Raw genomic sequence first — 72,089 nt, forward strand, 5'->3', positions numbered from 1 at the left:
AATGGCATTCGGGGTAATGGCTTTCGGGGTAATGGCTTTCGGGGTAATGGCTTTCGGGGTAATAACCCATTCGGGGTAGTGGCTTTCGGGGTAGTGGCCTATTCGGGGTAATGGCTTTCGGGGTAGTGGCGTTCGGGGTAATGGCGTTCGGGGTAGTGGGGTGGAGCCGTGGGGACACCGATCAACCAACCTACTAGAGCAAGCTCCATGTGTTTGGAAAAGGGAAGGGAGGGGGTCTAACTTTCGCGTGGCTCCCTGCAAGGAGGCAAGTCTCAGTAGCAATAAACCGTTTCATGTTTTAATCAATTAGAACAGAGAATGGGCTTGGACTCGAGATGGCAAGATTATCATGCGATATGTTGTGCGGATTTCGATGACAACCTGTTGTCGGTTGGTCGGTCGATTGGGGTGTCGAGTATAATCACAGAGGACGATGACGAGGTGCGTACGGTGACGTAGTTAGGTGATATCTCATATGAGCATTTCAAGCTCAACGCACGAATCGCGTAGACCTTTTTCAATTCAAATTAAAATTTGCTCATGTATAAGCTTCTATCTGAAAATGTTTTTCACTTTTGAAATGCGCGTTTAAAAAAAACTAATAATCTTATTCAGCATGAAACGAGCTCACCAAATTACAAATACATGCAGAAGGCATAAATAGTAAAAATTTGACAATTTTGTTTACCAACACCAATCGTCTACCTGGCTCCCTGCTGAATATAGTTTTCGGTATTTTTTTCTTCCGACATTGGCAATACGTCTCTTGCCCACTGATGTCTGCCGTATTTTATTCGTTTTACAATATTCGCTTCTTCGTACACGTTGATACAATTCGTGATTCATGTGCCTACGTCACAGCCTATTTTCTAGTTTCTCACCGAGAATTGTTCGCAGCACTTTGTATACAAAAACTTCGAAAGCTTTTCAGACTAACTATTTCAACGTCCACGCTACGTGACAGTAAAGGGCTATCAGAGGCATCAGCGTCTCATATAAAACGAATTTTGTTTGCGTTTGTTTCGAAACCCTGTTTGAAGCTGAAATACGCCTTCCATTTCACGAGAAACACTATTATCACATGCTAAAAGTATTCCAAAACAAAAATATTCTGAAACAAATGCAAACACATCCTCATCAATCACTACCTTTGCTCTAACATCACTAGGCCTGTCTTTGTCTCCTCACGGAATCATGTACTTCATATTGGTACCGTGTTAACTTCTCGAATTCTATTATGGGAACGAATGATATACTTATAAGAATTTAGTTATGTAACTGTAGGTATAGTGTGAATATTGCACTAGAGTGCATTAAACTCGAAGCCTTTTATCGAAGACGGCTAATAACAAGACAGACATCTACCCTCTTGCTCCATATACCTTGGGAGCTACAAGCACATTAGCGCCACGAACGACTTCAGGGAACAACATCGTGAATGAGTGTGCATGCGATGCTACCATTTCCGTGTACGTATTTGCATGGTTCTACCCCATTACCCCGAATGCCACTACCCCGAAAGCCATTACCCCGAATAGGCCATTACCCCGAACGCCACTACCCCGAACGGGCCATTACCCCGAAAGCATATTTTTAGATGGGTTATTCTGATGATGGGTATTTTATATTTTTTATTAATTTAATAACATTACTGACAGTTTTAATACCAGAAGATATCATTGTAAAGAATAACCTTAAAACAAAATATTGGAATAATACGTATTAGAGATGATCTTGTATGAGATAGAGCTGTCAGCAAGGTCCTTCAAATACTTGCTATCGATATTGGCTCATTAGGCCGAAAAGACATTTGGAAAAAGTATCACTAATAAGTCTAATGATCATTAGGCGAGATCAAATAATACAAATTGCAAAATAGGCCCGGAAAGAACATTTTATAATTAGACAAAGAAAAAATCTTTTAATGAGGAATAGACGATTTGGCAATAAAACTCTATAACAGTGTAACTTAAAAAAAAAAAACATTCCTTAAATGTGAAAAAATGTGATTGATAAGTTGGCCGCCAATAAGGTCTGCAAGGATATAACTAGAAAGAACAGCATATAAATTAAAGAAGGACAAATCTCCTATGGGACCATTCATAAACTACGTAGACCTAATTTTGGTCATCTCGGTCCTCCCCCCCTCCTCATCGTAGAATTTTAAAAGACAATTACACCGTCTTCGGCCAGAGGCCGCACAGACTGTACTTTATTAACATTAGACAATGGACAACACGTATAACACCCAGTGGCCCAGTGGAGTATTTTCTGTTTTGACGAAAAGTTTTCCTCGACCGGAGCGGGAATCGAACCCACACTCCGAGGCATGCGAGATACCTAAACGACTAACGCCGCTAACCGCTCGGCTACGAAGTCCACGATTTGTCCATACAAAAATTTGTAAATTTGTATACAGCTTAGAATTTGGATAGACCCTCTCCTACTTACATAGTTTATGCACAGCCCCTACACATAAATCTGCAAAGGGCAACATGGCTACCGAAAGAACAGCCCAACTTTAAAAGAAGGAAAAACACCAGATGGAATTAATAAAGATATGACGCCAATCAACCCGGTAACGACGTAACTAGAAAGAACAGCCTATAAATTGAAGAAGGGCAAATCTCATATACAGTAAGCAGCTTTCACTCCCAGTAAACTATATAAGTGCAGCTATAAGAACAGCCTTTCATGAAAAGAAAGGCTACAGTTTAGTCGCCAGAAAAAAAAAGTTAATTTGGTCCAACGATGCTGGATCTACCTTGCTAAGTGAACTGAACTGAATATCTGAAATCCAGTCCAGTACTACAATCTTGAAAAAGTATTCAGAAAACAATTTTAGGGCTTGATGTTCTGGAAACTGATCATCAAAATCAAAAGAAATCTAGTTTCCAGTTTGGCCGCAAGTCAATTCTGAAAAAAATTACTTGAAAGAACAGCCTTTTATTCAAAGAAGAACAAATCCGCTATGGAGTTAGTTATTCGTCTGGAAATAAACTACGTAACACTCAAACTCGAAAGAACAGCTTCTGATGAAAAGAAGGAAACACTTCTATAAAGAAATTAACAGTTTGGCTACCAAACAACTCTACAATAGTACACGGTTGGAAACTGCAAACTCAAAAGAACATCCTATTTTTAAAAGAAGGCAAATATTTGAAGAAGTGTAGTTTGATAACCAGCACGTTTGCCACCAGTTAACAATTGTGCTTGAGGCCAACCAACTTTTAAAAGAAGGGAAAATGTCAGTTTGAAATACTTGTAGTTTTTATAGCCATAGCTATAAGTTTAAAAGAGCAGCTAGTTTCAAATATGGAAAATTTGTCATTACTTGTCTCCTTAACCCTCAGAGCCCCAGGACAAACTTTTTATTTTTAATCGGCTGATACTCAGGATCTGTAAAACATAAAAATAAGTGGTCTTCACTATTATCGATGGGAAGAGTTGTACTTGCATGAAGGGTAGTTGTCAAACCGGAAGTCCATGCTTGAACCTAATTTTGCACCGGAAATAAGTGTTCCCTGGTGCTATGTTTGGCGATATGTTGCACAGCTGCCTTTTGGCCGTTTTTTCAATAATAAGCTCTTGATTCTTGGTAGATCAATCAAAGTGGAATCGAAATCTGGTCTTTAATTTCTTAACAAAGCGTGCTTTTACAAATTGGAATCAATTTTGTAAATTGGTTCAGAAACCGATAAACGCCTAAAAGTATGCAATGATCTAGTAATATCTCGTTGGCTAAAAGTATGACCCGTGTTTGAATTTTAGGTGGATTAATCACATGAGTGAAACTTTTAAAAGAAGGGCTCAAATGTACGAAACAAATTCTTCATAGACACCAAACTTCTAAAATCATCTTTTCAGGTGCAAAATGATTATGATCACGAAATTGGGTCTTAGGGAGTCCTACCGGAAGTACACTCCTGGGACCAAGTTTCAGACCCAACTCATGCCAGAAAGCAGCCTCAGCATTGTGTTCTTGCGTTGGCCTACCATTTCAAGTTGTTAAAGATGTCAGAATTATTATAAAATACCAGATTCATAGACGACTCGCCAAAACATTGCACCAGGGAACACTTATTTCCGGTGCAAAAATAGGTTCAAACATGGACTTCCGGTTTGACAACTACTCTTACATGAAGTACAACTCTTCCCATCGATCATAGTGAAAACCGCTTATTTTTATATTTTACAGATCCTAAGTATCAGACGATTAAAAATAAGAAGTTTGTCCTGGGGCTTTGAGGGTTAAGGTTGAAGGATTCATCATTGACATAACCGTCATCATCGAAAATTCTAAAGCAGATTTCTCGCTCAAAACTTGAATGTTTGTATTGAAAATGTTTTCACTGTAATCCTTTCTGCGTCCGTAATACAGTGAATACATTTTCATTGTGGAAATTTCAGCCTTGAACGAGAAAACTGCTTTCGTATTTTCAATGATGACGATTATGTCAGTGACGAATCCTTCAACCTTAATTTCATTGCGTTTGCTGCTTTCGTTTTCACGAACCTTACTTTTGCATGAAGCACAACGTACGCAAACCTAGGGGAAACGGATCCTATCTTAAACAATGTGCTCCCATTGTCATGCCATCTAAAACGAAGTAAATAAGAGCTATTTGATTTGTGTTTTATTTTTATATTTTTTTTTACTCGTTACAAAAAGAAAACGGGAAAAATCGGTACCTAAATCGTCTGTTTAAGAATAGAATTAGCATAGGGGCATAGGATGGAGAAGAGTATTCGTACCTACACTAGTTACTGATTACCCTTTTCTAACTTATAACCACCTTCATCAACTTCTAATCGGTCACCACTTTTTTGGTGATCTCCTGAACGATTCGGGGTAATGGCCCTTTCGGGGTAGTGGCTTTCGGGGTAATGGCTTTCGGGGAAATGGCTTTCGGGGTAATGACCCATTCGGGGTAATGGCTTTCGGGGTAGTGGCCTATTCGGGGTAATGGCGTTCGGGGTAATGGGGTAGAGCCATTTGCATGTACACGCATACAATCATATTTTAATGTTCCTGTGAATCGTTGAGGGCGTTTCAACCATGTCGCCTGCAACAGGGTGGGAGCTGTCTGTCTTGTTATCAGCCGTCTTCGCTTTTATACATAATAATAAAATTTGAATACCGTTATCTGGGGGAAGGGGTGTCTTTCAACGGCAGAGGACGCTTACTGGCGTTCTACGCATAGTTGTCCCATGTTATATGGGAATCCCATATAACATGGGACAATTGTTTTTAGAACGGCAGCTTACCTTACCTTACCGATCAGGCTAAGGCCGGGGTGGCCTCTGTTGTACATTGTAGCCGTCTCCATTCCACTCGGTCCATGTCTGTTTGTCTTCAGTTCCGCACTCTGCGTAGGGTCCGCCGATCGTCCTCCACCGGTCGGATGACTCTCGAGAACCATTTTAGTCGGGTTGCTATCCGACATCCTGATGACGTGACCCGCCCACCGTAGCCTCCCGATTTTCGCGGTATGGACGATGGTTGGTTCTCCCAGCAGCTGATGCAGCTCGTGGTTCATTCGCCTTCTCCAAGTCTCGTCTTCCATCTGCACTCCACACTTGCGTTCGAAAACTCCAAGGGCGCATTGGTCTTCTGTACGTAGGGTCCATGTTTCGTGCCCATAGAGGACTACCGGTCTAATCAGCGTTTTGTAGATAGGTAACTTCTTCTGACAGCGAACTTTATTCGATCATAGAGTTCTGCGGAGTCCAAAGTAAGCACGATTTCCTGCCACAACGCGCCTCTGAATTTCTCTGCTGGTGTCGTTGTCGGCGGTCACCAGTGAGCCCAAGTACACGAATTCTTCAACCGCCTCGATTTCATCACCGTCGATATGAATTCGGGGTGGCGGGCGCGGTGATTCCTCCCTGGAGCCCTTTGCCATCATGTACTTTGTCTTCGACACATTAATGACTAATCCGATTCGCCTGGCTTCACTCTTTAGTCGGATGTACATTTCCGCCATCGTCTCAAATTTACGAGCTATAATATCAATATCATCGGCGAAACCAAGCAGCTGAACGGACTTCGTGAAAATCGTCCCACTCGTGTATATCCCCGCTCTCCTAATTACACCCTCTAAAGCAATGTTGAACAGCAAGCACCTTGCCGTAACCCTCTGCGAGATTCGAAGGGACTCGAGAGTGTCCCTGATACTCGAACTACGCACATCACTCGATCCATCGTCGCCTTGATCAATCGTATCAGTTTATCCGGGAATCCTTATTCGTGCATAATCTGACATAGCTGTTCTCGATCGATTGTATCATACGCCGATTTGAAATCGATGAACAAGTGATATGTGGGCACGTTGTATTCGCGGCATTTCTGCAACACCTGGCGGATGGCGAACATCTGGTCCGTTGTAGCGCGTTCACCCATAAATCCAGCCTGAAATTGCCCCACGAACTCTCTTGCAATCGGTGACAGACGGCGGAATAAAATTTGAGAGAGTATCTTGTAGGCAGCGCTCAGTAGTGTGATCGCGCGATAGTTCCCGCAATCCAACTTGACGCCTTTTTTGTAGATGGGACACACGATACCTTCCATCCATTCCTCCGGTAATACTTCCTCTTCCCAAATCTTGGTAATGACCCAGTGTAGTGCTCTCACCAGTGCTTCTCCACCATATTTTAGAAGCTCGCTTGGTAGTTGATCTGCTCCAGCGGCTTTGATGTTTTTCAACCGGCCAACCTCCTCCTCAATCTCTTGGAAGGCGACTTGCAACGTCGCCATTGAGGTGCTCAATCTCATCGCTGGCCGTTATCATTCGATGATTATCTCGGCACATGTCGACTTGTGGCACAAAGCCTCTGCGCGAGCGGTTCAGCTTCTCGTAGAACTTTCGTGTGTCCTTAGCGCGGTACAGCTCTTCCATCGCTTCGCGATCTCGTTCATCCTGCTTGTCTACGACCAAGAAATACCACCCACCCCAGACTACATCCCTGGCTGATGGTGGACTAGCAGAAGTCCGAAGTGATATCACCACAAACATTCTGTGCCTGCGAGATTGCTGTTGAAGTCTATTCCTTAATCGAAGTGACTGTACCTTATAATAATATATAAACGTACGCTTCGTTTCGATTTCAAAGACAATTTATTCAGTTCCACCTTACCCATCTAGATATTTACAGTACAAGGTTCTATAGCGATAGCTTAAATTATATCTACATGTTATCGCCTATTTCGTCTTCTACTCCACAGTCAATAATACCACTCATACGGCACACATTGCGGGCATATGAACAAACGGCAATGAATACACTATTGTCTAAGCGAACAGCGAACGATCCATTGTTTGCTCATTCCTCTTTGCATTAGGCTGGTCCAAGTTTAGGCGGGTCCAGAAAATTGATATTTCAACACTTCCCCTCAATTTTGTAATTGTAGATATGATGTCATCTTTTCGAATTTCGTCCTTGGTAGTGGCTTCGTAAGAATATCCGCAAGTTGATCTTCACTCTTGACGAATTGGATCCTCATCTTCTTGGCTTGGATTACATCCCGGATAAACATATATTTGATGTCAATATGCTTTGTCCTCTGATGTTCCCTTGGTTCTTCAGCAATCCGAATACAAGGAATATTATCTTCATAAATTGTAAAAGGACATGTTTCAATGCCTATCTCACGCATTAAATTAGATATCCAAATTCCTTCTTTTGTCCCATTACAGAGGGAAATCAGTTCAGCTTCTGTTGATGATAAGCTTACTGTAGGTTGTCTTTTTGTAGACCAGGAAACAACATTTCCATAAACAAGAAAAAGGTTTCCAGAGTTTGATCTTCTATCTTCATAATTATTCCCAAAGTCAGCATCCGCATATCCTTCTAATGCTCTTGCTTTTTCATGAGAACTATACAATAGATATAGATCCTTTGTGCCTTGCAAATATCTTAGAATTCGCTTCAGTCCATTCCAATGTGCTTCACTTGCACAACTTTGGAATCTACTTAGGATACTTACAGCAGCGCTGATATCTGGTCGAGACATTAGGGCCAAGTATTGCAAACACCGCAATAAAGCTTTATACGGTTCCTCCGTTCTAACGCTTTCACAGACTTCCCATTTCACATTGGCATTCATGGGTGTTGCAACAGGCTTACAATCTTGCATACCAAAACGATTTAGAATCTTCTCAATATAATTTCTCTGAGAGATTTTCATCTCTTTGTTTTCAAGATTTCTTTCGATTTCCAGTCCAATATAGGTCTTGACATTTCCAATATCTTTCATTTGAAATCTATGCGCCAATTTTTCTTTTATCCAATTGACTCTCGAAATGTCTTCAGAAATCATTAGGATGTCATCCACATAAAGCACAATATATAGCTCAAAATCTTTATAAACATATACACAGGAATCACTGGTTAGCTTTGAGAATCCTAGTTTAGTCATGAATTCGTCAAAGTATTGATTCCAGCTTCTTCCAGCTTGCTTTAGTCCATAAAGGCTTCTGTTCAAACGACAAATTGGACTTTGTCCATCTTCATCACATGGCAACTTCATATAAACTTCTTTTTCTAGTTTTCCGTTGAGAAAAGCTGTCTTTACATCCATCTGATGCACAACCATATTTCTCATAACGGCTATAGACAGAATAGTTCTTATCGTTACTATTTTAGCTACAGGCGCAAAGGTTTCGTTGTAATCGAAACCATATCTTTGAGAACATCCTTTAGCAACAAGCCTTGCTTTATATCGTTTAGTGCTCTCTCCATCTTTGATACCAAAAATCCACATGGAATTGATTGGCTTGAATCCTCTTGGTACGCTCTCCACCAAAGTCCATGTGTGGTTCTCTTCAAGTGCTTCTAGTTCCTCTTCAATTGCAGCTCTCCATTTTGGCCAGTCATCTCTTCTTCTTAACAGCGGGATTGTCTGAGGGATGTCTTCAATGAAGTTCACAGCTGAGAATGCCCCTTGAACATCCTCAATGTTCTGCTCTTTCTGCTCCCTTTTCTCTAGGATCCGTTTGCTACGACGAATAATAACTTCAGTGCTTCCAGCATCTCCTTCGATATGGCCGTTGTTAGTGTCATGCTTGGCTTCTTCATCGTCGTTATCCTTTTCACCGGTTGATCCAGTGTCCGAATCACCAGTGGATTCTACCATTTCTGGTGATATTACAACATTCTGGTATTGGTTTACTACCTTTCTACTAGAATCTTGTGTTATGTGAAATATCGACTGATTTTCAGCAAAAATCACATCACGTGAAATGATTACCTTTCTGGTTTCATCATCCCAAAGCCGATATCCATTTGGAGCATATCCAACAAAAGTTAACTTTCTACTTTTGTCATCCAATTTCTTACGTCTTTCTTTTGCTATCTGCCCATAAGCTGTGCAACCAAAGACTCGCAATCCATCGATTTTCGGCTTACTGCTAAACCACATTTCGAACGGAGTTCTGGAGGCTTTTAGTTTTCGAGTTGGAGAACGATTGGTTAGGTATGCAGCAACATATACTGCCTCACCCCAAAGCTTTTTGGGGACATTGTTTTCATTTAGCATCGCTCTAGTTTTATCTAAAAGAGTACGATTCATTCTTTCACTTACTCCATTTTGTTGTGGTGTATACGGGCAAGTGGAAATCATTTGAATTCCTTTGCTGATACAAAATTTTCGGAATTTATTCCCATAAAACTCTCTACCATTATCTGTAATGAACCTTGAGATTTGGAAATTGAAGTGAGCTGAAGCCATTGCACAATGGTCCGAATCCACGTTTTAGCAGGAAAAAAATCCGTATCTCTGTTTTCGTTAATTTTAGGCGTTTGGTGTCTTCAGAGAAGTTGTTCGCATTTGTTTGCTGCATCTTTTCCAAAAATTTTTGATTAGGGTGGTCCTCGTCCTAACTCAAATCTTGAAAAGATTTTTTTAATTTCAAGTCATACGCAATCGAGTTCTTGAGAAAAGTTGTAGGCAATGCTATTTCGAGCAACTTTGCTGAATACGCCGTTTATCTAGCTCTTAATTTGAACATGGTAGGTCAATTTTAAGTTTTGACTTAGGGTGAGCCCCCCCAAAACGGTTTTTTCGCAATAACTTTTTTATTTGATTTTTTTCGAAGATGTGAGCTTCGGAGCATTTGAAGAGCAAGTAATGACGCATATTTGTTCTGAACATTGCACGTTGCAAGGTCTTGTCATTCAAATGTTATGGACAATTTTGACTTAAAATCAACGATGTCTTCAAATGCTTATATCTCTAGGAGCTGGTAAAATAAAAAAAGTTCTTTAAGCGGCATTTGGAAGGTCACATATAAAGCCAAATTTGGAGCAAATATTACGAGAACGTTATTTTTTAAATTGGAATAAATCGACTCCAAAAATCCCCTTAAAAATTGAAAAAACTACTTATAACTCATACAATTTCAAAGATAGAGTCAAACTGTCTTCGGAAAAAATGTAGGTTTTTACCATGCCTACAAGTTTTCCATACACGATTTTTTTTTGGAAAACGTGAAACAAAAGCTTGAAATTGATAATTTGATTCTTAGGGGTACATGCTATGTTTTTCTAGGAAATCAGAACGATTATATTCTTTAAAAAAAAATTATCAATTTCAAGCTTTTGTTTCACGTTTTACAAAAAAGTCGTGTATGGAAAACTTTTAGGTATGGTGAAAACCCACATTTTTTCCGAAGACAGTTTGACTCTATCTTTAAAATTGTATGAGTTATAAGTAGTTTTTCAATTTTTTAAGGGGATTTTTGGAGTCGATTTATTCCAATTTAAAAAATAACGTTCTTGTAATATTTGCTCCATATTTGGCTTTATATGTGACCTTCCAAATGCCGCTTAAAGAACTTTTTTTATTTTACCAGCTCCATGAGATATAAGCATTTGAAGACATTGTTGTTTTTAAGTCAAAATTGCCCCTAACATTTGAATGACAAGACCTAGGAACATGCAATGTTCAGAACAAATATGCGTCATTACTTGCTCTTCAAATGCTCCGAAGCTCACATCTTCGAAAAAAATCAAATAAAAAAGTTATTGCGAAAAAACCGTTTTGGGGGGGCTCACCCTAAGTCAAAACTTAAAATTGACCTACTATGTTCAAATTAAGAGCTAGATAAACGGCGTATTCAGCAAAGTTGCTCGAAATAGCATTGCCTATAACTTTTCTGAAGAACTTGATCGCGTATGACTTAAAATTAAAAAAATCTTTTCAAGATTTGAGTTAGGACGAGGACCACCCTAATCAAAAATTTTTGGAAAAGATGCAGCAAACAAATGCAAACAACTTCTCTGAAGACACCAAACGCCTAAAATTAACGAAAACAGAGATACGGATTTTTTTCCTGCTAAAACGTGGATTCGGACCATTGTGCATTGCTTCATACTCTTTAAATTTATCCAGCACCTCATGTTTATGACGTAACAGATAAATAACAACAAAATGTGTAAAATCATCAATGAAAACAATAAAATATCTATAACCATCGTAAGTTCTTTCACTCATTGGGCCACACACATCCGAATGTATGACTTCCAGGGGCCTAGTTGATCGGATACAGTTGCTTTTAAAAGGTTTCCTAGTATGCTTACCTATGATACAAGGATGGCATATGTTACGCTTCCCCTGAATATGTGATAGTCCTTCAAATTCTAGACCATCAACCATTCGCTGAGAAATCAACTGTTTTAAGCTTGCATAGGACAAATGACCTAACCTTTTATGCCAAAGATCGAGTGGACTTTCAACCTCTCCAACACAAGCAACATTGCAATCATCTTCATCAACTACCATATCAAGAACAAAAAGACCACCAACTCTTTTACCAGATGCAATAACTTCCCCGGACCTTTCAGATACCACAACACCGTGATCATCAAAAGTCACACACATGCCAGCAGACACAAGTTTGGAAACGGATAGGAGATTATATTGTAAATTAGGAATAAAAAGCACATCATACAATTCATACTTATTTATTTTTCCAGCTTTTACAACAACACTTTTTAATTTCACAACTCCTTTCTTCCTTCCAACAATATACTGTCCATCTTTGGCCGTGGAGATAGTGATTGGTTCCACCTTGCGGCAGTTTTCCATAACCGTGTCATCACACACCATGTGGTCACTTGCTCCAGAATCCACAATGAGCCGCATCTTCTTATCTTTGCTTCTCTTCTGCTTGTCTTTTGATGGGAAATGGTCCCGCTCAGACCCAGCAACCAGTCCTCGTTCGGATTCAAACTTCTCCCGTCTGTATTCTGCTGGAACAATTTCCTTCTCAGAATCAGCGTCTTCAGTCCGTTGGCGCTTGCGTTCTGCTGGAACAGATTCCTGCTCAGAAACACCAACTAATGCCACATTTGCTCGTCCTGATGGAAAAGGTTCCCGCTCAGAATATTGCCGCTTGTTATTCAACAAGCGATAGCAGTTCCTCTTGGTGTGGCCTACTTTACCACATTCGAAACAAGAGCGTGTTTCCTTCTTCTTCTTCTTTTGCTTCCTCCGGTTGTCAGCAGCCATGGCCATGTAGGATGGCTCGAAATCCTGTTGCTCCTCTTTCTTTTCTTCGGCGTCCAGGAAAAGACTACGGATGTCTGACAGTGACATAGTAGCCAAATCTCCCTGCCTCATCACAGCAATAGCGTCCAAGATGCTTTGATGACGATCAGGAATAGCGACGAGAAGAGTATTCATTCGCTCGCTAGCTGATATTGTTTCACCTGCTCTCTCCAATTCTTGGATGAGCCTCTCGTGAGCCAAAAAAAGCTCTAAAAGCGTCTTGTAACCTGCCGTCCGAAGATTGTACAGTTTGTGTCGAATCGAGAAGAGTGCCAACCGTCCATGCCGTAGGTACACCGAGTCAAGACGGTCCAGGATTTGCTTCGCGTAGACGCACTCCAGCACATGAGCCATCGCATCGTTGTCCAGAAAATGTTGACCACTTCGTCGTCTTCCTTGATCCGTTTCAAATATTGAGCATCCCGTAGCGCCTTTTCCTCCTCGGTGGCGCCTTCTGGTGTATCAGCGTACTCTTCCATAGGGGGGATACGATCCAGACAATGTAAAAGGCCGTGTTGCTTTAAGTAGTGAGTAACTCTCACCTTCCAAAAGGGATAATCATTGCCGATTGCTCCCTGGAAAGTTGGTATCAACACTACTCGCTGCCGCTGACCAACGTCCTCCATCTTGGATGAGCTGTTGACTTTCATCATCTAAAAAAAAATGAAACAGTTCCAGATCACTCTGCGAGCAAGCTGTGCTTTCCGGTAGAGTCCTTTCCAGGTGTCTACCAAACCGAAAAATAATCTAGCGATTCAAATAATCTTCCTAGATTTAAATGCACCAGTAATTAAATTAATTTCCTGGGCCCATAACCTGTTGAAGTCTATTCCTTAATCGAAGTGACTGTACCTTATAATAATATATAAACGTACGCTTCGTTTCGATTTCAAAGACAATTTATTCAGTTCCACCTTACCCATCTAGATATTTACAGTACAAGGTTCTATAGCGATAGCTTAAATTATATCTACATGTTATCGCCTATTTCGTCTTCTACTCCACAGTCAATAATACCACTCATACGGCACACATTGCGGGCATATGAACAAACGGCAATGAATACACTATTGTCTAAGCGAACAGCGAACGATCCATTGTTTGCTCATTCCTCTTTGCATTAGGCTGGTCCCAGTTTAGGCGGGTCCAGAAAATTGATATTTCAACAATTGCTTCATCCACATCTCTGTTGGTCGGCTCGCTGTTAGAACACAATAGTCTTTCCCACGCCAGATCTGTTGCCATCATCGACCAAATTGACCATCATCAAGGGACCGATCAATAGCCGAACTGATAACGGCGATAGGAGAGTGAGATCCTCGCTCTCGTATAATCATCCTTCTGGCTACCTACCGTCGCAGTTGATCAAGAACGAATGACCAGTCGAATTTGGATCGCCGGTGAAACTACTGGGCACCGAGCCCGCGCACGAATTTTAATTTGTTTAGTTTTAAGTAGAAATATAGCTCTAAGTGTAATGTGTGTGTTTTTAATAAATGTGTTTTAAGTGCACCTAGTTGTATCAGCCTAGCCCGCGAGTGTTCAATTAAAAGACCGGAAAATCAGTGCATGCCATACCCTAATTGGACCCTGGGAATACGAGCTTCAAGACTGAACGTAGACCATTGGATTTGTTCTCCTTTTGGATCCCGTTTCAATCCCACCAACGGTCGATGTCGGACCTGTCTAACCATTGCTGTGTCACCCACTATCGAAGCCCAGGAATAAGGACTGCCAGGTTCGTTCACTGCTGGCGCTTCTTCATCCGGAAGAATGAGTTCTGCCTGTTCCGCGCCTGTCTGTAACGTGCCTAATCCTCGTGCGGTGTTGCAGCACTCTCGCCCATGCTGCATTCTTCCGTTTTTCAACTGTTCACATTCGCCGTCGTACCAGTCGTTTTTGTGATTCGGAGTCGCGAAGCCTAGTGCTGTAGCCGGGGTACTACCTATGGCGGATCGGATGTCACTCCAGCCATCTTCAAGTGTAGCTGCGTCAAGCTGCTCTTCCGTTGGTAGGGCCACTGCTAACTGCTGCGCGTAGTCTTGAGCAACTTCTACGTTACGCAGCTTCAAGCTTTCGACTTCGACGCGTGGTAATAACTGTCGAAAGTTTTGAGCGCATGCATACAGCTACTAAGTAGTGATCCGAATCTATATTCGCACTGCGGTATGTGCGGACATTGGTTATACCCGAGAAGAATTTACCGTCGATTGGAACGTGGTTGATTTGGTTTTCTGTTTGATGGTCGGGTTCGGTGATCTCATCCAGGTTTTGACACTGAAGGGTCGCCTCCACCGTCATAGTCCTATTCGCACTTGCGGACTGGCTTCACTTTTCTCAATGGCTTTTTGCCTTTCTCGTACACCAAGGTGTACCGAAAGGCTAAATGTTCACTCCAAAAACCAAAATTTGATAGAGCCTCCGGAGGGTCAAGTGTTATATACCAATCGACTCAGCTCGACGAGTGTGTATGTATGTGTGGGTGTGTATGTATGTGTGGGTGTGTATGTGTACAAAAAGGTCACCTCATTTTTAGATAGTAAATATGAACCGATTTCATCGATCGATGGTTCATTCGATGGGGTTTATTGTCCCATTGTTTCCTATTGAAAATGGTTCATATCGGTCCAGCCGTTCCGGAGTTATGGCCATTTATGTGTTTCGGACCGGTATCCCAGGAAGGTACCAGATATGAAAATGCAACAAACCCATGCATGCGACCCATGAAACCACGGCGTTTTCGATTATCTGATGAACGGTAAGTAGGAAAAGAGTCTCAGACTATATCTGAACCGGTAGTGTTCCGGAACCGGTTCCGGGTGTCCCGCCGGAAGTGGCCAAATATAAAAGTAAACATAACCCATGCATGCGACACATCAAAGAGCGGCTTTTTCGATAACCAGATGAACGGTAAGCAGGAAAATAGTTTCAGACCATATCTGAACCGGTAGTGTTCCGGAACCGGTTCCAGATGTCCCGCCGGAAGTGGCCAATTAAAAAAGTGACAGACCCAGGCATGCGACACATCATATAGCGGCTTTTTCGATAACCAGATTAACGGTAACCAGGAAAATAGTTCACCGTATCTGAACCGGTTGTATTCCTGAACCAGTTCTAGGTGTCCCGTCAGAAGTGACCAATTAAAAAATGGACCAAACCTATGCAAGCAACACACCAAATAGCGGTTGTATCGATTACAAGATGAACGGTAAGCAGGAAAACAGTTTCAGACCATATCTGAACCGGTTGTTTTCCACAACCGATTCCAGATCCCGCCGGAAGTGACCAATTAAAAAAGTTAACCAAACCCAGGCATGCGACACATCATATAGCGGCTTTTTCGATAACCAGATTAACCGTAAGCAGGAAATTAGTTTTATACCATATCAGAACCGGTTGTGTTCCGGATCCGGTTCCAGGTGTCCCGTCGAAAGTGACCAATTAAAAACTGAACCAAACCTATGCATGTGACACACCTAATAGCGGCTTTATCGATGAACAAATGAACGGTAAGCAGGAAAACAGTTTCAGACCATACCTGAACCGGTTGTGTTCCGGAACCGGTTCCAGGTCCCGCCGGAAGTGATCAATTAAAAAAAGTTTATCAAACCCAGACATGCGACACATCATATAGCGACTTTTTCGATAACCAAATGAACGGTAAGCAGGAAAATAATTTCAGACCATATCTGAACCGCTTATATATTAAACTGACGAAGTTGAAGGGGTGAATCTAGGTGAATGCGTCTGATGATGACCGAAGAATAGTAGGTCGAAACGCGTAACGCTTAACAAGCTGTTTCCGATATTTTTCACCGATAATTACCAATCAATCCACAAATAACATATCTGAACCGGTTATGCTCCGGAACTGGTTCCAGGTGTCCCGCCGGAAGTGACCAGTTAAACAAGTGAACCAAATCCATGCATGCGAAACATCATATCATCAAAAATGATCTGTAACCAGATAAACGGGCAACAAGAAAAAAGTCTCTGACCACACCTAAGATTACCAGCAGTGTTGCAGAATCAGGATTGGATGCATCGCTGGAATTATGAAGGTGAACAATATCAATACAAGCGATAAATTTGCGTGAAAGGACAAAATCTTGATGAAAATTCAAGCGATCTTGTCAAATCACACCGTTTTAGATTGCTGAGGCGTAATTATACAGTAGGATGGATCAACGTTGTATGGGAAAATTTTGATTTTATAGCACCTTTTGCGTTTAAAATCACTGGGAACAATTTTGATGCAACTGATTGAGCCCTCGCGCTCTGTAACACGGTTGAAATTTGAATAGGTTTTGTTCTGGGAAATTTCGCGTGCTAGCACTTTGTCAAATTTTACATGAATCTTATAATCAAGCAGTCAACTGAGAGGATTGATATGTTTCAGCTCTGCCTACGTTTAACATAACGTCGGAATATGAGCTATCCATAAGTTTCCAAATTCGATTATGACTTTGATAAAATTCTTGCTTTTTTGAATAAGACTGACACAAATTTCGATTTTCTCTCAAGTCACAAGGGGTCCCCCCTTGGAAATTTTGGTCGGAATCCAACATTTTGAGGAAGAGCACAAATAATTAAACTAATATTTTTTTAAATTTTAAGAAGAAATTAGAGTCCTTCAAAAAATTTCTTACTAAATACGATGAGTTAAGCGATTACAGCGGTACATTTATTATTTATTCTAGAGTATTGTCAGGATTCAGGAACACTTCGGCTTACGGCTCTTGAGCACATATTCGACGAGAAAGGCACTGTCACCACTAGGTGGATTAATATGTATTTTTTTTCTAATCGTGATCCAAGGGTTGGCCTCTTATACGGTGTATTCGAACTCCCTGTAGTCGTCCATTCACGGTCGCGTTCCACATTTTCCAGATCGTTCTGCTCCTGATCCGCCCACTTTGCATGCTGTTCTTCAGTGCCGTAATTTTGCAAAGTGACGTAAGCGACATTGGAGGTCATTGGTTATTCCGCATGAAACTCTTGATAATTCTCTAGGTTTCCTTCCATGAATGCTAGATTACGACGAGATCTCGCATCTTACTATAGCAGGCTTACCACAGTGTTATTAGGTTGACCATGGAATGCAACAAGCTCGTGGTTCATTTTTCGCCGCCACACACCATTCTCCTGGTATACCTCTTAACATTCGCACCACAGATCCTGTCCAACACACATCCCGCACGGCTTTGGGACAGAAGGTCGAAGGACAAAAGGTCGAATGGACAAAAGGACGAATGCCGAACGCCCATTCCCTATATTGGCGAGTATGCGGGTGCTCCCGATGAAGGAGAGTGATCTGCAGTTCCTCGTACCGAGCTTCCAATCGCAAGTCGTCCCTATGGATCTCTACTTAATCTGAATTTTCAACTCGAACATGAAATCTGTGCTGCTGTAAGCCAGTGAAACCTGGTGTGTATCAGTGGAGAACACTCATCGGCTGTAGGTCTTGATCAATAGATGCCTGCGGTATATAATTCGTGCATGGTGGCCTCACAATTGGAGCTTCATCGTCGATGTCATCAAAAACCGATAGCGACAGAAATTCGGGAGCGAAAGTGGAGGTGGGTCGGCCACACTCTACGCAGGGGCGGAAACGAAATCTGCAAGTAAGCGTTGGATTGGAACCCAGCAGGACATCGCAGCAGAGGCAGACCCAGAGGCTCATAGCGGCGCAGCCTCAACAACGAAATCAAGCAAGTCGACAGAAACTTGACCTGGCCAGACATCTTTCAATTCGCCCCTCTGCCCAACGTGGGTGCTCAGGACTGAAAGTAATTAAGTAAGGAGTTCGGCTTTGCAGTCAACAGATCTCTAGAATGAGCGTATAGGATTTGTCCTTACGTTTTGGCAAATGTTGGTGCCTGGAGAACCTTTTTGAATGATTTTGCGACGAAACTTAAAAGAAATAAATTTGAATTCATAATTCAGTTATTATTGTCAGAATATTGCGTGTTATTTTTGGAGAAGCACACATTTAGTTCACGACCAGGCATCAATTCCAGCTACGCCACTGACTCCTCAATAAATCGCAATTGGTTTCAGTTCGGGGAGTGCTAGCTCGATTGAGTGCGTGATCCGCCGCTGCCAGCAGTAAGTAATGATTAAACATTCAATTATCAACCGGTAATTTGCGTGGACGCAGCTAATAGCTTAATTCTAGGTGGTGGTAGTCTGTGGCACTAAATCGCCAGATAACGGGTTCGGAGTCAATAATCGAGCAGGATTTGATTGGTGTTTCGTGGTTCTAATCACGAATGGACTAAAATTCTTCCAAGTCCAACCAACTCGCCAGAATGCAAATACCTACCTATTCTAAGTCGACGGGGTAGGTAGGTAATTGCAAAAACCGAATCCGAGAAACGTTAACGCCCGATCCGGTCGTCACCGCCGCCGCCGTCGTCGTCTCTGGAACGCAGAAAACGACCGCGCAAAAACTCGAGAAAAACGCTCACTTTTACCTGATTTAAATTCTAAGTAGAACGTACAGTCGCGCGTCGAAGGGAACCGGACCCCCGCCATGGCATGGAACCTCTAGTGAACGAAGGAGAACGCAATCTAATTTGTATGCGGCGATCTAGATGATCAGAATTTTAAATGTGTGTATTGAAATAAATTCCGTCTATTGAACCGCGCAACCAGCACTTGGCGCAGCGACTGGCGCTGTAAATGTAAGTGCTCCTTTGCACCCCCACCCCGCTGTCACTGGTCTTGATGAGAATTCTTGCCAAACGAACGGTATCTGCAAGTGAAACTCTGGTATGTACTGTGACTCCCTCCTAGAGTTTTCAACGTTTTTTTTTATTGTATCACTGCACGGGCTTGCTGCAAAGTGGGTTTACCCCTAGCGGAACTTAGAACTGTTAAGAGCGTGAAAACTTACGAATCCTTTTTCTACTGTGTACGTGTTCGATGCCCATGCACTGACATGACAGGGTTGGATTAACCCTTCGAAGCCGGATTTTTTCATGCGTTATTATGGAGTTTTTTCTACGTTTTGGTGATAACTAACATAAAAGGATAAAATATTATGCATAATATTTTTTTCTGGATATTCTAGGTCATCCAAACTATTGTTGAGTTTCGATCCTTAGGTCTACGAGTGTAACGGTAACTTCTTTCATTATACAAAGCAACGATTAGTAATCTATCATGTCCAGTAAGTCTTTTCAAATTTTCAATAAACAGTATCAGATCAATCGGAATATCCGAGGTCATCCAAACTGTTCTTGAGCTTAGATCCTTAAGTCTACGGGTGTAACGGTAACTTCTTTCATTATACAAAGCTACGATTAGTAATCTATCACGTCCAGTAAGTCTTCTGAGAGGTTGATAAACAATATCCGATCAGTATGGATATCCTAGGTCATCCAAACTGTTTTTAAGTTGAGATTCTGAAGTCTGAAGTTCTGAAGTGTACCATAGCAGTGCACTTCCATACTGGAACGAAGGCAAAAGTGTCACTCAACTTGAAACAAGCCTTCCGTCAGAGCAGACACCAGACATTCGATGCCAGCCAGCAAACAACACTTCGTTCGAAAGGTAACAAGCTTGCTACCGAGCTGGACGCGCCGAGCAAACCCCACCCTACATTCTTTAAAAGGCGCTACACCCTTTTTGTGCCATGGTGCTGCCGTCGTCCTATCGCAACTCTATCTGTATTTTTGCCCTGTAATTTAATTAAGAACCAGAATCAACTGCCCCGTCAACTAAACGGACGTTGCCTTATTGTCGACTCTAGCTAGCTCGAAACAAAAAACGCTCGACATCAGAAATTGAAATTGTTTATCGGGCAATCGTGCAAAATTTCCTAAGTGTTTCGATTTCGAATTCCCCCTCGCACCCGTCGCGCCGTCGGACTTGTCGCCCCTCCATAGTGGCTCGTAAGGTGGAGGTTTAGAACACTGACTGTTAGTGAGCTGCCACAACAAACACTCGACACCAACAACAGCAGCAGCTAGTCAGCGGCAACCGCACCGCACCAGATCGACGTTAATCGGCAGCGGGACAAGCATGTTCTCCGTATGCACCGAATCACCTAACTGTTCTTTTCTGGCAGCAGGGGTGTGTGGGTGGTAGGGAGGGTCCTGCGCCAGGGTGGTTGAGAACATTCACTTTGATTTGGAATCGGGTTCTGTCGCTGTTAACTATGCGGGATCGAACCGGGGCGATTGCTGGCTGGTATTGGTGTGAAGCGAATCCGATCTGAACGGAATAGAATTTGGAATGCTAAATCCGTTGCCATTACCCATATGGTACCAGATTGTGGTAAGAATTGTCAGGATGGGATTTGGATTACTATTATACGACAGTTTATTATGATAAAAATAATGTAGACTAACACAATGCCTTATATTATTGCTTGCCCTTGCCCTGCGTATCCTTCTGGGTGTAACCTCTTTCTGGATGCTGCATTCGTCGTAGAGTGCAGCGAGCTTGTACAGCTCTGCCACCATTCCGAATGTTCAGTCGATAATGTCCATGGCATCCACAAAGAATACACATTTACCGGATTTCGCGAAAAGCGTGCCCCGGCTGTTGAACCCTACTCGTCGCATTTCACCGTCCAGAGCATGTTGAATAGTAGAAATGCAAGTTGGTAACCTTGTTGAAGTCCTCGGCGACTTCAACAGTTCGGTTCACCCGAAACCCTCAAGCAGTTTTAGACACCGGCCATCTTTACTTCGATCAGTCTGATCAGCTTCGCAGGGAAAACCGATCTCGCCCAGGTCACGTGTTTGGACCTGTCTTTCACGGCATTTCTAGAGGATTTGTATGCGGTGAAAATCTGGTCCGTTGTCGATCGGCCGTCGATGAAGCCGGCTTGATAACTTACCAAGAACCCACATGTTTGCTTTGCTTTGCTTTGCTTTGCTTCCTCATGGAATTTCTCGGGAAATTCCTCATGGAATTCCTCATAGAATTCCTCATGGAATTCCTCAGGGAATTCCTCATGGAATTCCTCAGGGAATTCCTCATGGAATTCCTCAGGGAATTCCTCATGGAATTCCTCAGGGAATTCCTCATGGAATTCCTCAGGGAATTCCTCATGGAATTCCTCAGGGAATTCCTCATGGAATTCCTCAGGGAATTCCTCATGGAATTCCTCAGGGAATACTTCATGGAATTCCTCAGGGAATTCCTCATCGAGTTCCTCAGGGAATTCCTCATGGAATTCCTCAAGGAATCCCTCATGGAATTCCTCAGGAAATTCCTCTTGGAATTCCTCAGGAAATTCCTCATGGAATTCCTCAGGAAATTCCTCATGGAATTCCTCAGGAAATTCCTCATGGAATTCCTCAGGAAATTCCTCATGGAATTCCTCAGGAAATTCCTCATGAAATTCCTCAGGGAATTCCTCATGCGATTCCTCAGGGAATTCCTCATGGAACTCCTCAGGGAATTCCTCATGGAATTCCTCAGGGAATTCCTCATGGAATTCCTCAGGGAATTCCTCATGGAATTCCTCAGGGAATTCCTCATGGAATTCCTCAGGGAATTCCTCATGGAATTCCTCAGGGAATTTCTCAGGGAATTCTTCATGGAATTCCTCAGGGAATTCCTCATGGAATTCCTCAGGTAATTCCTCATGGAATTCCTCAGGGAATTCTTCATGGAATTCCACAGGGAATTCCTCATGGAATTCCTCAGGGAATTCCTCAGGTTAATTTCTCATGGAATTCCACATGGAATTGTAATTCCTCATGGAATTCCTCAGGTAAATTTCTCATGGAATTCCTCAGGGAGTTTCTCATTAAATTCCTCATGAATTTCCTCATGGAATTCCTCAGCGAATTCCTCATGGAATTCCTCAAGTAATTCCTCATGAAACTCCTCAGGGAATTCCTCATGGAATTCCTCAGGGAATTCCTCATGGACTTCCTCAGGTAATTCCTCATGGATTACCTCAGGGAATTCCTCATGGAATTCCTCAGGGAATTCTTCATGTATTTCCTCAGGGAATTCCTCATGGAATTTCTCGGGGAATTCCTCATGGAATTCCTCAGGGCATTCCTTATGGAATTCCTCAGGGAATACCATATGGAATTCCTCAGGAAATTCCTTATGGAATTCCTCAGGGAATTCCTTATAGAATTCCTCAGGGAATTCCTTATGGAATTCCTCAGGAAATTACTTATGGAATTCCTCAGGGAATTCCTTATGGAATTCCTCAGGGAATTCCTCATGGAATTCCTCAGGGAATTCCTCATGGAACTCCTCAGGGAATTCCTCATGGAATTCCTCAGGGAATTCCTCATGGACTTCCTCAGGGAATTCCTCATGGATTACCTCAGGGAATTCCTCATGGAATTCCTCAGGGAATTCTTCATGTATTTCCTCAGGGAATTCCTCATGGAATTTCTCGGGGAATTCCTCATGAAATTCCTCAGGGAATTCCTTATGGAATTCCTCAGGGAATACCATATGGAATTCCTCAGGAAATTCCTTATGGAATTCCTCAGGGAATTCCTTATAGAATTCCTCAGGGAATTCCTTATGGAATTCCTCAGGAAATTACTTATGGAATTCCTCAGGGAATTCCTTATGGAATTCCTCAGGGAATTCCTCATGGAATTCCTCAGGGAATTCCTCATGAAACTCCTCAGGGAATTCCTCATGGAATTCCTCAGGGAATTCCTCATGGACTTCCTCAGGGAATTCCTCATGGATTACCTCAGGGAATTCCTCATGGAATTCCTCAGGGAATTCCTTATAGAATTCCTCAGGGAATTCCTTATAGAATTCCTCATGGAATTCCTCAGGGAATTCCTCATGGAATTCCTCAGGGAATTCCTCATGGAATTCCTCGGGGAATTCCTCATGGAATTCCTCGGGGAATTCCTCATGGAATTCCTCGGGGAATTCCTCATGGAATTCCTCGGGGAATTCCTCATGGAATTCCTCGGGGAATTCCTCATGGAATTCCTCGGGGAATTCCTCATGGAATTTCTCAGGGAATTCCTCATGGAATTCCTCAGGGAATTCCTTATGGAATTCCTCAGGGAATACCATATGGAATTCCTCAGGAAATTCCTTATGGAATTCCTCAGGGAATTCCTTATAGAATTCCTCAGGGAATTCCTTATGGAATTCCTCAGGAAATTACTTATGGAATTCCTCAGGGAATTCCTTATGGAATTCCTCAGGGAATTCCTCATGGAATTCCTCAGGGAATTCCTCATGAAACTCCTCAGGGAATTCCTCATGGAATTCCTCAGGGAATTCCTCATGGACTTCCTCAGGGAATTCCTCATGGATTACCTCAGGGAATTCCTCATGGAATTCCTCAGGGAATTCCTTATAGAATTCCTCAGGGAATTCCTTATAGAATTCCTCATGGAATTCCTCAGGGAATTCCTCATGGAATTCCTCAGGGAATTCCTCATGGAATTCCTCGGGGAATTCCTCATGGAATTCCTCGGGGAATTCCTCATGGAATTCCTCGGGGAATTCCTCATGGAATTCCTCGGGGAATTCCTCATGGAATTCCTCGGGGAATTCCTCATGGAATTTCTCAGGGAATTCCTCATGGAATTCCTCAGGGAATTCCTCATGGAATTCCTCAGGGAATTCCTCATGGAATTCCTCAGAGAATTCCTCATGAAATTCCTCAGGGAATTCATCATGGAATTCCTCAGGGAATTCCTCATGGAATTCCTCAGGGAATTCCTCAGGGAATTCTTCATGGAATTCCTCAGGGAATTTCTCATGGAATTCCTCAGGGAATTCCTCATGGAATTCCTCAGGGAATTCCTCATGGAATTCCTCAGGGAATTCCTCATGGAATTCCTCAGGGAATTCCTCATGGAATTCCTCAGGGAATTCCTCATGGAATTCCTCAGGGAATTCCTCATGGAATTCCTCAGGGAATTCCTCATGGAATTCCTCAGGGAATTCCTCATGGAATTCCTCGGAGAATTCCTCATGGAATTCCTCAGGGAATTCCTCATGGAATTCCTCAGGGAATTCCTCATGGAATTCCTCAGGGAATTCCTCATGGAATTCCACAGGGAATTCCTCATGGAATTCCTCAGGGAATTCCTCATGGAATTCCACAGGGAATTCCTCATGGAATTCCTCAGGTAAATTTCTCATGGAATTCCACATGGAATTGTAATTCCTCAGGAAAATTTCTTATGGAATTCCTCATGGAATTTCTCATTGAATTCCTTATGGAATTCCTCATGGAATTCCTCATGGAATTTCTCATGGAATTCCTCATGGAATTTCTCATGGAATTCCTCATGGAATTTCTCATGGAATTCCTCATGGAATTCCTCATGGAATTCCTCATGGAATTTCTCATGGAATTCCTCATGGAATTTCTCAGGGAATTCCTAATGAAATTCCCCAGCGAATTCCTAATGGGATTCCTCAGGGAATTTCTAATGGAATTCCTCAGGGAATTCCGAATGGAGTTCCTCATAGAATTCCTCAGAGAATTCCTCATGGAATTTTCAGGGAAATCCTCATGGAATTATTCAGGAAAATTCTCATGGAATTCCTCAGGGTAATCTTCAGGGAATACCTCAGCAAATTCCTCAGAGAATTCATCAAGAAATTCCTCATGTAATTAATTGGAAAACTCATCATGGAATTCATTGGAAAATTTCTCATGAAACTCATTAGGGAATTCCTCAAGGAATTCCTTAGGGAATTCTCAATGAAATTTTTCATGGAATCCCTTATGGAGTTTCACATGGAATTCTTTATGGTATTTCTCATGGAAATACCTCATAGAATTCCTCAGGGAATTCCTCATGGAATTCCTCAGGGAATTCATCATGGAATTCATCTGGAAATTCATCTTGAAATTCCTCATAGCATTCCTCAGAGAATTGCTCATAGAATTCTCAGAAAACTGCTCATGGAATTCCTCAGGGAAATCCTCATGGAAATTTTCAGGGAATTAAACAAAAAATTCCTATGGAAACTTCTCAGGGAATTTTTCGGGAAATTCCTTAGATAATTCGTAGTGGAAAATTTTCAGAGAATTCCTCAGGGAATTCCTCAGAGAATTGCTCTGGATATTTCCCTGGGAATTCCTCAGGGATTTTTAAAGAAGTTTTTCAGAGCATTCCTCAGGGAACAACTCTTCAGGGAATTTTTGGAAAATTCCTTAGGGAATTTATAATGGGAGTTCTACAGAGAACTTCCCAGAGAATTCCTCGGGAAATTTCGCCGGGAATTCGTCAGGGAATTTATCAGGAAATTGCTCAGGGAACTCTACAGAGGATTTTACAGGGAGTTCCTCAGGGGATTTTCCCTCACAGAATTAACCAGGAAATTCATCAGAAAATTTCTCACAGAATTCTTTTAGGGAATTCCTCACGAAATGTCCAAGAAAATTTCTCATGAAATTTCTCAGGGAATTTCTCAGCGAATTCCTTGGGGAACTCTTCAGGGAATTTTTCGGAAAATTCCTTAGGGAATTCCTAATGGAAATTTTTCAGAGACTTTCTCAGAGAATTCCTTAGAGAATTTTCCAGATTATTCCTTGGGAAATTTTCTCGGTAATTCCTCAGGGATTTTCTCAGGACATTTTTCAGAGAATTCCTCAGGGAACTCCTCAGGAAATTTTTCGGAAAATTCCTTAGTGAATTCTCAATGGGAATTTCTCAGAGAATTCCTCAGGGAGTTTCCCTGGGAATTCCTCGGAGAATTCCCCAGAGTATTCCTCGGGAATTCGTTAGGGAATTTATCAGGAAATTTCTAAGGGAACTCCTCAGAGGATTTTCCATGGCATTCTTCACAGAATTTGCCAGGGAATACCTCAGGAAAATCTTCAGGGAGTTCCTAAGGAAATTTACAAGGGAATTCATCAGGGAATTCCACTGGGAATTTCCCAGGTAATTCCTCAGAGAATTTCTCAGGGAATTCCTCACTGAATTTCCCAGAGAATTCCACAGGCAATTCTTCAGGAAACTTCTCAGGGAATTTCTTAGAAAATTTTTCAGGGAATTTCTCAGAGAATTTCTCAGGGAATTTCTGAGGGAATTTCTTAGGGGGTTTTCCCAGGAAATTTTCATGGAATTCCTCAGATAATTTCCCAGGTAATTCCTCAAGGAATTTCCCAGGAATTTTCCCAGAGAATTGCTAGGGAATTTCGCAGGAAATTTCTCATGAAATTTTTCAGGAACTTTCCCTAGAAATTTCGCAGGGAATTTCCCAGGAAATTTCCCAGAGAATTCCTCAAGGGAATTTTCCAGCGAATTTTCAAGGGAATTACTCAGGATATTTCCCAGGGAATTTCTAAGGGAATTTCTTGGGGAATAATTCCGGAAAATTTACATGAAATTCCTCGGAATTTTCTAGGAATTTCTTCAGGGAATTTTTGGTATTTCCTCAGGGAATTTCCCTGGGAATTCCTCAGGAAATTCCTCAAGGAATTTACCAGGGAATTTTTCAAGGAATTTCCCAGAAAATTCCTAAGTGAAGTTTCCGGGTAGTTCCTCAGGGAATTTTTCAGGAGTTCGTTCCGAAAAGTCTGCTAAAAGTTTCTTAAAGAATTTCACTAGAAAATTGTGACATATTTAGTAAGAATATATCCTCTCGACAAATTCATTGAGAACCTCCACAGATGGATGACCGTAACAAGCTCCAATCGAGGAGTCGCAACAATGTGATGTCAGTTCATTTGGAATCTCTTCCTTGTGGCAACGGCAGCGGTGGTAGTGATGGTCATGGTGGTGGTGTGCGCTTCCAAGAGGGTAGCCTTTTCGTTCGGAATTAGGAATGATATGTAACAATCAATGACGACGACTGTAGAGGATGATGCTGGCGAGGGGGGACAAGGAGGACATCTGAAATTTTAAAATCCTGCCTCGATAGACTAAGAGCCGATAGATTCGATTGACCTGATTTGGAGTTCGATGGAGTTTGGTAAATGGATTTTCTTCAGGTTATTTGATTACGTGAGATTCACAAATTGGTTTCAAACTCGACTTTTGTAGATTGTTGATTTTCCAATGTTTATGTCATTTTGTCTTCTCTTCTTTTCTTACTTTTTTCTCTGTCTTCTCTGCTTTGCTTTGCTTCGCTTTGCTTTGCTTTGCTTTGCTTTGCTTTGCTTTGCTTTGCTTTGCTTTGCTTTGCTTTGCTTTGCTTTGCTTTGCTTTGCTTTGCTTTGCTTTGCTTTGCTTTGCTTTGCTTTGCTTTGCTTTGCTTTGCTTTGCTTTGCTTTGCTTTGCTTTGCTTTGCTTTGCTTTGCTTTGCTTTGCTTTGCTTTGCTTTGCTTTGCTTTGCTTTGCTTTGCTTTGCTTTGCTTTGCTTTGCTTTGCTTTGCTTTGCTTTGCTTTGCTTTGCTTTGCTTTGCTTTGCTTTGCTTTGCTTTGCTTTGCTTTGCTTTGCTTTGCTTTGCTTTGCTTTGCTTTGCTTTGCTTTGCTTTGCTTTGCTTTGCTTTGCTTTGCTTTGCTTTGCTTTGCTTTGCTTTGCTTTGCTTTGCTTTGCTTTGCTTTGCTTTGCTTTGCTTTGCTTTGCTTTGCTTTGCTTTGCTTTGCTTTGCTTTGCTTTGCTTTGCTTTGCTTTGCTTTGCTTTGCTTTGCTTTGCTTTGCTTTGCTTTGCTTTGCTTTGCTTTGCTTTGCTTTGCTTTGCTTTGCTTTGCTTTGCTTTGCTTTGCTTTGCTTTGCTTTGCTTTGCTTTGCTTTGCTTTGCTTTGCTTTGCTTTGCTTTGCTTTGCTTTGCTTTGCTTTGCTTTGCTTTGCTTTGCTTTGCTTTGCTTTGCTTTGCTTTGCTTTGCTTTGCTTTGCTTTGCTTTGCTTTGCTTTGCTTTGCTTTGCTTTGCTTTGCTTTGCTTTGCTTTGCTTTGCTTTGCTTTGCTTTGCTTTGCTTTGCTTTGCTTTGCTTTGCTTTGCTTTGCTTTGCTTTGCTTTGCTTTGCTTTGCTTTGCTTTGCTTTGCTTTGCTTTGCTTTGCTTTGCTTTGCTTTGCTTTGCTTTGCTTTGCTTTGCTTTGCTTTGCTTTGCTTTGCTTTGCTTTGCTTTGCTTTGCTTTGCTTTGCTTTGCTTTGCTTTGCTTTGCTTTGCTTTGCTTTGCTTTGCTTTGCTTTGCTTTGCTTTGCTTTGCTTTGCTTTGCTTTGCTTTGCTTTGCTTTGCTTTGCTTTGCTTTGCTTTGCTTTGCTTTGCTTTGCTTTGCTTTGCTTTGCTTTGCTTTGCTTTGCTTTGCTTTGCTTTGCTTTGCTTTGCTTTGCTTTGCTTTGCTTTGCTTTGCTTTGCTTTGCTTTGCTTTGCTTTGCTTTGCTTTGCTTTGCTTTGCTTTGCTTTGCTTTGCTTTGCTTTGCTTTGCTTTGCTTTGCTTTGCTTTGCTTTGCTTTGCTTTGCTTTGCTTTGCTTTGCTTTGCTTTGCTTTGCTTTGCTTTGCTTTGCTTTGCTTTGCTTTGCTTTGCTTTGCTTTGCTTTGCTTTGCTTTGCTTTGCTTTGCTTTGCTTTGCTTTGCTTTGCTTTGCTTTGCTTTGCTTTGCTTTGCTTTGCTTTGCTTTGCTTTGCTTTGCTTTGCTTTGCTTTGCTTTGCTTTGCTTTGCTTTGCTTTGCTTTGCTTTGCTTTGCTTTGCTTTGCTTTGCTTTGCTTTGCTTTGCTTTGCTTTGCTTTGCTTTGCTTTGCTTTGCTTTGCTTTGCTTTGCTTTGCTTTGCTTTGCTTTGCTTTGCTTTGCTTTGCTTTGCTTTGCTTTGCTTTGCTTTGCTTTGCTTTGCTTTGCTTTGCTTTGCTTTGCTTTGCTTTGCTTTGCTTTGCTTTGCTTTGCTTTGCTTTGCTTATTATAAATGGCTCCCAAATGGAGATGTCAGTGTAGAACATGGTACAAGTCGAGAATGACGCAGAAGATACATTTCAATAAATGTATATCCGTTGACTTATCATCTCTCATCCGATGACATCCAGTCACGCTGAAATGATATTCAATTTCGAACCCCAGCGAATTATGACAAACTCAATCCGATTCCAATTATATCCGGACACCATCCCGCAGGGAATCATCGCTAGGAAATTAATGTGTTGAAAATCCGGCTGACAAACAGGTATTCATCTATCATAATTTCCATCGGATGTCATCCTCTGGGACGAGAGAAAGAGACGAAAAAAATATGAGAACACACACCTTCCACAATCGAAAATCAGGTAGCAGACAGCAGCAGCCTCCGATTCCGAAACAGCAGGAGCCGTTGTTATCTCGCGCGCGCGGACCGTTTTATGCATGTCGGGTGTCATCCGAGTGAAAATTACACTCTCGCCGTGACATCCTTGCCGACATGCTGCTGACGCGTGTTTTATTGTGAACCCGTGTCACGATTCTCCCGAACTGTTGGCAGCTCCGTGGGTGAAGGAAGCAGAGGTGGTGGTGAGCTCTTGCGCGGGCAATAAATGGCGAAGGCCAGTTCAGCGTGTGAGAAATGCATATGTGACGCGGCGACGGCGACAGTTTCTCGCTTGGTCCACACTGACGACCGGATCTCGGGGATGATGTTTTTCGTTTGTCATCCGTGTCCAACAAGCAGCGCGTCAGACAAGATATGAACATAATGTCATCGCCGCGTCTCATCGCGGGGGAATTATTCGAGCTGCAAAATTGCGCGATGATAATGGATCTCAGCGTGGACATGTACTGTCTCCAACCATGTGAGTACTAGTTTTGCTGAAAATTTGTTTTCTTATAAAATCAAACGAATACCGGTGAAACATTGAAATAGTTTAAAATATCAATCAAAGTTTGGAATTTACTTACGCGCTGGTATAACCGTGGTAACCTTTGAAATATATCAGGGCTCATGACAAAGCTGGTAGTATGTACGCTTGCTTCATTAGCGAACGTGTGTTTGATTCGCAGCTTCAGCACATGCATTTTTTTGTTCGATGGTAGCTGCGACCACGCTGTACAGGTACAGTCGATGTAGTTGCTGAACTTAAGGACAAGGTATTTGGAGTACATTGCTCAAAATTTCTAGAGCACCGTTTTTTTTTTAAACCGTTGAACGGATTTGGACTAAAATGCATCACGCTGTTGACAACCACTGAACAATTAGCGTGATGCATTTTAATCCAAATCTGTTCAACGGTTCTAAAAAACGGTTCTCTAGAAATTTTGAGCTATATACTCCAAATACCTTGACCTTAAGCTTGAAATTGCCCATGACTATGACACCTCCCAAGTAACAATTATACTTTTGTGGCAATCCTGAAGTAATTTCTAAGATTGAATAATAAAACTTAGCTATAAAGCTCTTTGTTCTGCAAATCTATCTATCTATCTATATATATAAAAATGAGTTTGAGGTTCCTTTGAGGCAACAAAACTCAAGAACGGGTGGACCGATCAGCATGAGTCTTGCATGGTTCGATTCGTATTCGTGGTGGCTGTGTTTATATGTACAAAAAGTTACGAAAATCAACTAGAAAAGTAACAAAAATGATAAAGTATTGATTTTTTATGAACTGGGAAGAAAATCAACATGGTTGAAATGAAACCAATCTAGAGTGCGGTGCCTTTATGAGCTTAACAGTTGTCAAAACACCACTGCTTGGCAAGACAAAGTTTGCCGGGACAGCTAGTTCGAGATAAAATAGGTATAAACTATCCAAAAGACTAATCTGGCCCACTCTTCAGGAGATCTTCAAGACTGGTTATGAAGACTGCTTTGAAACTAGTTGTATTTATGTACTAACACTGATGATTGGTTATAAGAACTTCATAAAACTTTAACAAGAATAGCTTGAAGCATGTTGATCTTTTAGCTGTCTTTCTCAAAAATGCTAATAGTGCATGATAAATGAAATCTTTTACCTCAGCATTATGCAGATGCGAACTAGTTGTGTTTCATGGATGAAATGTTAATTGAACTGCGAATTAATTTTCATCAAATTGAAATGGCTAATGCATCAAAATTGCCTGACAGATCAATGACAGGGAATCAAAATTTTCCGTGCCATACCCACTTTGTCGTTGATATGCCACCCAAAACATACGAAAATAACAAAGCGCCTCAAAAATAATATCATTCATTAATATACGAAGACATAAATTTCCTGTAAAAACAAAAGGTTACGCCACTTTTTCAATTCTTTCTAAACATGGCTGCCGTTCCAGGCGAACAAAACTCATGCAGCCGCCATCAATTGTTATTACCTTCAATCCAAACCACCTCAAAACAATGATGGAACCAAGTCACCTTGCATGAAATCTACAGCATTTATTGAAGATTGTTTTTACTAGTGATGATCTTAAGGCAGATTTGTTCGTCTTAAATGAAACTTATTCGTTTTATACAAGAGTAACAGCCTTTGACAATTGTTTGTTTACCTTTTTGGAGCTAGAAAGTTGTTTCTGTACATTTTGCTTCAGGAACTGCCAATTCTATTATAATTTCGTCTATTTAATAAGTGCATTACACTATTTAGCATACGCACGAGAAGAGTCACAGTAAGTACCCATTTTAGTTTCGATTCAAGCTGCTGTGGCCTGTGTGAGTAACTGGCTGATGGTTGGTCGACCTCAGCAAGCTACTCGCATTTTTGATTGGCTATAAAATGAATATTTCGTCGATATAATTACTTTTGAGCACCAAAACGGCTTAATTAACAGTGAGCAAAAATGTTTGAGTGTTTATATTTGCATAAGAAAGCTTATTTGTTGCATAATTTATTATTTGAAATTCCAGGATAGAGGCTCTAGCTCAAGAATTAAAAGCTTTAAGAAGTTTTTAAAGGAGAACAACGCAGATGAATTGCACTTGAATAAACGAAGCATAAACTTTTAATAAAATTTGTTGATGTTATGTGTCGAAAATAACTTCAAATACGTCTTAAAACTCATAATAAGATCAAATGCCTTAGGGAATCAAGTTGTTTTATGCGGAGTTTTCAAAATTAACTTGAAGAAAACTTAAAAACCGCATACGAACGGAGATTATTTTCTCTTGATAAAAACAACTATAAATGTTTCATGAATTCTTCATGCTATGATAAAGCTTCCATAAAAATAAACAAATCTAAAAGGAATTTAAATTGTTACTTGGGCTAGCTGCTTCAACGGATGCTTACAGGTATCGAGCACCCACCTTTGGCGACCGCCGTCCGTTTCTAGGACTTGCGGTTGATCACCATCACCACGTCAGTATTGTGGTGGGTAAGCTCAAGCTGTGTATATCTCATCCAATCCTCCACAATACAGATCGAGTGCGCCGCGGTCAACTCAACCACCTCTATCAACTCACAATATATCACAAGCTTAACCCTAGTAGAATGTTCGGGTCAATATGACCCAGACAAGCTCGCTGAACGTTTACCATGTCATCGTGGTTCGCTAAGCTTAGGACTTATCCCTGGAGCGCTTTCGATTGCTTTTCCTGGAGCGTTATCTCGGCAATGTTGGTCACTAACCTGGTAGCGTCCTTCGTTGACCGTCCCTTACGAAAATCAAACTGATTATCTGAAAGTACGAAATCATCTGGCCTCTCGGCATAGACCATCAAAATCGACAGATTAACCCGCACTAACAGATTCCAGGCGGTGTTCAGCAAACAGCTGGGCTGGTCTATACGCCGAAGGATCGCCAGGTGGCTTCCCGTGTTGGGACAATAGCCTCAGTCCAGGCACCTCTGCATATTGAAACGAATCGATAACTAATCTGTACCGGGCCGATTCAAGACACAAGAGACTATTCAGAAATCCCAGGGTCGGCAAGCCATTGGGTAATCCTTAATCCTCTTTAATCTCCTTGTGCAGGATAGTTTAACCGCCTTGCATGCCCTCGCTACATCCTTCTTTAACTCTAAGGCAGGAAACGTGAAGTACCACGATGTCTGGACATCATTAGTACGGTAGTAGGAGCACGTAACTGGATATGGATCGTCTAGGAATTGCGGCGTCAAACGCACTTTCTCGGGTTCCAACAACATCGTCACCGGACAAATCGTCGATGTTAGAACCCCATGAAGAATCGCTCCACAAATGTCGGCTTATCAACGCGTCAGCCATACACGGTGACTATCGATGACTCTCGGCTGACCTCATCTATTCGATCACTATGCGAGTACCGGTCGTGAACTCTCCATTTTGAGCAAGAATTTAGTCCCTGGCTCGAAAAGGTAAAAACTTTGATGGATTCTGCGCGGATCCTACTGCAGGTGCTTTTATCACTTAAGCTTGCTACACCTACGTTTAGCCTGGTCCTAGGCCTGGTCATTTCTAAGGTTGGTGAAGCGACTGCCCCATAAGACCGCCAAGACTTTGAAATCTCCGCCTATGTCCAAGAAACATCATCCCGCCAGTGCACTGAACAGCGAATCTGGCATGAACGAGAACTGATTAACCACCAGAGAAGGGCTTGGCATAGTAACTGGCATTTACTTGCCTTGTAGACCAGGTACTTTGGTCCCGAATTGCACTCTTCAGAGATGTGGCCTTTTCTCCTGACTTCCCCTCTAAGAGTACTTTATGGGTGACCCCGTACTAGAAGCTTAGTCGCGGTGATCTGGGTGTTTGCCGCGCCTTTCCTCAGGGGATCCGATGCACCTGGTACATCGATCACACTCTCCTATTTAACCCCAGTCGTCGATTGGGGCATTATGATCCAGACAGGCATAATGACCCAAACCCGCCTAAGAATTCTTTGCTCAGCGCCCAAGGACGTACCTTTCTGAACTATCTCTTTCCGAAATTTTAATAAGGCGCTGTTCACAAACTACGTAGACTCATTCTTAGTCATCTCCCGCTCAAATGCAATTAGTTTACAAATGCAATTAGTCTGCAACGCCTTGAATCCCTTCTGATGCCCCTGAATGCCCTTTAAAACTCCCAGGAATTCCTAAAAAGTCCCTGAAGCCCCCGGGAATCCATCTGAAACGAGTTGTAACAACCTGAAACTCTTATAAACACCCTTCTCCTCCCCCTTTCAAATCCTACATCCATCAGAAACTCATCTCATATCCAATGAAGCCCATCAAAGGCCCAGGGAAGTCTTCTGAAACCCTTAAATCGCCCTGAATCGCCCTGAAATGCTTTGAAACACCAAATAATGGCATACAATTCAGTATTGTCACCAAAACCACGGGAATCCCTTTGAAACTTGCCCAAACACTATAAAGCACTCCAAACATCCTTTGAGACCCCTTGAAACACGTAAACTTTCGGAAATGCCCTTGAACGTCATGAAACGCTTCTAAAATTCCCTAGTATTCAACTAAAAGCCTGTGAAGTCCCCTATAATTCCCAGGAATCCTCCTGAAATCTATTAAAATTTCCATGAAATGTCCTTAACCCCCTGTGCAACCCCCTGAGTCTCTGTAACTCCCTATAACCGGATTTCTTACCAACATTTTTTTTTTTCTGCGGGGTTGTTATCCGGCATTTTTTTTAACATGCCTGACAATTCTTTTCTTCCGGCTTTGGCAACTTCTGCATACTGGGTTCATTCGAACGGACCAGAGTATTCTCCCGAAATCCTTGCGCAGTTTTGCACTCCGTCCGTCGTTACCGCCTTGCAGTCGATAAACAGTTGATTTTTTGATATCTGATATTCACGGCATTGCCCACCACCCTTCACCGAAACCGCTTCATAACTTCCCATGAAATCATTCGTTATAGGTGAAAGATGACGGAAGATGATCTGGGATAGCACTTTGTAAGCGGCATTCAGAATGGTGATCGCTTAGACGTTCTCACACTCTAACTTGTTGCCTTTCTTGTAGATAGCACAAATTACCCCTTATTTTTACTCCTCCGGTGGTGGTTCCGTATCTCAGATTCCGACAATCAGCCGGTGCAGACAAATGGTCAACGTTTCCGGGCTCAGTTGCAATATCATTCTTACCCTTGTTCTTGAGCTGTTGAACGGCATCCTCAACTTCAATCAGCTAGGGAGTTGATTGGTTCCCATACATACATACATACATACATACATACATACATACATACATACATACATACATACATTTATTTGTCAACAATAGTACGCCACAATACTCGGTTTGTGGCTGCCGCTCTCGCTCCTCGGTCACGCCCAATGCTCGCCAGGTCACGCTCCACCTGGTCCGCGCATCGTGCTCTCTGCGCTCCACGCCTTCTTGTGCCAACCGAATCAGTTGCAAACACCACCTTTGCAGGGTTGTTGTCCGGCATTCTTGCAACATGTCCTGCCCATCGTATCCTTCCGGCTTTGGCCACCTTCTGGATGCTGGGTTTGTCGTAAAGGGGCTGTCCATAAACCACGTGGTCATTTTGTTGGGACTTTTCAACCCCCCCCCCCCCCCCCCGCGTGGTCATTAGTCCATACAAAAATTTTTATTGGTCCATACAAAATGGTCATTGGCCGAACAACCCCCCCCTCCCCTAATGACCACGTGGTTTATGGACAGCCCCAAAGTGCTGCGAGCTCGTGGTTCATCCTTCTCCACCACACACCGTGCTCCTGCTCACTGTCGAAGATCCTTAGCACGCGTCGCTCGAAAACTCCGAGTGCTTGCGAGTCCATGGTCCATGTCTCGAGTCCGTAGAGGATCACCAGTCTTATCAGCGTTTTGAACATGGTGCATTTGGTGCGTGGGTGAAACCTTTTCGACCGCAGTTTTTTCTGGAGCCCGTAGAAGGCCCGACTTCCGCTGATGATGCGCCTCCGAATTTCACGGCTCACATTGTTGTCAGCCGTCAGTAAGGATCCGAGGTAGACGAATTCCTCCACCTCCTCGAAAGTATCCCCGTGTATCGTAACATTACTACCCAGACGGATCCGGTCGTGTTCGGTTCCGCCTACCAGCATGTACTTTGTTTTTGAGGCATTCACGACCAGTCCGACTTTTGCTGCTTCGCGTTTCAGGCGGGTGTACAGCTCTGCCACCGTTCCAAATGTTCTAGCGATAATGTTCGTGTCGTCCGCAAAGCACACAAATTGACCGGATTTTAGCTCTGCGCGGTCGATACTGTCGTAGACCGACTAGATGTCGATGAACAGGTGATGCGTTAGGACCTGGTATTCACGGCAATTCTCGAGGATTTGCCGTGCGGTGAAGATGTGGTCCGTCGTTGACCGGCCGTCGATGAAGCTAGCTTGATAACTTCCCACGAACTCATTCGTTTTAGGTGACAGACGACGGAAGATGATCTGGGATAGCACTTTGTAGGCAGCATTCTCACACATTAACTTGTCGCCTTTCTTGTGGATGGGACAGATTATCCCTTCCTTCCACTCCTCCGGTAGCTATTCGGTTTCTCAGATCTTGACTACTAACTGGTGCAGACAGGGGGCCAACTTTTCCGGGCCCCGTCCTTACCAGCCGCTTTGTTGTTTTTGAGCTGGTGGATGGCATCCTTATCTTCCCTCAGCGTAGGAGTTGGTTCGTTCTCGTCCTCTGCTGCACCAACATAGTCATTTCCTCCACTGCCTTGGTTCTCCGTGCAGAATGTATTTGCCGTTTAGGTGCTCGTAGAAGTGCTGCTTCTCCCTTTCGATCACTTCACGTTTGTCCGTCAGGAGGCTCCCGTCCTTATCCCTGCAGCTTTCGGCTTGCGGCACGTAGCCTTTGCGGGATGCGTTGGGCTTCTGATAGGACTTCAGTGTTTCTTGGGAACGGCACAGCAGTTCATTTCTTCACACTCCGCTTCTTCGAGGCGGTACTTTTTCTTCCGAAAGAAGCGGGTCTGTTGTTTCCACTTCTGTTTGTAACGTTCCACATTCTGTCGGGTTCCTTGCTGTAGCATTACCGTCCTCGCTACGTTCCCAAGTAACACCATTAGTTATATAACACAGCGCAACATTTTATTGTCTCTAGAGCAAACTTATGTGTCTCCGAAGGATTTTGGGCCGCTGAATCTGAATACCATAGGCGTTGCCAGGGTGAGATGGGTAATAAACAAGATGATACATTTTTATTAAAATAACTTCAACTGGTTCTTACCCTGGAAACGCCTATGGTAAATTAAATTTGATACGAAATCATGTATTCATGCATATTCTGCCTGTTTCTACTACAATACATTGTGAAATTTGCATTTTGATGACGTTTGAGCATTCTCAATAATGCTATATTTTACCTAATTTGCCCCTATGAGGGCCCCTCCTGACTACACCACTGGCTTAACACCCGAAAGGCTTTGAATTTATTCATATTTTCACATGTAGAATGCAACAAAAATAGTCCGGTTGAAATCCCCGGGGGACACCATCGTAACCTTCCCTTGTAAGCATTTTAAGTGAGTATGAAAACTTGCATGCAACTTTTGGAGGGTGACTTGTATGAGAAATATCGTACCTAACATAAATCGCTTAAAACTATCAAAATCGATTTGGTAAAACGAAATATTAAGCATGAATCGTTAATTTAGATGTTAATTGACCTTTTGATTGATTAAAAAAATATGTCCATGCTTAATAAATTGCAGTCAAAAAAGCCCAAACCCTACAAATCCCAAGTAACACACATGTTATATAAAAGTTACGACAGCGCAGGTTTTATTTTACGTTATTTCAACACAATGTTAGAATTACGTAAAATACCCTTCTATACAACCAAAACTTGCGCTGTCGTAACTCTATTATAACATGTGTGTTGCTTGGGATTGAGGTATAGCTCAAAATTGTGACCTGTTGGAGCAAATCTGAGCCCGGATTCGGATTCAGCGGCCCAAAATCTGTCAGAGACACATAAGTTTGCTCTTGAGACAGACCAAAAGTTATTTTTTGTTACGCTGTGTAATTGTTTAAAAGTCACTTATCAGACCTAGTCCGATGTTTTTTTCTAGCATTTTTTTACGTTATATCGAATACTTATATAATCAAAACAGCGCAAAAAATGGCGGCTTATAAAACATCTTGCAAGTTAGATAAGATGTATCTCAATACATATATTTAACAAATAATGACGTTCAAAACATGCTTCAACTCAGGTTATTGATTAGTTATTATAAAGTCAATTGTTAGTAAATAAACCCGCAAAATGCACATATTATACAATCGCATTCTATGTTGAAATATAGCTATTTTTAAGATATTTACCCATCAGAGAGCATTTATATAACATGTTGAACCAACTAAAGTCAAAACTATATTTTTGCTATTGAAAATTGAAAATGTTTGACAGAATAATTAGTAAATTCGTTTTTCTATTCTATCCCGAAAAATGGTTGGCTTGTGATGAAGTCTATGGACCTACATGATAATTTTCGGATTAGTAGTTATGAAATAGGTGACAGTCAATAATAGTAATGCTATTTTGCATTTCGTTCAAAATTCATGGTGAAAGTTCTGATTGTACCCGCTCAATATTCAAGCGTCATTCCATTGAATTGAGATGTGTTTCATGAAACAACAAAATTAATGATAATTTGTTCAATCCTCACGAAGATACAATATGGCAGGCCTAGTGGCGGGCTCTTCTTGAAGCTTACACTGCCGCTCAAAAGTGTTAAGAATAGTTTATGTGTTAATCATCATCAGCTCGTCAACATTTTGTCCGCTCCGTTTTCTACGGGAACGTAAGTTCACAATGACCATTTCTGCAGCATGCAGAAAATTGGCCAACAGCTCTGTGTGAAAGATAACGTGCTAACACGTCCGGATTGGCTAGACGAGATTCCGGTGAAGGTCAAGCTCGCTGGTGGTTCAGTTTGTCATCGGCCACACAACCCTGAGGTAAGAGTAATATTTACACCGGAGTCCGGAGGATTTACATATTTAGCAAATCTGTTGTGGATCGAAAATGAAGATAGTGGAGTGGTGTCAAGGCAGAGATGTTAACCCTCTGTTTTTGAATGATTTTATCATAAGAACAGCGCGATATGCGTAATATCCTTGGTGGGAAATTAACGGGAAAAGGTCATTAGACACAAACACAGGAGAATTCAGTTATGCGGATGCTGAGATGTTTGTTGGAACTCAACTTTCAGTGCTCAGAGTCAGTTCCTTTGGCTAACTGATTATATTTGAGCTTTTTATTTTAATTTTTTGTGATAACTTGTGCATTTGGTGCTCTATTGATGTTATATAGCTGTGAAATTTACTTTTTTCGAACATAGTAAATCCGATAAAATATTTTTCTGTGGGTTATCGATCAACTAAATAAGAGCTTCGTTATAACACAAGATGTATTATTACTCGCTTATACAACATTTATACAACATCTTTTTATTTCTTAATTTTTCACACAACAGAAAACAGTGTTACTTGGGATTCTTCTCCTGCAAAACCGTTCTGCACTTTTCGTCGAACCATTCGTTCCGTCGATTCCATTCCACGTATCCCATGGTGCTCTCGGCTGCGTCGTTGATGGCTGCTTCCACTGTACTCCAGCAGTCCTCTAGAGGGGCCTCATCGAGCTCGCCCTCGTCTGGCAACGTGGCCTCGAGATTCTGCGCGTATGCTAATCAATAATGATCATAATCATAATCATAAATGATAACCAAAGTCTAAAGGCCATCCGCCTTGGACCGATCAATGTACTCAAAATGCATAGCAAAGTAATTACAACCATATGTGACGACAAAAACAAACCTATCGCTATTCTTCTTTGGGGCTGTCCATAAACCACGTGGTCATTTTTTTGGGACTTCTCAACCCCCCACCCCCCCCCCCCCCCCCCGCGTGGTCATTAGTCCATACAAAATTTTTTATTCGTCCATACAAAATGGTCATTGGCCGAACCCCCCCCCCCCCCCCTCATGACCACGTGGTTTATGGACAGCCCCTTTCTTCCGTACCTCTCCGTGTGCGCTCCGTACCCAAGCGCATTCGAAACGAAAGGTTTCAAATTGCACAATCGGGTAGGTCCAGCAAGTGCGCCTAAAATGCACTGACCTAACAATTTACACGCTAGGGCAATCACTCCAGTCGTCTCCTTTTAGCATATGTAAGGTATAGGATAGGAATAATTCTGTCAGCCTATATAAGCCAAAAGGAAATCAATAAAGAATCAATCTTTGACCGAGAACCTACTTGGGTAGTCGTTTGGTCCGAACCGGAGGTTACTTCTCGAAGCCCTCCCTAGTTCGGATACCATCTAGACCGAAAAGAAAGCCTTCTCCAATTCAAAGCAACGGTGCCCAACACAATTATATCTCATAAATATGCACTTACTCTAGCATTCCCTTTATGTGCATGATTTCTCGCTGAATTTTAATTACATATTGTTTTCTGTGCATGACATCGTTTTATTTCGTAAACTAGTGTGATTACCCTTCTGTATTTGAAAAACAAAATCCTATAACTTAGAAAATAATTAATTTCATGAAAAATTAACCAGCTCCAGTTCCCATCGATATCGGACTGGCTCCAGATTGTCTATCTCTTCTCAAGTTGTTTACATCTCCGGATTCTTTCGAGTCTCGGTAAAAAAAAGCCACCTATCTCCACAGCATCGTCGTCGTCGTCGTCGCCCTCTTGCCTGCAAGATAATCCATTAGACTTCGCAGATTTATGACAAACTTTATTGCTCGTGTTAGGTACGATGGTGCTACGGCTTCTGCTTTTGAACCATCCCTTTTATACAAAACAACAACCAAGACAACGTCTGTCAGCACTTGGCCGCACTCGGGCATTTATTTTGTTTTCGTGTTACGCCTCGTTTGTGATTTGTAATTTATAACGCTACGTGAGCGCATGTTTCTCGTCTCGACCCCATAGGAAAACTATATCCACCGCGAGCTGCTAAATAGGCGACAAACGGAACCATTTCGCGCTCAACACTAATTGCGTCCTTACCATTCAGAATGGTCAGGTAGGACCGTTCTTTTTCCTCGCGGGTAGATTGTTGTAGATCATAGGCCGAAACCGTTCGTTGGCATGCAGTTAGGTGTGTGTCGAAAGGCCTGCAGTGCGAACCTGGTGGGACAATTTTTCGCAATAAATCATACTTTTTTCACTCAGATACGGTCAGTCGTGATCACAGTTCACCTGTTGCATAGCCAGCAGGTTGCGAACCCACGTCACTGCCGCAGCAGATCCGATCCACCAACGGTTTAATGGATGGATAGATTGCATGCGGTGGCGGCCGGGCCGGCAGTGTCCACGCCAAGGCCACTGTCACGCGCTCGGCGACGCGGCTCGGCGTTCCAAATTGACAGGAGTGTCCCACTCTGACGCGCTTCGGTGGTAGCGTCGGCGATCGTCAATTTATCGCCTACCGGAGATCTTCACGAACTCAATGTTGCGTGCCCCTACCGGTTCGGCAGTGGCGGCGGCGTTGAACTTAGCCTTATGGGCTGCCGGTGACCAGAGAACCTGTAGGGAAAAAAGCCATCGGAGTCCGGTGATCTGTCCGGTGACATGCGCAACAAGTCATGATCCGCCGTCGGTCGTCGCATCGCGACTTTATCGAAAGACAATGAGACGAAGGAGAGATGCGAGGTTGTTACATCAACACGGCGCGGCGCGAATTCAATGCAAGGGAAGGAAAAAAGGGTCATAAAAAAGGTCAAACTTTTAATTAACGGTTCGATTCCATCGGTGGTCGGTGGGTTAGCCGCTGACTTTGTATGGTCGGTGGTCGGCGAGATATTGATCGAATCTTGAGCATGAAAACTGTTCAAATAATGAGACACGGAGGGCGTGAAATGAATACCGTTTTTGTTGCTCTGTTAGGTTAGACGGAAAAGATCAGTGTTAATTAAAATCTGTGGCTTGAACTTTTTAGAGGCTACCACCAACAGATGGTTTGAAAAAACATCGAAATACTAACAAATGTGCGAAAAAACAATTCATTATGTAATGCCGAATCGAAACTCAACATACATTCTATTAAATAAGGAATAATACGTGAACACGTTTTCGGTTTCTGGAACCACTCGAGTAATATTGGTAAAAAATTTTCGGGACTACTGCCAGGGATCCCGTAATAAATTCCTACAAATTTTGAAAGTTTTCCAGGGATTCTTTCAGAAATTCATCCTACAATATTTTCAGAAATTCTTCCAGATATTTCTTTAGAAATTCTTCCAGACTTTCTTTAATTCCTAAAAGCTATCAAAGGATCATTTGGAAATTTTCTTCGAAAATTCCATATTACAAAATTCACATATTCCTTAAAAAAGTCCTCAAAGGTTAATTTAAGGAAATCTTGCATGATTTTTTCAGAAATTCCTCCAAGAATTTTATCAGAAATTCTTGACGAATTCCTTCAAAAAATCTCCAAGTGATTCCTCTAGAAATATCTCGAAGGATTTATTATTAGAATTATTTGCAGATTTCTTATAATAAACCTTCCATAGATGTCTTCAGAAAATTCTCAATAGATTTTTTCAGAAATTTCATGAAATCTTCAAGAATTTCTGCTGGGATTCCTATTGAGAATTTCTTTGAATTTTTTTCCAGAGATTTCTTTAGAAAATCTGTTGAACCGCTCATGAATTCCTCTGTAGTTCTCAAAAATTCATTCTAAAACTGGGAACTTAAAAAAAAAACTAAGAACTCTTTTATAAATCTGTCCATGTCTTCCTTAGAAAAAAAACTTTTATTGGTTATTCAGGGAATATTCCATGTATTTATCCAAATAGTTCTACACGGATTTTTTCCATAAATTTGTCCATGCATGGCCACTAGAATTCATTCATAGTTCTATGAGTATCTTTAAAAATCGCTCCATGGATTTTTTTTTTTCAGAAATATCTCCTGGGATTCTCTAAGAAAAATCATTCAGGGAGTTCTTTTAGAAAATCAAAGGTTCTGAACTCCTTCAGGAATTCCACAAAGGATTTTTTAGAACATCTTTCAAAGATTTCTTCAAAAAATGTCTCAGGGATTCTTTCAGATAATCCTTAATGGAATCCTTAAGGAAATCTATCAGGAATTCATTGAAAATCTCCAAAGTTTCATTTAAAAATTCTTCCATAGATTCCTTTGGAAGTTTTCGGCAGAGATTCTTTCGGAAAATCTTCTATGAATCACTTCCATAATTGCGCTATGAAGATCTTAAGAAATTACTCCAGGAAATCATTAGTAACATTTTCAAAGCTTCTTTAAACATTCTTTCAGGGAATCTGTAATAAATTTGCCTAGGTCTTCCTTAAGAATTGTTTCAGGAATTTCACCAAGAATTGGTTTAACCCTCTACATAGCACTTTTTTATTTATTTTGATCTACATATCATTTTTCGTCATCTAAAAATTATTTAACCATGTTTTGTAAATTGTACTCATTATTTCGCGATCTTGTGAATTGTGGTTTTTGATTTTTCAATTTATTTTTTTTTTGAACATCCCTACATCTATATATATATATAAATGCAGTGGCATACGTGGGACCGCACATAACTTGCGAACGGAGATTCCGATTTGGGTCGTCTTAGTATTGTTCTGTGAGATTTCACCAAAGGAAGGTTTATGAGGCAAAAAACATGGACAAATTGAAAGTTTTTGAAAATCGATTCTTCATACATTTTGAACGAGGATTTGGACTTAGACTTGAAATGTCAAAAAACGCAGTAGGCAAGACAAAGTTTGACGGGGTCAGCTAGTTGTTTATATTTCACATGGAAGTCTATTTGGAATATTGATTTTTTAAGACGAAAATATTTTCAGATTTTATGATTGTTGTTGAACTATTTTTATTTTTGTTTTTTTTTTTTCTTGAAACATTTTATTTTCCGTGTTATTTTGGGGAAAACGAATTTTGAGTGTATTCAACTCCCTTAAACTATTTTAAAATGATAAAATGATGAAAATTTTAAAATATGCTGATTGTTGCCTTTCAATACAAAAGAAAAAATGACATCTGAAAAATGTAAATACGCTTTAAAGGACACCAAAAACCCTTTTGAGATATACAGAACAGTTCTTAATATCAGCCAGAAATTTGAACAAAAATGTTCTAACTATACCCTGGCTGAAGGCGAGGTTGGGTATTGAAGGGTTAAGAAGTTCTCCATGGATTGCATTTGTTACTTCACCTGGGATTACCACAGAAATTCTTCTAGATTAACCTTCAAAAATCCTATTAAAGGATTCATACATTTCTTTTGGTTTTTCTTAAAGTTTTATATTTCTTTATTATTGCAATTTCAACCATATGCTGATTCATCTCGGCATTTAGAATGTATTTCAAAAATTTTCCAGGGATTCTTACAAATTATGTTCAGTGATTCTAGCTTTTCAACGATTCCTGCAGGAATTTAAACAGAGATTCTTTCAGGAATGCCAGTAATATTCATTCGTATATTCACCCAGAAATTCCTCCATAGATACATATTGGAATAGTTTCCATGGATTCAGAAATTTATCCTCGGAATTTCTGGAGCAATTCAATGGAAAATTTATTAAGAGATTATTTGGACCACCAAGCGCTAGCAGGAAAAACGAGATCGTGAAGCGATGGAAGAGCTGTACCGCGCTAAGGTCACACGAAAGTTCTACGTGAAGCTGAACCGCAGAGGCTTCGTGCCACAAGTCGACATGTGCCGAGATAACCACGGGAATATTCTCACGAGCAAGCGTGAGGTGGTCGAGAGGTGGTGGCCGATGAGCACCTCAATGGATCTAGCAGTATGTGCACAGGACGAAAGACTTCCGGTCCCTGGCCTCTAAGAGATTGAGGAGGAGGTTGGCCGGTTGAAAAACAACAAAACCGCTGGAGCAGATCAACTACCAAGTGAGCTTCTAAAATACGGTGGAGAAGCACTGGTGAGAGCACTACACTGGGTGATTACCAAGATTTGGGAGGAGGAAGTATTACCGGAGGAATGGATGGAAGGTATCGTGTGTCCCATTTACAAAAAGGGCGACAAGTTGGATTGCGGGAACTACCGCGCGATCACACTATTGAGCGCTACCTACAAGATACTCTCTCATATTTTATGCCGCCGACTATCACCGATTGCAAGAGAGTTCGTGGGGCAATATCAGGCTGGATTTATGGGTGAACGCGCTACAACGGACCAGATGTTCGCCATCCGCCAGGTGTTGCAGAAATGCCGCGAATACAACGTGCCCACACATCACTTGTTCATCGATTTCAAATCGGCGTATGATACAATCGATCGAGAACAGCTATGGCAGATTATGCACGAATACGGACTCCCGGATAAACTGATACGGTTGATCAAGGCGACGATGGATCGAGTGATGTGCGTAGTTCGAGTATCAGGGACACTCTCGAGTCCCTTCGAATCTCGCAGAGGGTTACGGCAAGGTGATGGTCTTTCGTGCTTGCTATTTAACATTGCTTTGGAGGGTGTAATAAGAAGAGCGGGGATAAACACGAGTGGGACGATTTTCACGAAGTCCGTTTAGCTGCTTGGTTTCGCCGATGATATTGATATTATTGCTCGTAAATTTGAGACGATGGCGGAAACGTACATCCGACTAAAGGCAAAGGGGCTCCAGGAAGGAATCACCGCGCCCACCACCCCGAATTTATATCGACGGTGATGAAATCGAGGCGATTGAAGAATTCGTGTACTTGGGCTCACTGGTGACCGCCGACAACGACACCAGCAGAGAAATTCAGAGGCGCGTTGTGGCAGGAAATTGTGCTTATACTTTGGCCGTCCTCTATGGGCACGAAACGTGGACCCTACGTGCAGAGGACCAACGCGCCCTTAGAGTTTTCGAACGGAAGTTGTTGCGTACCATCGACGACGGAGCGCAGATGGAAGAAGGGACTTCGAGAAGGCGGATGAACCACGAGCTGCATCAGCTGCTGAGAGAACTAACCATCGTCCACACCGCGAAAATTGGGAGGCTACGGTGGGCGGGTCACGTCATCAGGATGTCGGATAGCAGCCCGACTAAAATGGTTCTCGAGAGTCACCCGTCCGGTACAAGAAGACGTGCAGTGCAGCGAGCTAGGTGGGTCGACCAAGTGGACGACGATCTGCGGACCCTACGCAGAGTGTGGAACTGGAGACAAACAGCCATGGAATGGAGACGGCTACTATGTACAGCAGAGGCCATCCCGGCCTTAGCCTGATCGGTATGGTAAGTAATGGACCACCAAGCGTTTCTCAAGAAGTTTCTTCTGATATTCCTTCAACAAAACATTCATGGATTTTCACAGGGATAAGACTGAGGATTTTTTCAAAAATACCTTCAATTCGTTCAGTTTTTCCCCCATGGATTGCTTTTTAAACTTTTTCATGGATTTATTAAGAAATATCTCCAGGGACTTTTTCAGAATATGAAGGATTGCTTAAGAAATTTCAACAACGGATTTCTAAAAAAACTTCTTTGATAGATTTTTTTTCATAATTCATCCATTTAAAAATCCTGCGGAAGATTCTCCAGAAATGTCTATAATTGTTATTCTTATAACTTCTTCTGTGAGAAATAGTTCCTTTGATTATGTTCAGCGATTTCTTCTAGAGTTCCATAAAGAATTAATTGAGAAACTATTCTACAAATACATTTGGAGATTCCTTGGATCAAGAAACTCTCCGACAAACTCCTCCTACAGTCCTGCAAAATAAAAAGTTCGAACTTTCTCCGAAATACTTTTGAATTTTATTCATGGCATATGAAATGTGAGATTGTTTTTAAATTCTTTCAGTGATTTCTACAACGGCTTCTTATATTTTGTTTTCGTTGTGAAACTCTTGAAAAATTTCCCTCGGATCTAAATTTCTTCATAAAGTTTCTTTGCACATTTTTTTCTCAAATCTCGTAGTTTCTTGTTCGAGATATTTTTTGCATTCTATTGATTCTTGCAATGCATCCTGGAATATCTCCCGAGGTTTTTAGGGAGTACATTGGTAAAGAATTGCTTAATCGTGTAGAACCAATCTCAAGAGCTTTCACAGAATTTTTTCCATTATGGTAGAAACTTCAGAAAAAATTTCAGGCAGATCTCCAAGAAAAAATCCTGGAGGAATCCCAGGTGGTTTCTCGAAATAATTGCTGAAGGAGCTCCTGCAAGAATAATTGAAACAAAAATTTTGTTGGAACTCCCATAGTAATCCCAGCAGAAACTCCTGGAAATATTCCCGAATGAACAGGAATAATCTGATAATACACAGAAATTTCCTCAAAAACTCTAAGACAAAAAAAAAAAAAATCTTTCGGTAGAACTCCTTAAGGATCTTCTGAAAAAAATAAAATCCGCAGCAACTTTTGAACAAAAACCGCGAGAAGTTCCTGGATGCAATTTCCGGAAACAAAACTTCCGGATGAATTCTTGAGGGAACTTTCGGAAGACTTCTTCTGGGGGCTTCCAGAAAAATTCTCCGAAGACCTTGTGCAAGAGCTTCTAAAGAAAATTTTGAAAGAATTTGCTGAAACTTCCGCAAGGATTTTCGGAAAGAACTTCCTAACGATATTTTGAAATAATAACTAAATGATCTTTTAATGATTGTAGGAGGAACGGCAGGAACAACTTCTTCAGGAAATTTCAAATAAATTTCTTCAGAAATTTCGGATAAATTTGTACAGAAAATTATTTGAAGGAACTCCCAAGAGAACTTACCGTGAGAATGTCCCGATTAACATTCGGATTATTTCCCGGAGAAATATGAGGTGCCATTCCCAGAGACTCCTCTGGAAGAATCTCTGGAGAAACATCTGAAAGATTCTCCCGAGGACCTTCGGAAGAACTCCTTGAAAATTCGCGTAGTAAGTCCAGAAAGAACGCATTGAGAAGCATCTAAAAAAACACACAGTAAAAGTTGCAGAAGAGTTCCATGAGTAACTTTTGAACATATTTCAGATGCTACTTCTAGACGGATTTCTGGAGGAATTATCAAAGAAACTTCCGAAAAAAGTTCAGGAAGAATTTCCGATAGAGCCTCTGGAATGAAAGAAAGAAAATTCTGCAAAAGTTCTCAAAGATCTCCGCAAGAGCATCTGGAAGAGATTCTGAAGCAAATTCCGGAAGAGTTTCCACAGGCTTTTTTTAGAAATTTCAGTGGAACTGCTGCAACAATTTCCGGAGGAACTCCTAGATAAAATTCTAAAGGAAATTCAGATGGAATTTTTGGAGGGAGTCTCGGTGGAACTCGTTGGGGAATTCTAAGAAACGCTTCGAGGAGAATTCTTTATGAAATTGGTAGAAGAATCATCAGTGAAACTCCAGTTGAACACCTAGAAAAAATCCAAGTGAAATTCCCCAGACGAAAGTCCAGAAATTCCCAGTGAAACTCCTAGAGCAATTCCCATTGGAGCTCCTGGAGAAACTCATGGTGGAACTGCTAGAGGAGTTCCAAGTAGAACTTCGAGAGGAATACCCAGAGAAACTCCGGGAGCTCACTGTAGAACTGCTAATAGGAATTCCTCTCAGAATGAATCCCAGTGTAACTTCCAGAGAAATTCCTGGTGGAATTACAAGAAAAAATCACAGTGAGATCCCCAGAGAAAAATCCAGGAATTCCCGTACGAACTATCAGAGGAATTCTCGGAAAAACTCTTGGCGGTATTCCCAGATAAACTATGTATAATCCCTAGAGATATTCCCAGAAGAGTTCCTAGAATAACTCTCAGCGAAACTCAAACAGAAATTCACAGAGGAACTCCTGAAGAAATTCCCAATAAAATTTCTAAAGAAATTCCTACAGCAACTTCTGTAGGAATTCCCAGTGTAAATCTTATAGTTATTCCATTTAGAACACGTAGACAAATTCTCAGAGAAAATTTTAGAGACGTTCCCAGTAGAACCTTCAGAGGAGTCTCCGGAAGAACTCTTAGAAGAATTCCCAGTAGATCTTCCATAGAAATTGCCGGTGTAACTCTTGGGGGACTTTCTAGTTTCTTAGAGAGATAGTTAGAAGTAAGAACTAAGAGAGGAATTCCCAGTAGAACTCCTAAAGAAATTCCTAGTAAAACTCCTATTGAAATTGTTGGTGGTATTTTCCAAAGTGAAGTTCAGAAATTCTAGGAGGAACTTTAAGAGGAATTCTCGAATGAACTTATAGAGGAATTTACTGTGAAACACCTAGGGTAATTCCCTCTGGAATTCCTGGTGGAAGGCCTAGAGGAATTACCGGAGGAACTTTTAGATGGATTTACTATGAAACATCTAAAGAAATCCCAGTGTAGTTCCTCAAGGAATTCCCAGTGGAACTCTTAGAGGAACTGCTGGGGGAAATTCCTAGAGAAACTCCCAGCAGAACTCCCAGAAAAATTCCCTGCGGAACTTCCCACAGGCAAGTCCGGGAATTCCAAGGGCAACTTCCTGAGAAATTCCTCGAGGAAATCCAAAAAGAGCTCACTGTAGAACTGCTCATACCAATTCCTCTCTGAATAAATCCCAGTGAAACTCCCAGAGAAGTTCCTGGTGAAATTCAATGAAAATGTCCCAGTGAGATTCCCAGAGGAAAATCCAGGAATTCTCGGAGGAACTATCAGAGGAATTCCCGGAAAAAACTCCTGGCGGTATTTCCCGATAAACTATGTATAATCCCTAGAAATATTCTCAGAAGAATTCCTAGAAGGACTCTCAGCGAAACTCAAATAGAAATTTCCAGAGGAACTCCTGAGGAAATTCCCAATAAAATTTCTAAAGGAATTCCTAGAGCATCTTCTGTAGGAATTCCCAGTGTAAATCTTATACTTATTCCATTTAGAACTCGTAGATAAATTCTTAGAGATGTTCCCAGTAGAGCTTTCAAAGGAGTCCCCGGAAGAACTCTTAGAAGAATTCCCAGTAGATCTTCCAGTAAATTTCCGGTTTAACTCCTGGGGGACTTTCTAGTCCCTTAGAGATAGAGAGAGTTAAAAGTTAGAACTTAGGAAAGTTAGAACTCCTAAAGAATTTTTTAATGAAACTCCTAGAGAAATTGTTGGTGGTACTTCCCAAAGGGGAGTTCAGAAATTCCAGAAGGAACTTTCAGAGGATTTCTCAAATGAGTTTCTAGAAGAATTCACTGAGAAACACCTAGAAAAATTTGAAATACAACAAGTTGAGGAATACTCAGTGTAACTCCTAGAGAAATTCCCAGAGGAACTCCTAGAAGACCTCACTGTAGAAATACTAGTGGAATTTCCTATCTGTGAAACTTCGAGAGGAATTCACAGTGGAGTTTCTATAGGGGTTCGCTGTGAATCTTGTCCAGGAAATCCTAGTAAAGCTTCTACATAAATTCCTAGTGAAATTCCCAGACGAATTGCTGGTGGAATGCCTAGAGGAATTACCGGAGAAACTCATTAAAAAACTCCCAGTTGAATTTCATAGGGGAAAGTCCTAGAATTTCCGATGGAAGTTCCAAAGGAATTTCCGGGGAACTTCCTGAGGAATTCCTAGTGAAACTGGTAGAGAAGTTCCCAGTGGAACTCTTAGAGTAGCTCACTGTGGCGCTGCTAGTGCAAATTCCTCTCAGTGATATTTTGAGAGGAATTCGCAGTAAAACTCCTGATGGAATTCCCAATGAAACTCGTAGAGAAAGTTCCAGCGTAACTTCTAGTGAAATTCCTACTGTAATTCCTAGAGAATAAATACCTGGTAGTATTCCTTTAGCAATCCCAATAAAACTCCTAGAAAAAATCGAAGTGGAGCTTCGCAGAGGAAAGTTCAGAAATTCCTAAAGAAACTCCTAGAGGAATTTACTGTGAAACACTTCGAGCAATTCCCAATATAGCTCGTTAGGGAATTATCAGTGAAACTCTAAGAGGAATTCTTGGTGGGAAGCCTAGATGAATTTCCAGAACTACCAGAACTACCAGAACTACCAGAAAAATTCCCTGTGGAACATCCAGAAGAATGTCCTAGAATTTCCGGAGACACTTCCAGAGGAATTCCTAGTGAATCTGCTAAAGAAATTCCCAGTGGAACTCTTAGAGTAGCTCACTGTGGAGCTGCTGGTGGAAATTTCTCTCAGTGAAACTTCGAGAAGAATACGCAGTGGAACTCGTAGAGGAAATCCCAGTGGAACTAGAGGAGGATGCAACTGCTAACGGGAATTCCTCTCAGTAGAAGTTTGTTTGCTGGTGGAAATCCTGTTCTGGAATTTTCTTTGTAAGTTCTGAGTTCGTGAAGATCGAACATTTGAATCTATTTCACAAAAATCTCCCTTTCAAAATGATCGTTTTCCTGAATTTAACTCAGACATGAAAACTCGGTCGAACAACACAAAAACGCCAGTTGTTTGTAAGTGGTTACGTCGACTCTGCAATGCAAGCATTTACTTGATTGCTCTATATTTCATAAGCTTTATTCTTCTTCTCATATATGACCCAGACTAGCCTGTGTCACAGAACACGCGCAAAAAAAACTGATTTCGCGACCTTTTCATCCACCCGTAGAGCAACGTATAAAAAGTACGATATCCAGCGACACCATCCAAAGTGTCGCGTTTTATGATCACCTTCTCAGCTTTAATGACCCAGCTAAACGCTCGCCGCTGACCTGAACCATTGCAATCTAATCTCGAGCGATCATGATCACCCCAACTCGATCCTAAAATGTGTTATAGAGCACCTTACCTACCTACCGTTCTGCCGAAGGCCGTTCCCTGCTGTCGCTACTGCTGTTAGACGATTTCGTTTCGATTAGTTTGAAATTAAAAGCAACTACTAACATATCATATCGCACCGGAATCGGTCGTTGGACGGCGGCGCGGTGTTGAAGGACTTCGGAAATGACGGGAAAAAGGTGCGTCAATGGTGTCGCCTAAAACGCGCAATTGAAGGAGGGAATAATAAATGCGGAAGAGTTGTTGAGTGAACAACTTAATCCACAGCAGGGGGCGATCAAACGAAGCGTGTCGATCGGGGTGACCGATGATCGGCCCCGGTCAGTTTTGTCGGATGGATGGAAGGATGGATGATATACGCCTCGAGGTGACGAAATGGGCTTGGCAACGCACGCACCCGATTGCTGGTCGTGACCCTTCCAAGGATGACCTCCGAAGAGTTGGATCGGTCAGCTGACGTATCAATCTGGGTGCCGTGCTTTTCAGAGTGCGTTTACTTGAGTGGTGCTCATTCTTTTTCTTGTTGAATTGCTGCCGGAAGCAATAAAGTGATTATGATAAACGGCTGCAATTGTGTAATAATAAATGGTTGTCTGTTAACAACGCCAATAAGACATGGATATTATTATTGAATAATCTGTGAAAAGAATATCTTTCATATCCAAAATGTGAGATACTCACTCAAATATGGTGAATTTACCCAGACAATTCAACTGACATACCACCCTACCTAAAGCGCAGGTGCATTTCATGATCTGGAAACCTAAACCCCCGCACAATCTATCACGGCACCCCAACCAAAGAGCTGGAAGCTTGCCAAATGACCCAATTTGCGCGAAATTCCTGCACGAGCAACGATCCACTCAACCATCCACTTGGACGGCCTGCTGACCGGTGGCTAAAACCACCGCGCGCGCACTGAAACGAAATATGATTTACCAACTTCAATTAGACGGCTGCCGAAATTTGGCAATCGCCAATCGCCCGAGAACGAAAAGGTATCGATGGCCAGACGCGGCGTTCGGTTATTAGCCAAATCCAGCTACCAGCAGCACCCTTTGGGTACAAGTTAGTTTTACCAGCGAGCGTCAAGTGCACTTTGCGCTGTAGTCAGTCCCAGCTACCTAACGAAAGCCCAATAATGCATTTCCATGTCCAGCAACAGCAGCAGCAGCAGCAGCGGAGCAGTGCACTGACCAAAACGATTAAATTGTACTACAACCCATGTAGCAAACAGGCCATGCATGCATCTATGCCTACTCTACTTGCATGCACCTGAGCCTATCTACCGCCCAGGTTGGTATGATTGTATAGTAAAAATGACCGAAAACTCGTTCCGTTATTTATGAATATGGCAGGGTGTGGAAAAAAAGAGACCCCATTGGCATTCTGGCACGGCTTGTAGCGGGAGGCCGTTGATCATGTGGAAATTGGGCAGACGTTTTTAAGCAAAATTCATGTTATTTTACTAATTATTGGCGGACAAACAATAAGATTTGTATACGAAATAACGTAATACCTAATATCCAGTGTAGCGATTGAGCTGAAATTTTGACAATTACGGGAAATTTCATTTGTATGAAAATGATTCAATGGCGTTCATCTATTTCAGAGTTACAGAATTACGATCGAATAAAGCAAAAAGACCACATTTTTTTGTTTTTTTTTTTTTTTTATTAACGGTTATGTTTTGTTTTTTAGAAGTAATCATATTCTCTTTACTGAACCGTATCTACAACTTTGGAATTAGTCAGCAGAATACCAAAAAATGTAATCAAAGGTCAACATTATGCGTTTAATGTAAAAACTCCAGCTTAATAGCCTTTACAGTAAGTGTAACAATGTATCATGAAACATGCCAATTTAGCAAGAAAGACGACCACATTTTTCACACCGTTGTACTCGTGTTGTGCGTCGACATTCTTTGTTACACTGTATTTTCAGATTTTTTTCCAAAGATTATCTCAATAATTCAGAATAACTAAATTTTCAAGGATTTTTTTGAGATTTTTTTCTATGATTACCTGCAGTGAGCCATTCAGTTCTTCGAGGTCAAAATTTTCTTCAAATGAGTCGAGTCAAGTACAAGACACTGAAGACGACCTTACAGTTGAGGTCGAAATACGTATCTGTCAAAGGATGCAAATTCTTAGTGGAATTCAAAGGAACCGTACTTAACCCGATTTTCTATTTATTTACAGATATTCCCCTAACAAGCCCAGGTTAATCATCATTTCTTCAAATATTATTTTTTTTTCATACTCATGCTCAAACTCATTCCTCTAAGGTCCTATTAAAATTCAGTAATTTTTCTAGAACATTTTTTTTATAAATTGTTAGTTTAATTTCTCCAGAAGTTCGATTTTTTTTTTATAAAAATCTTTATTCAGTTCAGTATATACATGTTACAAATTTACATAATTAAATATAATCGTTAACATTACATTTACAATATATTACTCAACAAAGACTGCAGAGCAGGGATGTCAATATTGTTATTAATCTCGTTAATATATATATATATGACGTAGTTGATGAAAAGCTTTAGGATCTTGATCTTCTTAACTCTATTAATTTTCATTGACGGTCTGATCAAATCCTCAAAGCGGAATGTCTTATCAGGGTAGACTTTCGAAATCTCTTGCTGAAGTATTGTGAATGATGCAGCAACTCTTGGGCAAGTTGATATTTTATGCACTAAGTTTTCAGTGCAAGCATTACAATGCGGACATCTGGCAGAGTCTACCCTTTGCATTCGGAACAGCAGTTCTCCATGACTGATCTTTTCATTTACGAGTGTATAGTAGAAGCTTCTTTCGAGAGATGATAAGCTCCTGAACTTGATGTTTCGCCAAATCGCTATCCAATTGCAGTTTGGATATTTACTTACCACCTTGGGGCACTCCAAACGATTCAAGAAGTAGTTGTGAACTGCATCCGATGTTGGAGTGTTTCTCAGCGACACTGGTAGATAGGAAACCTCTTGGCATACCTGTTTTAAGCATGGCGAGTTTGAAGGAAGTGCATTAAGGTTGGGTGGATTTTGAATGTTGTTTATAAAGGATGAGTAATAAGGAGTTGCGCTTGACTCCTTCAGATGACGACTTATCAATAGAGCTTTAGATTTTATACCCGGAAGCTGTAGTTTCAGTCCCCCCTTTTCGTATGGCAATGCTAGCTGTATCATGGGTATGCGGAATGCCACACCCGCCCACAAAAAGGAGCCCATGAGAGATGTAAGCTTCGCAACATGTGCTTTGTTTATTGCAAGAATTGAAGAAACATACCAAATTTTGGAAGTTATATAAGTATTTAACAGCACAACCTTTTGTTGCAATGTCAAATCCCTCATTTTTTGCAGTCATATGTTTTGAGCACATTTTGTTACTAGAAAGTCCCAGTTCAATTTCTGCATGAGTCTTACTGAATTTGTGAAGATAATTCCAAGAATTTGGATTTTTTCAGAAGTCTGTAGCCACGATACAGTGGCAGGTTCTTCGGTTCGAAAATGTCCTATGTTAAGAGAACACGTTTTGGTCAGGTTAAGAAGAGCTCCTGAGCATCTTCCGAAGGACATAAAAAGTTGTTTGATTCGCTCAATTTTGTTTGTACAGGTTGTAATAACAGTAACGTCGTCTGCGTATACCACTACCAGATCATCGGGATCATCGCAAATTTGTTCTAATTTACGCACTAGCGGCTGCAGATAAAGCACAAAAAGGTGCATCGATAATGGATCACCTTGACGTACCGAGCATTTTATCTGTATCTCAGGCGACAGATGGCCGTTTATGAGTATTTTTGAGTGAGAACGAGCGTAGACGTTAGTCAGAAATCCTATCAAAGCAGGGTTTATTCCAACAGACCTCATCGTCTGAAAGAGGAAGCCATGATCCACCCTATCGAAGGCGTGGTCAAGATCAAAGGAAATCAATTTACCCTTTTTCTTTCTCTCACGTAATTGCACTATCCGATCTTTGAGAGCTAGCACTGCTTGATAGATATTTTTACCAGAATTTGAACATTTTTGAGCGGGGCTCAAAACTGTACTCTCTTTGAAAATGAGTTCCAGACGAGCTTTGAGTATTCTCGAGAGAACTTTGTAATCAAAGTTTAAGAGTGAGATGGGCCTGAAATCTTTTACAGTGTTGCCGGAGTTTTTCTTTTTAATCAAAACTACGACTCCATCCAACAGCTTGGTCGGAATGTTTCCTTGCAGAGCTTCATTCAGAACGAGATTCAAATGTCTGTGGATAACATCGAAAGCTGTTAAATAAAATTCTTTCGTAATACCGTCGGGACCTGCCGCCTTGCGAGAGGCACTGGTCTTAATGGCAGTGAAAATTTCCGCGGTGGTTATTTCGTTCATGCAATTACGATTGGCCTCATTGTTAGGTGACACTGTTCTCTCACAAGTCCACTCTTCGTTTACCTCATTCTCTCCCCTACTGTACATATTCTTAATAGTCAAAGATGAAATGTTCGATCTCCTCTGAGCGATCAATGGTTCGTCCCGAGCAGAGGAGAATATCAAAATAATAACAACTGAATCATAAAACCTGTTTTTATATCTTGGTTTGTTATTATTAACTTATTGAGGCATAACTTTTCCATAACAAGTTTTGTTGGGCAATCTGATTTTGATATGATCCTTCTATTGGTATATTTTCTCTTAATAACATTTTAATAAGATGTTTTGTTGTAGAACAAGTTCGGTTATTTTTGTATTATTGAGAGTGCACCATTATTTAATCATCAATAGCACTCACAACTACATCATGCGAGTATTACAGCAAGAGAAATGAAAAGGTTAACATTTCTGTTTTCCATCCAAAAAGCCATGTTTGGAATCTATGAGCCTTATCTTCGGTGTCTATGAATCGCTAAAGCTAAACTTTTGACACTGAACTAAGAATTACTTGTAACTTTTATTTCTATTTAGTTCGATCCATTTCAGTGAAAAAAATGTAGAATTTCTGTTGGTTCTATTTTGGAAATAAAAAAGTGAACAATCTTGATCCACCATAATTCATAAACAAAATTAGTTTTGAAATTATCCCAAGGCCGTTTGGGCCAGGAAGATTGGAAGCGTGATATTCTCTTTGAATTACTGGCACGCTTTTTTTATTGGAAGCGTGCCATTCTCTTTGAATTACTGGCTTATGAGTTTAGTGGGTTATGGCGTTAGACATGACTGTTTACTTTTATTTTCAAAATGGAACCCACAGCAATTTATTTTTTCTCTGAAATGGCTCGAACTTAGGGGTTACATACCCCGTGCAGAAGAGAATATCAACAGCATAATAAAATATGTTATTTTGGCATAATAACTGTATAATGGAATCAGTAATTTTTGTGTTATTAACATATCTTATTATGTTATAAACTTGTCTGTCATAAGCGGCAAAATAACAAAAAAATGTTCCTAAAAGACCAATTTAATAACATGTTTTGTTAGATTCAATAACACCTTGATAACAATGAATTTTGCAGTGAATTTGAAAACTTGTTATTGTTGTGTTATGGTTCATCACATATGTGTACATTTTCAATAGTACAATAATAACAAAACATGGTCTACAACAAAGTATATTATTGAAATGTTGTTTAGCCCTTCCGTTACCAACCCCCCTAACGAGAGTGCAAAAAATACTCTTTTCGTTATAACTTTTTTGTTTTTCAATATTTTTCGACCAAATTTTGACGCAATAAGCGGATATCCTTCTAATTTAAGGATTTGCTAGGGATTGTTGGAATGGTCACCTGGTTTCGGAGTTATTCCGGAATCAAAATGGGTCATTCGATTTGGCCATTTTGGAAAAAGGAAATTTTCGATATGAGAGCCGTTCAGTTTTCAGACCTTAGTGCACTAGAATGATAGAAAAATTTGTCTAGAAGTCCATCCCGGTCACTACGTGCCTTGGAACCCATTTTACGGATGTTCCGGGGAACCGGTTCCGGGGTCAATTTTTGAATATGATTCAATACCATCATGCGACACCTTAAACTTCGTGCTTTTTCAAGATGCATCATTCTATGCTGTTTTGGCGTTATCTGAAATATTGTTGGCCATTTTGGAACAGGTATTCGGATTTCTCGAGAATTGGTTCCGGTGGTTCCGGGGTCCAATTTTCGAAAATAAACAAACACCACCATGCGACATATCAAACTTCATGATTTTGAAAATTATGGCATTTTATCATAATGATTAGCCACTTAGGATACATTTGGCCATTATGGAATCGGTATACAGATTTTCCGGAATCCAGTTCCGGGGTCAAGTTTTTTTTTTATCTGTATTAACGACATTTTTAGCCCTGGGCTAGTTCATCTCGGGACCCACGCTTAACTTCCCTTCCGAAGGAAGAACTCACATTTTGCGAGTTTGTCGGGAGTGGGATTCGATCCCAGATCCTCGGCGTGATAGGGGCCAAGTTTTGAAAATGGTTCAATACCGTCATGCGGCATCTCAAACATCGTGATTTTCAAAATACTTCATTCTGGGCTAATATTGCGTTATCTGAAATACTGTTGGCCATTTTAGAACCCGTATTCAGATTTCCCGCGAATCGGTTCCAGTGGTTCCGGGGTCAATTTTTCGAAGATGAACAAACGCAATCATGCGACCACGAGCGGAACCATTGATTGCTATCCGTATATTCATGCTTTGAACCAGAAACTGCCACTGTTAGGTATTCATTCTGAGAATGCATCCAGGAATGCCTTCCGGAGATTCCTCATGAAATTCCGCAACCTCTCCTGGAGAAATTTCCGGAGGAATTCCTAGAGGAATTTCCGGAGGAATTCCTGGAGGAATTTCCTTAGGAATTCCTTGAGGAATTGCCGGAGGAATTCCTGGAGGAATTGCCGGAGGAATTCCTGGAGGAATTTCCGGAGGAATTCCTGGAGGACTTGCCGGAGGAATTCCTGGAGCAATTGCCGGAGGAATTCCTGGAGGAGTTGCTGTAGGAATTCCTGGAGGAATTGCTGGAGGAATTCCTGGAGGAATTGCCGGTGGAATTGCTGTAGGAATTGCCGGAGGAATTCCTGGAGGAATTTCCGGAGGAATTCCTGGAGGAATTTCCGGAGGAATTCCTGGAGGAATATCCGGAGGAATTCCTGGAGGAATTTCCGGAGGAATTCCTGGAGGAATATCCGGAGGAATTCCTGGAGGAATTTCCGGAGGAATTCCTGGAGGAATTTCCGGAGGAATTCCTGGAGAAATTTCCGGAGGAATTCCTGGAGGAATTTCCGGAGGAATTCCTGGAGGAATTTCCGGAGGAATTCCTGGAGGAATTTCCGGAGGAATTCCTGTAGGAATTTCCGGAGGAATTCCTGGAGGAATTTCCGGAGGAATTCCTGGAGGAATTTCCGGAGGAATTCCTGGAGGAATTTCCGGAGGAATTCCTGGAGGAATTTCCGGAGGAATTCCTGGAGGAATTTCCGGAGGAATTCCTGGAGGAATTTCCGGAGGAATTCCTGGAGGAATTTCCGGAGGAATTCCTGGAGGAATTTCCGGAGGAATTCCTGGAGGAATTTCCGGAGGAATTCCTGGAGGAATTTCCGGAGGAATTCCTGGAGGAATTTCCGGAGGAATTCCTGGAGGAATTTCCGGAGGAATTCCTGGAGGAATTTCCGGAGGAATTCCTGGAGGAATTTCCGGAGGAATTCCTGGAGGAATTTCCGGAGGAATTCCTGGAGGAATTTCCGGAGGAATTCCTGGAGGAATTTCCGGAGGAATTCCTGGAGGAATTTCCGGAGGAATTCCTGGAGGAATATCCGGAGGAATTCCTGGAGGAATTTCCGGAGGAATTCCTGGAGGAATTTCCGGAGGAATTCCTGGAGGAATTTCCGGAGGAATTCCTGGAGGAATTTCCGGAGGAATTCCTGGAGGAATTTCCGGAGGAATTCCTGGAGGAATTTCCGGAGGAATTCCTGGAGGAATTTCCGGAGGAATTCCTGGAGGAATTTCCGGAGGAATTCCTGGAGGAATTTCCGGAGGAATTCCTGGAGGAATTTCCGGAGGAATTCCTGGAGGAATTTCCGGAGGAATTCCTGGAGGAATTTCCGGAGGAATTCCTGGAGGAATTTCCGGAGGAATTCCTGGAGGAATTTCCGGAGGAATTCCTGGAGGAATTTCCGGAGGAATTCCTGGAGGAATTTCCGGAGGAATTCCTGGAGGAATTTCCGGAGGAATTCCTGGAGGAATTTCCGGAGGAATTCCTGGAGGAATTTCCGGAGGAATTCCTGGAGGAATTTCCGGAGGAATTCCTGGAGGAATTTCCGGAGGAATTCCTGGAGGAATTTCCGGAGGAATTCCTGGAGGAATTTCCGGAGGAATTCCTGGAGGAATTTCCGGAGGAATTCCTGGAGGAATTTCCGGAGGAATTCCTGGAGGAATTTCCGGAGGAATTCCTGGAGGAATTTCCGGAGGAATTCCTGGAGGAATTTCCGGAGGAATTCCTGGAGGAATTTCCGGAGGAATTCCTGGAGGAATTTCCGGAGGAATTCCTGGAGGAATTTCCGGAGGAATTCCTGGAGGAATTTCCGGAGGAATTCCTGGAGGAATTTCCGGAGGAATTCCTGGAGGAATTTCCGGAGGAATTTCCGGAGGAATTCCTGGAGGAATTTCCGGAGGAATTCCCGGAGGAATTTCCGGAGGAATTCCTGGAGGAATAACCGGAGGAATTCCTGGAGGAATTTCCGGAGGAATTCCTGGAGGAATTTCCGGAGGAATTCCTGGAGGAATTTCCGGAGGAATTCCTGGAGGAATTTCCGGAGGAATTCCTGGAGGAATTTCCGGAGGAATTCCTGGAGGAATTTCCGGAGGAATTCCTGGAGGAATTTCCGGAGGAATTCCTGGAGGAATTTCCGGAGGAATTCCTGGAGGAATTTCCGGAGGAATTCCTGGAGGAATTTCCGGAGGAATTCCTGGAGGAATTTCCGGAGGAATTCCTGGAGGAATTTCCGGAGGAATTCCTGGAGGAATTTCCGGAGGAATTCCCGGAGGAATTTCCGGAGGAATTCCCGGAGGAATTTCCGGAGGAATTCCTGGAGGAATTTCATCAGCACGTAACAGAAGAAGTGTTAACGTCTGCGGTAGGTAATGTGATGCCACTGGCGACAGTAATTTCAGTCTAGCTCTTAAAAACACAGTGCAGCAGTTACAACTGCACGATGTTGACAATGTGCTCAACAGACGAAACAAGCAGTTTACCTACATAACACATAATTCCGCTTCTCGGATTGATAGGATATATGTTAGCTCGGGCTTGCTGAACAACCTTAGATGCGCAGCTACCCATGTATGTTCATTTACCAATCACAAGGCTCTCACGGTGAGACTCACTTTGCCAAACTTAGGAAGAGAGCAGGGTAGAGGGTATTGGTCTCTCCGGCCACATGTGCTTTCTCCGGAGAATATTGAGGAACTGCAATTAAAATGGGACAACTGGACGAGACAGCGACGACAATACAACTCTTGGATTGAATGGTGGGTGGAGTTTGCGAAGCCAAAGCTCAAATCTTTTTTCAGATGGAAGACTAATCTAATGTACGCAGAGCATAATCGTAAGTATCAAGCACTGTATACGGAGCTAAGCGAAGCTTACAACCATTACTTCGGGAATGCAGGTGTTCTGATTACCATCAATCGAATCAAGGCAAAAATGTTGAAACTGCAACGCGAGTTCAACACATTATTCCTTCGAGTTAATGAAACCTGTGTATCAGGGGAAAAACTTTCGAGCTTTCAATTGGGTGAACGTAGACGAAAAAGACTAACTATCGATAGGTTAGAAGTCGATGACCAACCCCGAGCAGAAGGGAATACCAACAGCATAATAAAATGTGTTATTATGGCAAAATAACTGAGTAACGCAAAGAGTTATTTTCATGTTATTAACATAACATACCATGTTATAAACTTGTCTGTCATAAGCGCCAAAATAACAAAAATCATAACAAAAAAATGTTCCTGGAAGACCAGTTAAATAACAGGTTTTGTTAGTTCCATAACAACTTAATAACAGTGAATTTATACAGTGTTTCAATAGCAAATTTTGAAATTAAAATGTTATTGATAACAATATGGATGCAAAATGAGTTATAATATCAGAATCATAACAAAGATTTTTTATCCTCGCAAGGTAGGTCCCGAGCAGAGGAGAATATCAAATTCATAACAACAGAATCACATAGCCTGTTTTATATCATAATTTGTTATTATTAATTTATCAAAGCATTACTTTTTTTATAACATGTTTTGTTAAGCAATCTAATTTCTTTATGATCAAGTTATCGAGATTCATCCACTAACCCTTTCGTTACCAACCCCCCCTAACGAGAGTGCGAAAAAATACTCTTTTCGCTATAACTTTTTTGTTTTTCAATATTTTTCGACCAAATTTTGACACAATAAGCGGATATCCTTCTAATTTAAGGATTTGCTAGGGATTGTTGGAATGGCCACCTGGTTCCGGAATTATTCCGGAATCAAAATGGGTCATTCGATTTGGCCATTTTGGAAAAAGGAAATTTTCGATATGAGAGCCGTTCAGTTTTCAGACCTTAGTGCACTAGAATGATAGAAAAATTTGTCTAGAAGTCCATCCCGGTCACTACTTGCCTTGGAACCAGTTTTACGGATGTTCCGGGGAACCGGTTCCGGGGTCAATTTTTGAATATGATTCAATACCATCATGCGACACCTCAAACTTCGTGGTTTTTCAAGATGCATCATTCTATACTGTTTTGGCATTGTCTGAAATACTGTTGGCCATTTTGGAACAGTTATTCGGATTTCCCGGGAATCGGTTTCGGTGGTTCCGGGGTCCAATTTTCGAAAATAAACAAACACCATCATGCGACATATCAAACTTCAAGATTTTGAAAATTATGGCATTTTATCATAATGATAAGCCACTTAGGATACATTTATCCATTATGGAATCGGTATACAGATTTTCCGGAATCCAGTTCCGGGGCCAAGTTTTGAAAATGGTTCAATACCGGCATGCGGCATCTTAAACATCGTGATTTTCAAAATATATCATTCTGGGCTAATATTGCGTTATCTGAAATACTGTTGGCCATTTTAGAACCGGTATTCAGATTTCCCGGGAATCGGTTCCGGTGGTTCCGGGTCAATTTTTCGAAGATGAACACCAGGAATTCCTACGGAAGTTCCTCCAGGAATTCCTACGGAAGTTCCTCCAGGAATTCCTACGGAAGTTCCTCCAGGAATTCCTACGGAAGTTCCTCCAGGAATTCCTACGGAAGTTCCTCCAGGAATTCCTACGGAAGTTCCTCCAGGCATTCCGAGAAGCGGAATTATGTGTTATGTAGGTAAACTGCTTGTTTCGTCTGTTGAGCACATTGTCAACATCGTGCAGTTGTAACTGCTGCACTGTGTTTTTAAGAGCTAGACTGAAATTACTGTCGCCAGGGGCATCACATTACCTACCGCAGACGTTAACACTTCTTCTGTTACGTGCTGATGAACCTCCAGATCTGGTCCAGTTGCCACATCCATCTGTGTAGCAGTCGACGTTGTTTCGTTGCCAGAAAGTACCGGGAATACCGCTTCACGAGATGTTGAGGGCAAGTTCTCGGGAACTGCCGAGGACGATCCGTTGTCTACCGTCGAGGCGTTCGCTTGTTCTCCCGCATCGCTTGCATTGAACCCTTCTGATGCACCTCTCACTGCTCCAGCGTATGAGCTCCGCTTTAGTCGGTCATTGACGCTGACTTTCTGAGCCAACAGTTTTTTATTTTGCACACAGGATATGCCTGTGTGCATGAACTCCCCACAGTGTTTACATGTGGGTCTCTGCTTCGGATACTGTACGTATGTAGATTCTCCATCTATTGTTACGTATGATTTGATGGGCTCTCGCAAAACCATCTTGACCTGACGAATACCAGTAGCCATTCCCGCGTAATGATGCTTGTCGCTCCAGAGAAGCTCGCTGACTGAGAGTACTTCCCCATATGCTGCCATGTGTCGACTGATCTGCTCGTCGGAGACGTGCTCAGAGAGGTCATACAACCTCACATCAACACCACCGTCCGCCATACGGATTCGTATCTTGTGTTTAACGCCTCTTACCTCGTAGTCGTGTTGATTATCGTGGGTCTGCACTATGCGTTGTGCAGTGGCAAGGTCGACGACCTTGACAAACGCGCACTCATCTGTGTGGCTAAGCTGCAATCTCACCAACTGAGTTCGGGTTACACCGAGTTGTTGTGCGACGAACGCGTGTACCTCTTCCGAGGTAGGCTTCTTAGGAAGATTTGAAAATTCCACTCGGAAAGTGTTCTCGCGGATCTTGCGAGTGTTCATCTCGACCCTACTGGTTCTGAGACGACTTCTAGAAATTGTACATCCGGCCCGCTTGCCGGGACAATGCTCGAACACGGATACCCGCGACGAAACTTTTTACACAAAAAAAACTCGACCGTATGCTCGCGCTCCGAATCGACAACGTGTTAACACTTCGGCTGTCGAAGGCCAACTGATATTAGCTATTACTCCATTTCTTCAGGAATTTTCTCGAGTACTTATTTGAAGTTCCACTAGAAAACTCTCAACAGATTTTTCTGGAACTAGAAGTCACTCCAGATATTTCTCCAATAGTTCCCACAGTTATTTATTCAGACTGAATGTGCACAATTTAAGAGTTCAATTCAAGGACATTTTTAGAACAATTTCTGATAAAATTCCTGAACAACTTCATTAAAAAACGATGCGATATATGGTAAATGTAATGAGAATAAAGTATAGATTTCGATAAGGTATGATTTCGGAATAAATCTTATTTCGGAATAATAATTATAAAACTTTGAAAAGCTGAACCAGTGAAGCTTTAGCAGGTATAACAGAATTTAATAATAATCAGTAATCCTGGATATTTGAAGAACATTATGAGGAATTGACGGAAAATGTCCACAGAACTTTCACAACAATCGAAGTTTCGGATTGGGAGTATTTTGAATGTTTTATCATTCCATCTTAACACTTTTCCAGCAAAGGTTCTTATAGAGAGTTTTTCAAAAAAAATATTTGAGATTTCCTTTAGGAATCTTTCTGAGTATTTTCCTGTTATTTTTTCGAAGATCTTCTCCAGAAAATCAATATTTCTTCTGAAAATCTCTACGATCTTTTGAGTTAAAGTTTTCCAGGATTTCTCCACATTTTTTTTTTCAAGAATGTCTTCAGGTGTTTCACTAATGACTTCTCGCAGATTCGTCCGAAGATTTTTTCAAGATTATCTACTTCAATTTTTCCTGGAATTCCAAACACGTTATCTAAAATACCAATACAAACCTACACTCCCGATCGAAAGTTTGGGGTCACCCCCTCAAAAACATGTAATTTTTTCAGGCCCATAGGGGCCGTTCATAAACCACGTAGACTTTTATAGGGGAGGGGGGGGGTCTGGCCAAAGTCTACGCTCCATACAAATTTCAAAATTTTTGTATGGACGAAAGTCTACGAGGGGGGAGGGGGGTGACTGAGATGGCCAAAATTCGAACATGTTTTGGGTGAAACTTTTTCAAAAAAGTTTATATGTAAACTTAGCCCAAAGTTGCCAAATTTTCTAAAAAATAAATATCAATTTACGGCAGTGTCGCTGGAAATTGGGTCGACTAAATTTGAGGATGAGATCGGTAATATAACCTATTTCCTATTAGCTTTCAACTGCTTTTTACTGGACTTAGCTAAAACATCTAGATAAAAAGATATTAAGTAAATTAACTCTTGATGTCATCGACCAAAAGTTTGGAGTCACCCCTCAATGTGATGTATCAGCCAAAAGATTGGGGTCACTGTCGTAAAACATGGAAAAGCAGTTGAAAGCTAATAGAAAATGGATTATATTACCGCTCTCATCTTAAAATTTTGTCAACCCAATTTCCAGCTACATTGCCGTAAGTATATATTTATTTTTTAGAAAAATTTGGCTACTTTGGGTTAATTTTACATACAAACATTTTCGAAAAAGTTTCATTTATATCATGTGTAAAGTTACTTTTACTTATTATCTTTCGAATGAGATCTAGGGTTTTGAAATCGGATGCAAATTGGCGGAGATGTTTTTGAGGGAGTGACCCCAAACTTTTGACCGGGAGTGTATATTTCACAGAGTTGTAGCCGAAAAGTGCCTGAAATAGAAGCCCTGCCGAAATGGTTCCACTTACCTTTATAAGGGCATTTTCAAATATTCCTTTTAATTTCTTTTAACATTTTTAATGTATCACGTTGAGAACAGCTCACCAACGTAGTACACGGTTTGTCCAAAAAAAAAGGCCCTAACGCGCAAGGAGGGTTAAAGGTTCCTCCCAAAATTCTGCAGAACAAATTCCCTAAAACTTTGCTCAAGGAAATGCCTAGGAAATGTTTCCAGCAATTCAAACGAATATTCGTTAAAAGAGTTTCTTCGAAAATTTATACGAAATTTTCTTTAAGCGTTCCTGCAAGAATTACTTTTTTCTAACATTTGTTCAGAGTTTTTTTAGGATTCGTTTAGCAATTTGTTTGCTCAGAAGCTTATCGTAGGATTTCTCCAAAAGTGCTCCCGAAGATTATATGTTGTAATTTTTTATGAGGATTTAACTAGGGCTTTCTCTAAAATTTCATTCATAAAAGAAAAATTTCCATAAATTCTTGCGGAAATTATTCAAACATTTCTACAAAAAGTTCTGCAATGATTTCTTTAAAACTTTTTGAGAATTTGTCTAGAAATACGTCCAAAATATTCATCATTAATAAATCCGAAAAATTCTCGGAAATCCGACCCAAATCGGAACATCCGTTCGCAAGCTATGCGTGGTACCACGTATGCCACTGCATTTTCATATACATAGATTCTCCCATGGAATTTATTTGCTGAATCTCCCAGATAATGTCCAGAAGACTTCCAAAATTTATTCGACGATTCAAATTTAAATTCATATGATGATTCTCACAAAACATACCTTATAGATTATACAAAAGCACCTCTTCAAACATTTCTCTGGGGTTTGCTAATTTTTTTTAAAAGAGGATGCCACTTTTGGAAAATCACACCTTTTAGAATTCTACATGTCGATCCTCATTAAGCCCTCATTTGCTCTTAAAATTTTCGCTGCCGAAATACCTGAAACATTGTTTTTACACCGTGTCCAATAAGTTCTCATACAAAATCAAATTGAATTCATTTCTCGTATGTAATAAGGATTTTCAAAGTAAGTTTATTTATTGAAAGGCCAACTAACATTGATCAAATACAGCATATGTTTTGGAATTAATTGTCCTTTATCCTTCTCTGCTGATCGCTTATGTGTCGTAAGTCGATTTCAGCTGGCACGCACGCCATTTCATTGGTATTTCGTCTCATTTTAACGGGTAAAGGTTTTATGTTGAAACAAATTAGGTTCCTGTCCTCACCATTGCTAGTAGCAACTATGACCAGAAGAGAAAAAAATATAAGGTTCTGTTATGGTGAAGTACGAAGCCGTTTTATGTTGTGCAAAATAAAACGTAAATTAAACAAAAATGTACATCTACCTGTTTTAATGAAATTTGTTGTGTTAAAGAAGCATGGCTGCATATTATCTTATTGATTCACATTATTCTCACTTCTAAAACATGCTTGTGTTCCTTTTGTGGTAAATTTTGTTCAAAATTTACGTTTTATGATGTTTATCTTTAATATAACGGTCATTTTCAAGGAAATCAGCCCAAGTTGAGCTTACTAGGAAATTTCTTGCCATATCATCACTAAAATTGCTTAAATTTAACCTTAGTATATCCATTTGTTACAATACTGGGGATAAAACTCAAAATTTAACCTGATGGACTCTATTTAGCTACCGTAGAATTATGGATTTCAGAAAACGGAAGTGTACTACTAGGCTTCTAAAAACAAACAAAAAATGTCGTTATTCTAAACCGTATGCTTAATTGAATCAGTATTAAATTTAAAAACGTCACACTTTAACCCGTATAAGGCCGGATACCCAGCACCCATTTAAAAAGCACGGTGCATAAAAAATGAAAAAGTTTGTCGGACACATAACGGTTAATTTATTACTATAGCCCCTACATTGAGCGTGACGACATGTGAAGACTAGTGTGAAGACATTTCAGCGTGCATTGTGAAGACAGTTCAAAACAACACCAGGCATTCCTGGATCTGAATGAAGTATTTGAGGTTACACATCAATATTCTGTGATGTTCATCGAAGTCCCATCCTATAATTCAGATTCGAGACTTCACTAAGGACTTGACTAAGGACTTTAAAAGTTTCAGGGATATTCAAGGGACTTCGGGGGTGTTTGATGGGATTCAGGATCAATTTAGGGGTTTTCAAGGGGTTTCAGCGTTCTAGGGAATTTTTGGCGTGCTTCAGAAGTATTCAAAGGGGTTTCAGAAATGTAATATGGCGTTTCAAGGGCGTTCCAGGGAAGTTCAAGGAATTTCAGGGGCGTTCCTGGGAATATTAGTAGTATTACAGGGGGTTTCGGAAGGCATTCCAGGAAGCTTTTCATGCAACGTCAGCGGCATTTCATGGGTCTCAGGGGTGCTCCGGGAACTTTCAAATGCGTTCCGAAAGGTTCCAGGATCGTTCCTGCAATTTTCAAAGAATATCAGCGTTGTTCAAGGGGTGTGTTTTGGGAGCTTTCAAGGGATATAAGGAAGGGTTTTGGGGGTGTTGCATTAGTATGGGACACGGTTGTATGAAAAACATAAATCCTCGCTCCAGTCGAATTTTTAGATCCCTTTTAGGTCCCATATGAACTGTACAAAATTTCAGCGCAATCGGTGAAACTATAATTTAGCGCAAGCGGTCCAAAGTTTTCATAGGATTTACTATGGAAAAAGTTACACTTTCAAACAAAAAATCCCAGAGGTCGCCCCTTGTCTCCTTAATTCAAATCGATCAACGCTTCTTGTAGAAAAACCATTTATGAAACTTTCCTTCGAATACCGTAAAACGATTGGATGCTTGTGAAAAAAGTTATTGATTTATTACCGATTAGTGATCCAACGAACGGCTTTTTATTTTGCTTTATCAGCAGCACTGCTGCTGCCGTTGTTGCATGGAGTGGCGGGAGGCATCACCACCCCCAGAAACAGCAGCAGCAGCAGCCTTGCAAGGTAGCAGCTACAGTGCTGCTAATAAAACAAAACAAAAAGCCGTTCGTTGGATCACTAATCGGTAATAAATCAATAACATTTTACACAAGCATCCAATTGTTTTGCGGTCTTCGAAGGAAAGTTTCATAAATGATTTTTGTACAAGAAGCGTTGATCGATTTGAATTAAGGAAACAAGGGGCGACCTCTGGATTTTTTTGTTTGAAAGTGTAACTTTTCCCATAGTAAATCCTATGAAAACTTTGAACCGCTTGCGCTAAATTATAGTTTCACCGATTGCGCTGAAATTTTGTACAGTTCATATTGGTCCTAAATGGAATAAAAAAGTCGACTGGAGCGAGGATTTGAGATTTGTCCCATACTAGTGTTGCATGCCGTTACAGGAGTGTTAGCAGGGTTTCAGGGGCATTCCATGGTAGTCAAGGGGGGTCCAGGAGTGTTCTAATGGCATTCCAGCTGTTTACGGTGGATTTCTGGAGGGTTCCAGGGGTTTCAAGGGTATACCAGTAGGTTTCAGAACGTTCCAGGGGTCTTCTGGAGGTTCATAGTAAAGGACATTTCAAAGGGTTTCAAGCGCTTTCAGAAGGGTTCAAGGTGGTTCCTGGGATGTACCAGGAGTTTGCAGAGGCGTTCCAAGGGCTTTCAGGGGTTTTCTGGAGTGGCTCCATGGGCATTACAGGGGATATCAGGTGGTTTCAAGGGGCATTCCACAGAAATTCATGGGCGTCCCAAGGAGTTTCAAGACGTTTCAAGGGCAATCCAGGAGATTTCATGGGCGTTCTGTAGAATTTCAGGGCGTTCCAATAGGTTCCAGAGAATTTCATGGACGTTTCAGGAAAATCTAGAGGTATTCAGAAAGTGTTAGGGCTGATTTAGGAAGATTCAGTCAGGTTCCACTTGATTTATGAGGTTTCTTGAGCGTTTTAAAGCAATTTCAGTGGTTTGAAGGGGATTCAGGGATTTTCAAGTCTTCAGGTACGTTCCGAAACCCCCGCAAATCACCTGAAATTTCTAAAATATTTAAAACCCCTGTGGAACTCTCTCTAAAACCTCCTAGAAAGCTCCCTAAAACCCTTTAAATAGTATTGAAACGCTTTGATTCGCCACGAAATCCCGTTGAAGCATCTTTGAAACTTCCTTTGGAGCTTTCTGAAACTACTTCCTTCTTCTTCTTCTTCTTCTTTATGACTCTACATCCCCACTAGGACTTGGCCTGCCTCGCCTCAACTTAGTGTTTTTTGATCACTTCCACAGTTATTAATTGAAGGGCTTTCTTTGCCTGCCATTGCATGAATTTGTATATTGTGAGGCAAGTACAATGATACACTATGCCCAGGGAGTCGAGAAAATTTTCCCGACCGAAACGGGAATCGAACCCGCCGTCTCCAGATTGGCGATCCATAGCTTTAACCACTAGGCCAACTGGAGGCCCCGAAACTACTTCCATTCCCTTTAAAACACCCTGACCAACCTTAAACCCCTAAAAGGCTGGTAATGCCATTCAATGCTTGAAAAAAGTGAGACGTCTTGGAACGCCTGTAAACCCTGTAAAAGCCTGTGTAGAACAACGTTTGAGAACATCCTGCAACCATCGGGACCCTAAATGCATTGATACATTGATATATATTGAAACTACTTGAAACACACTTGAAAGCCTGCTAAAATCACTTGAAACCACCGAAACGTCTTGAAACGCCTTGGAACTCCTCCAAAAACTTGCTGAAACTTCCTTGAAATCTGACCTGTAAGCCCTGGGATTACCCTACGAAGCCCATCGAAACTTCCACGAAAAAATGAAAAATGAAAAAGACAATTCAAAATTTAAGCAGCCACTCGAGTTGAGGTCAAAGCACGTATCTGTCATAGGATGCAAATACCTACTTTGCAAGAATTAAATGGAACAGTACTCAACCCGATTTTCTTCAACTTACAGGTATATGACACTAACACGTTCATCATCACTAAGAGCATGAATTGATACTTTGGTGAGGAGCCTGTTCGCATTATATCCTGAACATTTATTCAAATATCAGTTATAACAGTGTGTCCCACTTCTAAGCGACCCCAGCAACAGCCATGTTACCGATATAAAACCGATTAACTGACCGGGAGCGGGACCAGCTCATTCACTTGAGAGGCGACGACGTCCACGAGGGAAACCCAATTTTCATTCCTCCGGGAATGGTCCCAATCCAATCACACACGGAGCCCGACCGGAACTCTGCAGCATAAGATAGCCCACCTTGGCTACTACGGATTTGGGCGACTTCCACCAGCACGCTGCTGGTAATTATAACAAAGTTGTTGAACCATTGCCAAGTGGAGCCGATACATATTTCGGGATTGGGCTGCTATTTTTTACACTGCGCGTCGCGCCCGCCCCTTTCGGAAACGAACCAATTCATAGCGCACAGTCAGTCGGTCGGTCGTTTGATGCTTAGGCTAGAACGATCATTTTTCAATTACAGCTATTTCAGCGACCCATTTGAATGGAACGGAACAGCAACGGCGTGGTCGCCCAAGGACCCGAAAAAAAAGCGTGGAATGGCGTAGGCGGCTGCTGTATTAGGTGGTGGGTGCTTTAATTGAACTATTGCCGAGGGTCGTTTTTTCATCGTCTCGGTCGTCGACGTTATTGACGTCGGAAGCGAGTTTTTAAAATATGGTTCTATGCGCAGGGAAATAGTTTTATGGTTACAAATGGTTTTATCAAGATAGGTATGCTGTTTTTGGATATTGACTTCCTCGTTGGCTGCGTTGTATAATCGAGGTATTTCTATGGGAAAATCTCGATTGAAGCCATTTTTGAGGCCGTTGCTCCAGAACATAGCGCACTGGTATTCAGTATAATCATTCTGAGGCCGAAGGGTTCGATCCCCGATCGCTTCAAAAACTTTTCGTGCAGGCAATTTTCTTGACTTCCTGGGTAATAACTGTGAAAGTATTCATAGAACACCGAGCTTAGAAACCGACTTTGTCTCAGTTGGAACGTTCCATGATAGATTAGGAAGCAGGCTGGCTTGAACCCCTTCTCACGATTCGCCACTCTGGAGCTTATATTACATTATCAAAAACTCAG

This window comes from Aedes albopictus, chromosome 3 (assembly GCF_035046485.1).
Source record: "Aedes albopictus strain Foshan chromosome 3, AalbF5, whole genome shotgun sequence".
In the NCBI taxonomy this organism is placed as follows: Eukaryota; Metazoa; Arthropoda; class Insecta; order Diptera; family Culicidae; genus Aedes; species Aedes albopictus.